Raw genomic sequence first — 71,048 nt, 5'->3', positions numbered from 1 at the left:
CCTGTTTCCACCTCCGCCTTATGGCCCCCGGGAACAGCTGCAGCCGAGCCTGCAGGGATCCGCTCTGGGAAGGGGGGGGGGAGTGCATGTGTGCATGAGGTGGGGGAGGGAAGTGCCGTTGGAAATGGGCATCCCGGGTGCCGGTTGTCCTGGAACTGGCCCTGCACCTCGGGCTGCACGTGAGCAGACGCTGAATCTGCCTTTGCTAGCTGTTCAACCTGTGTGTGCGTTTCCCAGGTACGCCTTCCACAGCTCCTCCTGGCTGGTGGCAGGCAAGGCGGACCCCGCCACACCAGGGAGGGTGCACTTTCACCCAGATTCACCCGCCAGGGGCGCCCAGTGGATGCGACAGATCGTGTCCTTTGACAAACTGAAGCTCACCAACAACCTGCTGGACGACAACGGGCATGTAAGTGGTGAAACAGAGTCGTGCGCCTACCAGTCTGCGGGGGAGAGTTTGATGTGGGTTAGCCAGGCGCTGTTAGTAGCGTGAGAATGGGGGACCTGGGACTTTCACCTTTGGCCCCAGGAGGGCGCACTTACTAGGTATAATGTGTCAAACTTGTGCATTTTTATGCAAAATAGGAAGGGTTCTCAGTGAATCGGGAGTCTCCCCTAATCCCGTCTATTTTATATCATGGAGAATAATTATTGGTGCTTTACCTAGTTCAAGCCCCTTGAGTTGCTCAGGCTGGTAGTGGTGGTGAGAGTGGGGAAGAGTTTCACGGCTGGTGTAGGTGAGAAACAGCTCTCACACCTGTCATCAGCAGAGATACTGGGGAATCCTTAAACTGTACTAAGAAAACCTGCAGGTAAGCAGTGGGTGGAAGAGAAGACGGGGGAAATAGGAGTATGGAAGAGATGGGGAAGGTTTGTGTGCATAATGTTTTCGCATTGTTCTGAGCAGATCATCCTGAACTCGATGCATCGGTACCAACCCCGGTTCCATGTGGTCTTTGTGGACCCTCGCAAGGACAGTGAGAGGTATGCCGAGCAGAACTTCAAAACCTTCGTCTTCCAGGAGACCCAGTTTACAGCTGTCACTGCCTACCAGAACCACCGGGTAAGGGGGGAGGCAGTTTCACGTGCAGACGTCATGATCCTGTCCCCACTGATAGAAGAACCTCTGTGTGTGTTTTCTTTAGCCATGATGATCCTTCTGATTGTTATTGCACTTGACCTGGAGGCTTCTATCCTTTCAAAGCTCACACTCTCTTTCCCGGCCCGGCTTCCTTCTCGTGATCTCACTGGGAGTGCCAGCATGAAAGATGATGATACCTAAAAGTGGACGTCTTCTGCTCCTTGTTAACTTTTGTGACAAAGAGTAACTCCCGTTAGTTCCTTTGTATGCTACCCCAAATTAATAGAAGCTGCTTAATTTCCTTGTGCTGCACCCTGGGCAAACAGGGAATAACAGCCAAACGGGCTGTGCGCTCTGCATTAGCAATTTAAAGATGGACTCACCTGTAGTGGGGGAAGGGTTTGCGTTTCTTACTCTCCCCTCTGGCTCCTGCTTTTACAAGAAGGCGCACATTGACGTCTATGGAGGCGAATGACTTGGGTTAGGAGGCTGACGAGCTTCCCTATCGGTGTCGGCCTCATATTAGGGCAAGTTAGAGGCACTGATATTTTAATTCAGTGGGGTTGTAGTCTGCACTTCTCTTATCCTGTGTAAGAGGTGCTGAAATACTGTCCCTGCCTGCACTAGGCCCACGTGTCGGGGAGGAAAGGGATCTGCGCTGTGCTGCAGTATTTTAATCGTAGACGAGCACGTCAAATGCAGCTCAAACTGCAATAGAATTACAAGCTGTGGTAAGAGTGGGGGATAAAGATGAATTTATTCTCAGTTAAAGGATTCAGGCACAGATCACGGGATTTTCTCCAGGCTGGCTCTTCCGGTGCTTTTAGCTGGGGGAATCAGCCTTTTGGTTGAGATCCAAGGGTATGGCCTGAGTCATGAGCTGTGTGAGTTCAGTCTCTTCGTGATTTTGGACTGGGATTATATAATATGACGAGGGGGGGGGGGGGGGGGGGGGGAGGAGGCTAACGCCCTGTCACTCAGCTCACTGGGAACATGAAACGAGACCCTGACCAAACTGGGGAGACTTAAACCGCCTTCCAGACCTGCAGGGGTTAAGTGCTCTGCCGGTCCTGCCTGGGGAGGGGACCGCCAGGGGTTGAAAAGCTCCAGCTTTCCTCAAGACTCACTCTCCTCTTCTCATTTCAGATCACGCAGCTGAAAATCGCCAGTAACCCATTTGCCAAGGGTTTCCGGGATTGTGACCCTGAGGACTGGTAAGCATGCAGGGACCAGGAGTCCTTTACGATGCTGGTTTTAGTTTTCATTTATTTATTTATTTCGAATTTTTCTATACCGACATTCTTGAACAAAGATATCAAATCATATCGGTTTACAATTGAACATAACTGTCGCGGCTATGTCTTTTAAAAGGACCCTGCTTAGTCATAAACCTAGAATTAGCCGCCACAGAACTGCACATGTCCGGGGCACACAGTGCCCACTTTAACATCTGCCTATGGCCACAACCCTGAAAAACCAGCATTCGAGGCCAACTTCTGTCATCGGTTTCCTCCTGTTCCTTTGGGTTTCCAGTTCGATCTGAACCAGTCTCTATTAGGTCTGCAACAGGATGTGCTGTTATTTTAAAATAGAGAAAATATCATAATTTGTGTCATTTTGTGTCCAAAACGACAAAAAAAAAACAAAAAACCCAAGATGTCATGTTTCTGTTTTAGCATGCACTAAAATGACAGAAATGAAACAAATTTAATAAATAGAAAATGAACTGAAATATAAAATACAACATTTTTTTTTTCAGTCTACACCCCTCATCTATAACACCAGGAGCATTCACTGGCAACCTGCCAGGACTCTTCCATTTTAACCCACCTTCCATGTCACCGGGCATCGAGGCGACAGTCACGTGCACCGTACGTCCTTGCCACCAGGTGGCACTGGTGCACGATAGCTCTCCCTTTTCTCTCAGGGCTGTGCACGCCGCCTTTCCTGCAGGACGAGGATCTGGGACTCTTGCATGGCAGAGAGAGAGAGCAGTACTGCCACTCAGCCACAGGGCCAGCCCTGGCTAGTCATGGTTTATTTATTTATTTTCTGTGCATACAAAAATATGTTGCTAAGCAGATTCTGTATAAAACACACACAATGAAAACACAAAATCCCACTATAAGCACGGAAACAGGACTCAAAATAACACGTACAATCAGTCAGCCATTAGCCAAAGGCCTCAAGAAACAGAGTTGGCTTCAGCTTCTTGCGGAATTGAACATAAATCAGTGGCCATTCATAAATCAGCAGGAAGGGCTTTCCAAATAACCAGCCCTACAATGGAAAAAGGGCCCTTGAGCGAGGGGCTTGTAAATGGGCAACCCTAATTGAGTGGAGACATGACCAGGATAAATAAGGTGAAAGCAAGTCCATCAGACAACTTGGCATCCTGCCTAAAATGTTAAAAATCAAGCACAATATTTTAAATTGGATTCTATATTTACTTGGCAACCAGTGTAATATTTTTAACATAGGGGTTGCGTGCCCACGTGTTGGAGGGCCTAGCACTAAGTGGGCTATTGCATTTTGCAGCAATTATAATGCACCCAATTGGCAGCTGGGCAAACCGACATATGTGGAGAATTACAGTAATCTAGTGTTAATACAAAAGCCTGAAGCGCTGAAAAAAAATCTTCCTGAGAAATAATAATTTCAAGCAACGTAACGCTCTGAGCTAATAAAAACCCGATTTTAACGCAGCCCTCATTTGTGGCACTACATTTGCTTGTGCGTCAGTCTGAGCCCCCCCATAGCTCTGATACGGACTGAGAATTCTGGATATCCAAAGCAGCGAGTCAGCCCTCGACGGTCAGCTGGAGGGGGCCGCTGACTTTCCCAGGATGGGTTTAAAAATAACATTATCCTGTAGCCAAGAACTGGTTTTATTTAAAGCCGCAGAGCTCTTTGCGACAGTCATGCACTGGAAAACAGAATCGTATGTCATCAGCATATACTCTTAGATATAAGCCCAGCATTGCCATCCTAAGACATAACAGCTGGAGGTAGATATTGAATAAAGCAGGGGATGATACTGATCCCTGAGGGACTCCTCTGTCATAAGGCCCTCCCCGGTCTGACTCTCTACCACCAGCTCTCACCTGTACCTTACGGGCTGACAGGAAAGCGTGAAACTCCCAATACCCAACCTAGTCCAACGATCAGTTAGGATGGAATGAGAGCCCATATCGAAAGTAGACGACAAATCTAATAATATCACTGCCCCTCCTGCATCCATTTTGGGCAAGAATACATCATTCAAAACCCCCCAATAATGTTCCTGTCCTGTGCCCTGTTCTAAAGCCACACTGATGGCTACTAAGAATCTTATTTTCACCTAAAAATACATCTATCTGTACCAGTATTAGCGTTTCCCAAACCTTCCCCAAAGAAGAGAAATTAGATCGCCTATGGTCTGTAACTTGTAAAATTATCAGTTGGTAACTTCCTCCTCTTCAAAGCAGGATAGAAGTAACTTCCCCTAACAAATTTAGTCATTACCTCAACAAACACATTTGTCTGAAGACGTCGCCATTAACATATCTTCCTAACTTATCCCAAATAACCCGCATACTCACTTGTGCTGAGCCAGTCTGCTGACCCCCATTATGACCAGCACCAACTAACTGGGTCACTTTATTCTCACAAACAGTGAGAAAGTCTTCACTGTCAAAGCAGCCTAACGCTTTGCTAACCTTGGGGGAAATATAAAAACCTATCCGCTAGTGAAAATAACGCTAGTGATTGAATTTTCCTTTAGAATAAACACCCCACGTACAGATATGAAAGCAGATCTGTGTATAGTTCTTGCTTGAAAAAACATCTCCTTTAATTTTAGTCTAAATATGGTCTTCATCGGGTGTGTAATGCACCACCAAATATTTCAGCAGCTAATAGGTGCCGATCTGATATTCAGATCGTGGCATAGATGGTCCAGTGTTGCTGTAGAGTCCGTTCTGTCTTCTGTGCGTAGCCCTGAAAGTCATCCAGCACCCATGAGGGGCCGCTGTAACCATTTCTTGTATTCATTCCATGTGATAGTTCTCCGCATGCACCCTACTATTACTACTACTACTATTACTACTACCTCTTAACTTTTCTATGGCGCTACAAGACATACGCAGCGCTGTACAAACATATAGAAAGACAGCCCCTGCACAATAGAGCTTACAAACTAATAAGACAAACATACAGGACAAGAGACTTGGTATTTCATAAAGCAAGACCATGCGCCTTACAGGACAGGTAAGAGGAGGAGCAAGAGTGTCTAAGGCTGAACCGAGAATAGTGCAAGAAGCAACTGCTTCATCAACAGATTCAGACAAAGTTATGGAGGAAAAGAGAGATGAAACAGCAGTGGGAACGATGCAAGGGTCAACGGCTGGGAGATTCCTAAAGGTGGACAAGTCTGTGGGGGAGGGTGGTTTAATGTGAACGTTATCAGGTGATGGTCTAAGCCTGGAAGAACTGAGGTGGCAAAGCCTGGGAAGGACAGCAGTTGGAAGCAAAGCCTAGGTCAAGGCAGTGGCCATGCTGATGAGTAGAGGTGGTAGAGCAGAGTCGGAGATCAAATGAAGAGGTTAAAGAAAGGAGTTTTGAGGCATAAGAGTTAGAGGGGTCATCAGCATGGAGGTTAACGTCACCAAGGGGAAGATGGGTCAATGAAGAAGGAAATTCAGGAATCACAGTCCGTGAGAAAGGAGGAGGGAGATTTATCAGAGGGTCAATAGATGACAGCTCCCCGGAGAGGCAGTGGAGGGAATGGGCTTCAAAGGACTCAGAGACAGCAGAAGTAAAAGATTAAACAAGGGTTGCATTGCCTCTCTTTCTTTGCTGACTTCTGGTAAGACAGAGCACACAGCTGTACTCCCACAATTCAGCTTGCTTCCTGATTTACCAAAGACGTTACTTCAGAGGAGCTCTGAAGGACAATCTGAAGAGGGGAGGAGCTCTGGCTCTCTGGGGTGTCCTTCTGATTGCTCGGCTGGTTAGAATCCTGCACTAAAGATGTTCACTTTTCTTGGTCTCTCCCAGGCCTGGCACCCATCGGCCGTTGCTTGGGTCCCTCATGCGCAGTTGTGCTGCCGGAGTGGTCACATCACAGGTCAAACCGACCGAGCAGGAGAAAGGTAAAACGCTGAGCGTCTACATCTTCTCACTGTGTAATAAATACTTTGGTGGTCTGTGGGGTGGTGAAGTTGTTATAAAGGGGAGGGACCTTCCTCTCTAGCTCAGCCACAGAGCTCCTGCTTTGGAGTCTGGGAACTGCAAGCTCATAACCTCAGGGTTATGTCTTTCTGGCAATCTGAATTACAACAGTTGAAGAGTAATTGACAAGGGAGAAGGTGTGAACTGGCTGGTTAAAAAATCAAGTATACAAACTCAGATTCCTTCTGCTTCTGACCCTCTGTGTGACACTGGGCAAGTCACTTCCTCTCCCTGCACCTCGATTTACCTAACTGTAATTAGGAAGCAATAATTTATATTTCCCTGTACGTACCCGGATCAGTCCAGACAGTGGGTTGAGCCTCCTGTCCAGCAGAGGGAGACAGAGAAAAACTGAAAAGGTATCCTATATCAGGACAGTGCTCACCCTTCAGTATTTCTCTGTCTCCCAGCAGAGGCAGGCAGTTGAACCTGCGGTTCCCTAGCTTTCTCTGTTTTCCTAGCTGTGCGCATATTCCTAAAATATTACATAATAGTGGGACCCTGCTGGTGGTATAAAAGGAAAATACTAAACACATTTTTTTATTATTTAAAATGTTTGTTGCATGCTCGTTTAAAAAAAAAACATTCTAAGTGAGTTACAAATAACATAAACAGTGCAAAATCAATTCTGACATAATCATTTAAAATCAATAATCCCCAATCCTAATATACACATACCCACATTCAAACAATAAACAAGAATAAATCTCAATAAATAAAAAGAAAAAAAGAGCCATGAACATCCAGGTCTTGCAAAAGACGGAATTCTGTAGGCAACTGGTTGCAGATAGGACCACCCCAGAAAAGGCTCTGTGACTCTGATGGACCCAGCACTAGGCTGGTCAGCAGGATGGCATGACCCGAGTTCACGCGGGGCACGGGTGATACCTTTTAGTTTACCTGAGTAAAAAGTTGCTTCCAAGCTTTTGGCTTAAAAAGACAAAATGAATTCCTTTTACCTCTGGTTTCACGTTTGCCCACCTCTCAGGCTTGTGCAAGTGTTTCAGGCCCTCCCTCATCCCGAGTCTTCATTTTTAAGCTCCAGCGTACGGAATATTAGGGGAAAGAGTGCAACAAATGGCGGCCATTTTCTTTTCATTCTGAATGGAACAATCCGAAAATGACTGCCTATGAAAATATCCAAAAAAATGGGGGTATTTTTATATTTTTGTCATTTAAAAAAAAAAAAAAAAAAAGCCACCTGCTCTCCTGGAAATCCCCTTCCACACAGCGAAACGTGAACCCGGGGCTTGGGCCTGCCTGCGCCTCCCCGGGCCATAAACCTAATCAGGCCCAGGAGGGGCCTACTTGTGCCTCTCCCCCCCTCCCCCCCTGTTTAAATAGGTGCACCATAATGGTGCTGCCTGCACCAGAGGAAGCCGCCAAAGTTCTGTCTCTCTGGCGCTGTTCTCCAGGGACCAGAACCTGGGTGGGAACTGGTGGGCATCGCTCCTGCCCCCTTATTACTCAGGACCTTATTACTGTGCCTGTACCGGCACAGTATGGCCGAAGAGTTTGGGCTCTCCCTGCCAGGCAAAAGATGTTCATGAGTTCAGCGAGCTTGCAACCCACCCCCAGCCACCATGGGCTCTACAAAAAAGGAAGGAGCCCTAGCTTATCCTTCCCTCTCTTTATTTGATTTATATTCCTACTTCAAAGCAGATTTCATGCAGGTACTGTGGGTATTTCCCTGCCCCAGAGGGCTTACACTCTGTTTCTACCTGAAGCAATGCAGGCTGAAGTGACTTGCCCAAGGTCGCAGGGGGATTTGAACCCTGGCTTGCCTGCTGCTCTAACTACTAGGCTACCCCTCCTCTCTGTTGTTCCCCCATTTCTTCTGCTATATTCTCTCTAGTCACTCTTCTTCTGCTTCCATCTCCACTCTCCTCCACTCTTCTCCCTTTCCCCCCCCCCTTCTATTGTCTCCCTCCCATCTATCTCCTGCCTTAGCCTCCCTTTTCTACTTTCCCTCTCTTCTGTCCTCCTTCCTCTTTCCTTCTGTCTAGTGCGTCCCCTTCCTGCCTCCTCTTCTCTCCCTCTGCTGCTCCCTTCTTCTTCCAGTTTACTGGTCTCCTCTCTCCCTATCCATCTTGTTCCCTTTCCATCTCTCTCCTGCTCTCCTTTCCTTTCTTTGTGCTTCTGCTACCTCCCCTACTCCCACCAGCTTAGATGCTGTATACTCTCCCTCTCCAAAAGCTCAAATCCCAGTCTTCCCTCCCTTTCTGTCTCTCATCTCCCAATACTAAATATTCTCTGTCTTCTTACCCTTATAGTATCAGCTCCTCTTTCCCCCTCCCACAATCCTGGGTTCTCTCTCTCACTATGCCCCCCCCCCCTCCCATAACCTGGGTCCTCCATCTCCCTACTTCCCCCAGCCAGCAGGAGGAGAGCAGTACTTCATACTCATGTCAGCTTCCTATGCTGTGCAGATCCAGTTGTGCAGTATGAAGCATGCGCTACCAGTAGATCCCATAAGATCTGCAGGTTGCCGCATGGATCATTTCAAGAAACTGGACTCTCACAGCTAAAGAAGCTGACGCAGGTAAGAAGCACCGTTGGCAGGGATCAAGGGTGGAGAGGACACAAGATTGGATGGGGAGGGGAGAGAACAGGAGGGGGGGGGATGGAGGAGGGTAATGGCGAGAGGATGAACTCCTAGGATCAGATGAGGAGGAAGAGGCCCAAATTGTCTGAACAGGCTCTCTCCTGGCCTGCACAGAAGCCTGTTCATTAGGCCTCTGCAGTGCAATAGCCATGTGGCCTCTCCAGCCCTGGGACCGGGTGCAGTTGTACCATTCATACCAGTTTAACGACAGCCCTGTTTTAAATGAAAGCAGGATAAAATGTGTGTCAGTGCTCTGAGCATCCTGTCCTAGAGAGAAAATGTTCTATAGCCCTGAACCATTAGACATGAAAGATTTCATATTTCTGTGCTCCCTCTTCTCCTGTTATCCTTAGACTTGGTCCAATGCAGACGCTTCAGTCGCAATTTATTGCCCTCAGTGCATGGCGACATATCACGACTGCACCACCTCCCACCTGGCCCTGGTGCCCTGACTTCCTGCAGTATTGGTGATCTGTCTGCTGCACGCCACAGCACCACTCATTCTGCCCCGAATGCAGAGAGCCTGCCGACCACGCCTGACATGCTGGGCTCTCCTTACAAGCACCTGTCTTACCACAGCATCTATCTGGGAGGGAAGGGTCGTGTGACGCCGTACTCTCCACTGCCGTCTGTGCGGGCACCAGGATTTCACACAGTCAACATCTACGCAGCTGGCTCCTCGGCAGTGCTCAGTTATGCCCAACAGTAGTACCTACTGTCCTAGTGGATTCCGGATTTCTACCCAGGCACTGATGGTCAGTTCATGCGGAGTTCAAGACCAGTACACAAGAAGTGATTCCACAATCTACAGGCCCCACTGCTCTCCCCACAGGCCAGAAAAGCCATCTGTTCCTACCCATGTTCCCCCCTCTACATCCAAATGCTGTAAATAGGTTCTGATTATATTGATGGTAAGTTGTGAATGCACTGACAAACACTTGCTGGCAAACAGAACCTAAATAATCAGATGTTTAGTAAACGCCACTCTCTAGAGCGGATAGTCACAAACCAGTCTGGTTTCCAGGACTTCCACAATAAATATGCATGAGGCATAATTTGTAAACAATGGCAGCAAGGCATGCAAATATATCATATGCATTTTCATATTGCATCCCTTGAGGACCAGATTTGGAGACCCCCCTACTCTAGAAAAAGGTTGCAAACATGCCTTGCATTCAAAGCAGCTTTTGTTTAAGTGAGACCCCACCAGTGACCCTGCTTCATCATTCCTGCCCTGCACAACCATCTTGTAGTGCCCTGGTGTGAACAATATAATATCTCAGCAGTGAGTGTCATGATCAAGCTACGTGTACCATGTGCTATTAAAGGCAGAGGTTTTGATTGGTTCCAGCATGCGTGAACTGAGTCTCATACACTAAGGATTAGGAGTCTGCAGATTTCTTTGATTAGTGCACTCAAAATATTTTATTACTTCTACATTTAAATCGAGGACTTTGTGCCACATGGTTCAGACGTTTTTCTTAAGTAGCCTTCTGCATTGTCTTGGGTTGCATTTCCAGCTCAGCTGCCTGGTCCTACCTGTGATTGGAGGAGCTAAGTATTGCACTACAGCAGTGGTTCTCAACCTTTTTTCTGTCGGGACACACCTGACAGATGGTTCTCACATGCGTGACACACTGACCCATGATCGTCACGGGGCTAGATGTAAAAGGAGAGTTTGCATCCACGGGAACCCCCCTGACCCACAATAATGGATGTAAAGCAGAATTATGACATTCCCCATACAACTCACCCTACAAAAAAGATATTCTGGTTCTGGTGTCATCTCAGTAACAGCAACTCAAACTCGTTCTACTTCCAGGCTCAATAGCCCTACTTATGAAAAGACAGCAGTTTACCATCAATGCATGTCCTCTTGAGAAAACACAACAAATAAGACTGATAAAACTCTTACATGCTAGTAAAATATCTCATCTCGGTAACAGACACAGAACCGACCTAACATACTCCCAGGATCTGTAGTAATACACATAAACTAATCCGCATACAGTTAAACCTGTATTATGGAATACACTCAAACAGGAGCAACCCTATCTATGAAAAGGCAACACTATAAATATTAAATCAGGCCCTAAAAACCAAAACACCTCTTATTAGGAAAACAGAACTAGCAAGCAGCTATAGATCCCCACACAGAAATAATTGTAAAACTATACTAATAAGCAGAATAAATGTTTCTAAACGGCTATGAACAGAATAACATCCAACAATTAAAAACTCATAAAAACTATTAAAAATTCTCCAAACACCAATAAAATATTTCAAAAAAAGCAGACACATCACATAATATAAAATAATTAAAATGGCAGTCAATCAAGAAAAATAAACTTAAAAAGCCACCTTTACTTACCCCCTCCAGCAGCTCTCCTACTCCTCTTCCATGCAGGCCGTAGCACACACCAGAGGCAGCAGCAGAAGCTAAACTCTATACTCATGGTCCTCTTCCTTAATGCCCATGTCTCTCACACACACACCATACCAGTCATGCCCCCATGACCAGTTTCTGTCTCTCACACACCAATCATCTCCCAGTCTTTGAAACACACACCAGTCACCTTACTGAACAGTTTCTCTCATGCCATACACACACACAGGCTTCCCACTCCCGTGTTCTTCTTACATATATGGGCTTCTCACTCTCATAATCACTTTCTCTGTCTCACACACACTCACCAGTCTCTCACTCCCATGCTTGTTCTCTCCACATGCACAGGCTTCTCATTCCCATAATCACTTTCTTTCTCTCACACACACACACACACCAGTCACCTGATCTCTCTCATGCATACACACACACAGGCTTCCCACTCCCATGTTCTTTCAGATATACAGGCTTCTCACTCCCATGCTGTGTCTCACACACACTCCCATGCTCACTCTTCACATGCACAGGTTTCTCATTCCCATAATCACTTTCTTTCTCTCACACACACACCAGTCACCTGATCTCTCTCATGCATACACACACAGGCTTCCCACTTCCATGTTCTGTCTTACATATACAGGCTTCTCCCTCACATGCTGTCTCATACACACCCAGGTTCTCACTCCCATGCTCACTCTCGTCACATGCACAGGCTTCTCATTCCCATAATCACTTTCTCTCTGTTACACACACATACATACACACACACACACACACCAGTCTCTCATTTCCATGCTCGCTCTTCACTGCACAGGCTTCTCATTCCCTGAATCACATTCTTTCTCTCATATTCACACACACCAGTCTCTTTCTCTCATACACACCGTCACCTTACAAACCAGTCTCTCGCTCTCATGCATGCACACACACACAGGCTTCCCACTCCCATGCTCTCTCTCACATAATCAGGCTTCTCACTCCCATGCTTTCTTTCACACACATCCAACCCCCCCCCCCCCCCCCCACAACAGCAGGCTTCTTATGCCCATGCTTTCTCACATACCCAGATTTCTCACTTCAATGCTTTTTCTCTCTCTCTCTCACACACACACACATCGGTCACCTCCCTGACTGTCTCACACTCTCACATACACATCAGTCATCTCCTTGAGCAGTCACTTTCATTGTCTCTCACATACACACATACATCAGCTCTCTGACCAGTTTCTCTCACTCACACACATGCTCTCGATCACACGCAGGCTGGCTGCTTCTTTCTCTCACTCACTTCCTCTTCCCCGCCCCTCCCCAAGCACAAATGGTAGCTGCAGCAGCCTCCTCCTCCAGGCCCCGCAAGCCAAGAAAGTAGAATCCCATCGGCTGCGGGAGGCTCCTGCTGCTCTCTCCTTTCCCGATTACCAGCTGCTTCAATTGCTCGGGGGCCGCTGCTGCAGCCGCCGCAGCTACTTTATCATGCGGCACTGCTCTTTCTCCTTCCCGCGCACCGCGTATCACTTCCTGTTCCGGGTCATGGGGGAGGGGGGGGGGGGGGCAGGCGCGGGAAGAAGAAAAGGCCAGCCACAAGTGCCACAGCTTTTTTTTAGCACTGCTGCCGTTCCCACTGGGCTTGAACGTGTTGATAGCCCAGCGGCAACGGCAGCAGGGAAGAAAGAGCAGCGGGAGAGACCGGGAGCACGCGACACAGCAGCCGGTGCTTGGCGACACACTAGTGTGTCGCGACACACCGGTTGAGAACCGCTGTTATGGAATACACTCAAACAGGAGCAACCCTATCTATGAAAAGGCAACACTACAAATATTAAATCAGGCCCTAAAAACCAATACACCTCTTATTAGGAAAACAGAACTAGCAAGCAGCTATAGATCCCCATACATAAATAATTGTAAAACTATACTAATAAGCAGAATAAATGTTTCACAACAACTATGAACAGAATAACATCCAACAATTAAAAACTCATAAAAACTATTAAAAATTCTCCAAACACCAATAAAATATTTTAAAAAAAGCAGACACATCACATAATATTAAATAATTAAAATGGCAGTCAATCAAAAAAAATAAACTTAAAAAGCCACCTTTACTTACCCCCTCCAGCAGCTCTCCTACTCCTCTTCCATGCAGGCTGTAGCACACACCAGAAGCAGCAGTAGTGGCTAAGCTCTATACTCATGGTCCTCTTTCTTAGGGCCCATGTCTCTCACACACACACCATACCAGTCATGCCCCCATGACCAGTTTCTGTCTCACACACACCAATCATCTACCAAACAGTCTTTGACAAACACACCAGTCACCTTCCTGAACAGTTTCTCTCATGCCATACACACACACACAGGCTTCCCACTCCCGTGTTCCACTTACATATATGGGCTTCTCACTCTCATAATCACTTTCTCACACACACTCACCAGTCTCTCACTCCCATGCTTGTTCTCTCCACATGCACAGGCTTCTCATTCCCATAATCACTTTCTTTCTCTCACACCCATACACAAACACACACACACCAGTCACCTGATATCTCTCATGCATACACACAGGCTTCCCACTCCCATGTTCACTTTCAGATATACAGGCTTCTCACTCCCATGCTGTGTCTCACACACTCCAGGTTTCTCACTCCCATGCTCACTCTTCATATGCACAGGCTTCTCATTCCCATAATACTTTTTCTCTTTCTCTCACACACACACACACACATACACTCACACCAGTCACCTGATCTCTCTCATGCATACACACACAGGCTTCCCACTCCCATGTTCTCTTTCAGATATACAGGCTTCTCACTCCCATGCTGTATCTCACACACTCCCAGCTTTCTCACTCCCATGCTCACTCTTCATATGCACAGGCTTCTCATTACCATAATCACTTTCTTTCTCTCTCTCACATACACACAAACACACACCAGTCACCTGATCTCTCTCATGCATATACACACACACAGGCTTCCCACTCTCATGTTCTCTTTCAGATATACAGGCTTCTCACTCCCATGCTGTGTCTCACATACACCCAGGTTTCTCACTCCCATGCTCTCTCTTCACATGCACAGGCTTCTCATTCCCATAATCACTTTCCTTCTCTCTCTCACACACACACACACACACCAGTCACCTGATCTCTCTTATGGTTACACACACACACAGGCTTCCCACTTCCATGTTCTGTCTTACATATACAGGCTTCTCCTTCCCATGCTGTGTCTCACACACCCAGGTTCTCACTCCCATGCTCACTCTCTTCACATGCACAGGCTTCTCATTCCCATAATCACTTTCTCTCTGTTACACACACACACACACCAGCCTCTCTCTCATTTCCATGCTCGCTCTCCACGTACACAGGCTTCTCATTCCCTGAATCACATTCTCTCTCTCACATTCACATACACACCAGTCACATAGTCACCTTACCAACCAGTCTCTCTCTCATACATGCACACCCACACACAGGCTTCCCACTCCCATGCTCTCTCTTCACATGCACAGGCTTCTCATTTCCATAATCACTTTCCTTCTCTCTCACACACACACACCAGTCACCTGATCTCTCTTATGGATACACACACACACAGGCTTCCCACTTCCATGTTCTGTCTTACATATACAGGCTTCTCCCTCCCATGCTGTGTCTCACACACCCAGGTTCTCACTCCCATGCTCACTCTCTTCACATGCACAGGCTTCTCATTCCCATAATCACTTTCTCTCTGTTACACACACACACACACACACACCAGCCTCTCTCTCATTTCCATGCTCGCTCTCCACGTACACAGGCTTCTCATTCCCATAATCACTTTCTCTGTTACACACACACACACACACACCCAGTCTCTCTCTCATTTCCATGCTTGCTCTCCACGTACACAGGCTTCTCATTCCCTGAATCACATTCTCTCTCTCACATTCACATACACACCAGTCACACAGTCACCTTACCAAGCAGTCTCTCTCTCATACATGCACACCCACACACAGGCTTCCCACTCCCATGCTCTCTCTCACATAATCAGGCTTCTCGCTCCCATGCTTTCTTTCACCCCCACAACACCAGGCTTCTTACTCCCATGCTTTCTCACATACCCAGATTTCTCACACACACACGTCAGTCACATCCCTGACTGTCTCACATACACATCAGTCATCTCCCTGAGCAGTCACTTTCACTGTCTCTCACATACACACATACATCAGCTCTCTGACCAGTTTCTCTCACTCACACACAGGCTGGCTGCTTCTTTCTCTCACTCACTTCCTCTCACTCCCCCCCCCCCCCCCCCCCAGCACAAATGGGAGCTGCACCAGCCTCCTCCTCCTCCAGCCCCCGCAGGCCAAGAAGGAAGACTCCCATCGGCCGCGGGAGGCGCAAGCTGCTTTCTCCTTTCCCTATTATCGGCCGCTTCGATTGCTCGGGGGCCGAGGCTGCAGCCGCCCTCGCTGCTACTTTAGCACGCGGCAGGGGCCGGCTCTTTCTCCTTCCCGCGCACCACTTCCTGTTCCGGGTCACGGGAGGGGGGGGGGGCGGGTACCACTGCTTTTTCTAGCGCCCCACGTTCGTTCCCGCTGGGCTCGAACGTGCTGACAGCCCGGCGGCAGCGGCAGCGCCCGGGAGCGCGCGCCGCTCTGCAGCAGGATCTGGGCAGTTCTCAGCTGCTGCACCAGGTGACAAAACAGCTCGGCCGTCTCTGAAGCTCGACCCCCCTCTTTGCGAGGGGACATTACACTGTAATTCTGTAAAACGTGAAGCAGCCCCCGGCCGTAGATGGAAGTAACTCATAGAAACGTTTTGGGGTCCGTACTCCTCCTGCTCCGGTTCCTGTCCACACGGGAGCGCTGGCTCAGGTATAGGCACAAGGTAAGCAGAGCCTTTCCGCTGCTGGGCCCCTGCTTCCCTTTCCCCAGACAAATGAATATCCCTGGAGCATGCAACAATTTTTCCCTCCTAGTATACTGCTCAGATTTGTGCCTCGCGGACTTCCACATATACTTTACCCTCATTTAATCGCCGTGAGCTACCAATGGTGGTAAATACACAATAAATAAAAAATTAATTAGTTAATTTAAAAACATTTATATTCTGCACAATGCAGTAATAGCTGAAGGTGGAACACACACAAAACACAAGCAGCAATAAATCACATAGATCACATGACAACACATTAAACAGTAATAAAAACAGCCACAAGAAACAGGAAAAAAAAAAAAAAAAGGTTTGTGATACAGCGACAGCTTAATAACTTATTAAACAAAGGAAAAAACCACAATGACCTCAAACATCATGACTGTGCAATCTGTTCCTAGGAAGAGAGAGAGATGTCAGGAGAATAAGTGAGTTTTTAACTTTTGCCTAAAGTGGGAGACATTTGCTTTCTCTTTTACCAAGAGCAGCAGGGAATAGCATAGCCTCGGTGCTATCAGTGAAAGCACCCACTTTCTTCCAGGTTGCAGTAGTAAGCTTTGGATAAAATGACGACAACCTGGCCCTTCTCGCAGAGTTGCCGCAGGAGATCCAGGGCTGTGCTGGGCAGAAGGAGAGGACGACGGTGGTGCGCTGGCCACATCCTCTGCAACTCTGGGACTGACTGCTGCTGCTTGGAGCCTCACTGGACTCTGTGCTGCTGCGGGATTCAAAGGAGCAGTTAGCACAGATGCCAGAGGAGAAATGGGATGTGGCCTGAGGCATCGCTGGTCCGCTGCTTATCAGCATGGGAGAGGGGAAACGGGGGGGTTGTGTGGGGAAGAGAAAGAAAGAAGTGGTGCTGGAGAAGAGAAAAGGAGGGGGTGCGGTGTTACAGGTTCACTGAGGGGGGGTTTGGTAAGCTATAAGGCCAGTATCCCCAGGCACCTCCCTGCTGAGATCTACAGCAAAACACAAAACTCCACACTCGCACCTCAAGTCAGTACAACTGTAGATTCCTGAAATAGATTTATTATGTGTTCAATTACACTTCAGAAAGCAGTGCAGAAGAGATAATACACAAATACAGCAAAGGCAATGGTTATAATAATAATGCAGTACAATACTTTCCTTTACTGTTGTTAAAAGGGCCTAGGAAAGCAGCACAGTTCTGTCATTTCTAGAAGTTAGAGAGCATCTCTCTCTCTCTCTCTCTCTCTAGCTTCCATTGTACCATTTTCGTCTGCACATCTGAAAGCATGTTTTGGGAGATGCATGCAATCTCCCACAACATATCCCAGTCAGAATGTGAGAAACAGCTTACTTTTCTTGTGTCTTTAACTCCCTCAATCCAGAGCATGTACACTTGTTGTTTACCTCTACTCTTCCCACACTGGTTTTGTAGTCACATGATGTAGGATCAGTGGGAGACCACTGAAGCCTGCTTTCTGAATTCATCCTTACTCAAACTTCTTATGTTCTTATGTTGTCAGATTTAGGATAATTCTATAATGGGGGGGGGGGGGGAAGCAGGGTGGGTTAGGGGAACAGAGGGGAGTGGTGGGGGAAGAGAAAGAGAGGCTGGGTCAGAGGAAGAGAAGGGGAAAGGGAGGATGTGTGGGCGCAGAGAAAGAGAGTGGTGGGGTGGCAAGGGGGTAAAGGGAGGAATGGGGAGGGGGCACACCTTGACTGGCTTGGTCCTCTCAACCAAAAGATGTTCCATTGCCCTTGATAAAATTATTTTACTTGATATATCACAATTCCATTAGTACCATCAAAATGCTTCACATTAATTAAAGGGTTAGAGGTGGCTAATTGCCAGCTTCCTATATCCCCTAGCTTCTCTGCCAGAATTATACCTTACCCTTAAATCCTTGGACTTTCTACCATCCCTTCAAGCTCTGCAGACTTTTAATTGCTGTGATGCCCATTACTTGGCCTTGGGGATGATGGGGCGGTTTTTTCGGGCCTCGGATTCCAGGTAAACTTTGAGCTTGGGGCGGGAGCTGATCCTCTCCACGTAGGCTGACAGGAGAGGGAAGGCCTTCAAGCAGTCTGGAGCCAGGTGCAGGTGATTCTGGAGGACGTGCAGGAGGCTGAAGTCTGCATATGAAATCTGTTTTGGGGAAGGAACGCAAAAGGTCATAAGTGGTAGCACTTCTGCTTCACCAGAAGAGGGAGATGCTCACGCGGCAGCAGGGCTGCCTGCCGGATTAAGGACAGTGAGATCGGTCACTTGCATGTCCATCTGCCACTTGGATTAGAAAGGTAGTCCTTATGTTACATCACTTGCTACTTAAGATCACAAAAGGATCACTGAAAGCTGCCAGGATGCTTCTGTTTCATTCCATCCCTACCTGTCACTCTCTCACCCTCCACCAATCCAGCCTTGCCAGTTGTGCTGTCTCTCTCTCTTTCCACCAGTCCATCCCCACCAGTTGCGCTCTCTATGTCCACCAGTCCATCCCTTCCAGTCTGTCTGTCTCTCTCCCTCCACCACTCTCTCTCCCTCACCAGTCTCTCTCTCTCTCTCTCCATTAATCCATCTCTGCTAGTATCTCTCTCTCTTTCCCACCCTGCCAATCACTCTCTCTGTCCTCCTCCAGCAGTCCATTCCCCCCAGTTGTTCCAGATCCAGCTCTGTAGGTACCTGTAGTCACTACATAAATTACTGAATATGAGTACATTCTTCCACATTTACTGCTGGGCTTTGCAAATGTATTCCATTTATTTCAGTAAACATTATTTATTATAAATGTCTGGTGTGCATATAATTAACCCAGGTTAGAGACAGAGCAATCTCTCTTGCAGGGTCAAAAAATTTGAATGCCATGTCCTTGAAACTCGTACTTCAAAACGACCTCAGGCAATTTAAGAAGGATTTAAAAACATGGCTATACACAAAGGCTTTTACCACCGTGAAAGGAGATTATTAGAGTAGCTATTTTATTGTTTGTTTTAATTAAGGTTTTAGTGTTTATTGTCATTTTATATTATTAATGATGTTTTATGTTAGAGATTTTATAGAATTTTATTTGGTTTTATTTCTGAGCAATTATTTGATGTATTTTAGTAATTGATTATTAATTTGTAATATGTTATTATGCGACAGTGTTTAAAATGTAAACCGTTGTGATGGTCCTAATTAATGACGGTATATAAAAGCTGTTAAATAAAATAATGATTTATTTATTATTGCATTAATAACTTTTCTTTATATGGCACATAACTGCAGGTAAAAATGAAAGAAAAGCAAAAACTTTGGAATTTGAAAAGGGGTCCACGCTCCCAAAAAGGTTGGGTACCCCTGATTTAGAGGAACTAAAGCAAGGGTGAACCAGGAAGATGTAATTAAATTTGAAGGGTTGGGGCAGGTTTCGGGGGCAGCCAAAATAAAATTGGCCCAAACCGCAGGAAAACAAAATTTCCCACGGCGGGCTGATAACGAAGGCTGAACCGAAAGGTTCGGCCGAGTCACATCTCTAGAAACTATTCCGAAGAACAAACTTACTGGCCATCTGGAAAACCATAGATTAACGGGGCAGAGCCAATGTGGATTTAGCAAAGGGAAGTCTTGTCTTACAAATCTGTTTAATGTTTTGGAAGGGCTTAATAAGCGTGTGGATAAGGAAGAGTCTGCTGATGCAGTTTATCTGGATTTTCAAAGGCTACATATTTGGCGGTCATTCGTGAGAGCCTCATCGGGGAATTAAAAAGTAATGGGATAGTATCCTACTGTGGGTGCCGATGCAATAAGGTACACTCGGCAGAGCGCACGCTTTCACCCACAGTTGTGTGCACATTTTTTGTACACAAACTTATTCCTGATGCAGCAAGAAAATTTGTGTACAGAAAATGTACATGCAAAACTGTGCATCCTGCTCAGCGCCCTCGCATGGCCATCCTCTGCAAATGAAAGCATTAGCTGTTACCCCTCAATGCGGAGAGGCGAGCTGGCTTGTGTTTTCTTAGTGCTGGAAATTCCACTCCTGGTCTGAGGTGGAGTAAAATTTCCAACACTGGTGTCAGTCAATGAGCAGAAGCAAGAGTTCCAGCGCCAGTGCTTGCAATCAGGATTTATGTACAGAAAGCATGCTTTATGCCCATACAAAGCAGGTTTTCCGTACATAAATGACTTATGCGCACAAAAAATATTTTCATTGATGAAAGCATTTTTGTGCGCATAAATCACAGCTGAGAGGCTTCCCAGGGTTTAAAATGTATGTTCAGCTTCTGCACATTTTCCAGTCAGTGCAGTTTTGTTTTTTTTAACTCTGAGACATTAACTTACTGCATCAGGAATTTTAATTTCAGCACAGTTTTACCCCACACAGTGTTGCATCGGCCCCCCCCCCCCCCCTGGATTATTAACTGGTTAAAACAGTGTTTCCCAACCGGTATACCATGGCCCACTGGTGGGCCTTCAGACTTGATCAGCTGTGCCATAAACAAGTCACCCCTGCCTGATGATCAGATCCAGGACAAACCCCTAGGCTCTTTTAGCAACCCGCAGCAACAAGAGACACCAGTGCTGGCTCTTAAATGTGTTGGCGCTCCTTTCTGAGACCCCGTGGAATCATGATAGAGCAATTAATGGGTAATCAGGCAGGGCATGGATAGCTGGGCCCTGCACACAGCATCTCCTCATCTTCCCTGTCCTGAGCCTCCTCCGAGTCCTTCAGCTTCTGTCCTATCCCCTGGCTTAGTGAGATAAGGAGGGGGGTATACATTGGATATGACTTGCGGTGAGTGTGGAAGAAGCTCTAGCAGGCACATGTGGCAGCCGAGGTACCTGAACCAGCCACCCACACCACACGGGCTTCTCCTGCACTTGTATATTTAGGGAGCTGGTCTATCGTGATAGGTTCATGTACGTCTCTGCCCCCCTCTCTCCCTTTGCTTCGGAAGAGAGGCTGGTGGGGCTTCCGGTGCTTTCTTTGCTCTCCGTGTCCACCCTACCTCCTCTGCGGAAGTTGGTGTGCCACACGTTTTTGTTGATATAGGCCGTGCTTTGGGTTTGGAAAGGTTGGGGGATCCCCTGCTATAGATGATCTCCAGCAGTCCCCTGTTCCAAGCTTCCCCCAGATGTGTGGGGTAGGCAGAGGACGGACTCCCTGCTCTGAGCCTGCCAGGGCTGGATGAATGCGTCGGTGAGAAAGGCTCTCTACCTTGTTCCCAACGACGAACCCGCAGCCCTTGGGATTCTGAGAGAGAAGTCTCTCGAACGGGCCCAGGTGACCGGGGAGCTCATTGATGTATTTCTGTTGGTCGGATTCCTGTGGAGAAAGAAAGGCTTAAAATAGGTTACAGTGGCCCATGTTATCTTTTCTGGCACCACAACAGAAATGACCACGAATCTTCCCACTTCCCTAAGTGAGCCACAGCCCCAAATCTGCCCCTCTCCTCTGTGGTGCCACCAACTGTTATGCACAATCTCCCTCACTCTTCAGATGGCCTCTTTCGTCCATGCCCCCCATTCCTCTGCTGCTGTGTCTATCCTTCAGTTCTACTCTGGGGACTGTGTGCTCTTTAAGGTAAGCATTTTCTCCACTTCTTTTCTATCTCATGTGACCTGATCTCCTTTGTCCTTTCAGCCACAGGCATGTTACACTCCCACAGGTGCTCACACATGCATACACAGGTGCTCTAGAAACCTCGGTCCAAGGTTGACATAATTATAGATCCCAAAATCAAAAACAGTCCCAATCGCACAATAACCTGAGGCAACAATACGAAACCCATTAACCACACCACAATGTTCCTCAGTATAATTTTAGTGTCATTGAATCAGCTGTATGTGTAGGACCTTCACCAATCCAAGGTCCAAATCCTCAATTTCTCTGTGTGCTCGCTGTTTACTATTATCCTTCCTCAGGTCCAGTCCCTGTGAGCTACTTCTGAGAATTCTAAAGGCTGGCACCAGCTCCTCTATTTTTCAGGCTTCCATAGCTCCAGGCTGTATATGCTTCATAATGCAGGTGGCCGTAACCTTTCCGGTTACCCCCTTATGTACTGGAAAGAGAGTTTGTCCTTTCCAGTACATAAGTTAAAGGCACACTGAGCATGCGTGTGCCTAGTTAAAGTTCTAGAAACCTTGACATAAATTTTCCGCATCAGGGCACCATCTGATGTTAGTCCTCGCACATGGGTGACATCATCCCGTTGTCCTCGGAGAACACCTGTTACAGGTAAGCAACTCTGCTTAATCCCCATTCCTTCTAAAGGAGTTTCCTCAATGCCCAGCCTTCTCCCTCAAAACTGTGGGACCTCATGCTTTACTTACATAGTGCTGGACGACAAGACCCGCATATTTCTTGCGCAGGTCCTCCACACCGTCATTCACCATATCAATTAGTGCAGCTTCTTTATCATCATTGCCGTAGAGGCCTGTGGTGGAGAAATTTAATGTAAGAAACAAAACGTACCATCTGGTCATGTATCTGCCCCTCAGAATACCGTCAGCGGAGAAACCTCCAGGTGAAACAGCCTCATGCCACCATCACTGACTGCAGAGCAACAAGTCAGCAAAAAAAAAACAAAACCAAATTACAGTGCACACAGCCATGATCACAGCCAATGCTTTCCCAAGGGCAGGCATGGCCTTAGAGAGTTAACAGTGTGGTGCCCGCTCTTAGTCCTATGTGTGCCATTTTGGATTAATAAACGTGGAATGGAACATTATGATCCATGCTCGTGTGCAGGTGGAGAAGGTGCTAGCAGGGCATGGAAGGAGATGCATGGGGCATCCTCTCCGGGCGACAGCTTGCTGCCTTCTCCCGAACCTCTCTCAGACACGCCCCCTCCTCTGACCTGAGGTCCCCGCACTGCTAGACTTGGCTTGAGCTCCACACCCCGCCGTGGCCTGTCCCGCACACGAGCCACTGTGGCTTGTTCTGCTTCGTAGCATTGGGTTATGCTATGAAGATGTCAAGATGCTTTCTATGGTCAAGAAAGAAAAAGAAGACGCTGACAGAATCACCGACTCTATCTGCAATGAAAAGGGTAGTATTAGGGACCGGTTCTGTCAGCAATCTAATCTTCCTCTAAGCTTATCTGTTTCCCTGTTTCATATGTTGTCGTTTGTAAGCTGTGATACTAATTTAACTGGAATTTAATGTTAATCTGAATTCCGCTTTGAGTCAGACTTGGAAAAGGCAACATCAAACATTTATAAGTAAATAAATGTCCTAGGAAGGGTAATTTTCAAAGTCAATTCTGAAGGTAAAACAGAGCTTTAACAGTAGAAAACTGCCTGCCCGATACGCGTGCAGGGCGTCTGTGTTTTCCCCTGTGGTGTGAAGAGGCGTCTTGTGGGCAGGGTTTGTATTCACACTCAAAGTTTGCAATTTCCAAAGTCTGCACGGAATTTTTCTCGGAAAAAACTATCTGCCCACATTTATTTATTTAAAACTTTTTCTATACCATCATTACGTTATTTATCATGATAACGGTTTACGAAGAGGCACCTATAATAATACATAGTTAGTACTTTACAAAAATAAAGGTGCCAGTAGTGTCCGGAAACATAGAATTGTTTGAAGACTAATTGATTATTGATATATGTTGCCTGTTGAGACGTGTCTCATGGGTGAGGCTCACGTGATTTATGGTGCGCCTTTTAATTGCTTTACGATTATCAGTGAGATAAGAATAATTTCCAAGTAGGCACCTGGAGATTATGTGTTGGGTGCTTGCTGCCGGCTGCACCTTACTTATTTTCATCGTTCTCTTTGTAAAAGGCTTGTTTGAAAAGCCAGGTTTTCAGATTTATTTTAAACAGTTTGAAATTTCTCTGTAGTCTTAGTTCTAAAGGCAGAGTGTTCCATAAAATAGGACCTGCCAGTTATAGTGCTTGCTCCCTTACTTGGGTTAGTCTTGCCGTTTTTACTGATGGAATAGTTAAGAGAGCTTTGTTTGCTGATCTTAAATTTCTATGTGGTACATGTACTCGTAGTGCTGTGTTCAGCCATTCTGCTTATTCATCATGGATCAGTTTGTGTATGGTGCACAGTGCTTTGAATTGAACTCTTTGCTCTATTGGTAGCCAATGTAATTCCGCTAAAGTATCTGTAATGTGATCCCTTTTGGTTTTGCCTGTGAGAACTCTAGCTGCAGAGTTTTGCAATATTTGCAGTGGTCTTATCGAAGTATAAGGTAGTCCTAGCAGTAATCGGTACTCGCAAATATTAGTGATTGAAGTACTGTGCGAAAGTTTGATAATGTCAGCATTGGTTTTAGTTTCCTAAGTACCATTAGTCTGACATACCTTCTTTAACTTTTAGTGATATTTGCTGCTTTAGTTCTGTGTCTATTATCACTCCGAGGTTGCGCACTCTCTCAGCAAAATCGACTTTTTGATCGCTTTTGAGTATTATTGGTGTTTGAATTATGTTTATATTCTTTCTTTCTAGGTGAAGGAATTCAGTTTTCTCAATGTTTATTACTAATTCCATTTGGTTAAGTAATTGTTTGATTGTCAATATACATGATGGCTAATTTTAGTGTTTTTTCAATGGTGTCCTCAATGGGTATGATAAATTGAATGTCATCAGCGTAAATGTAGTGTATGATTCCAAGCCCTGCAAGAAGATGGCAAAGAGGGAGTAGATAAAGGTTGAAGAGTGTCGCTGATAGTGCAGATCCTTGAGGAACTCCTGTTTTTAGGGGTTTGTTGTTTTTTTTTAGACACTGTGTTATTAATTTGTACTTGGAAAAATCTGTTACTTAGATACGATCTAAACCATGTAATTGTTTTGTTATGTAGACCAATTTCTTCTAGCCTTTTGATTAGTATTTCATGATTCACTGTGTTGAATGCTGATTAAATGTGTGCTGGTAGGTTTGGTGGGATCATTTCTAAAGGGAAAGAACGCACAGAGCTTCCCTTTGAAAATTAGTGTCAAGTCTGTGGGTTAACAAGAACCTCTAACTTTACCCCCAGGCAGGCACTTACCCCTCATAGAGGGCAATTTTCAAAGCCATTTAATTGGGTAAATAGCGATTTATCCAGGTAATGGGGCTGTCAGAAATTTCCTTCCTTTGCCTGGCTGAAAGTACCCACGGGCTGCACCCCGTTGGCCTGGTTACAAAGAGATGTTCCCTGGGCGTTTGCTTAAGTCAGGAGAGCTAAGTAGTGCGTGTGCACTGGATTTTCAAAACTCTGCATGATATTTCCCACCCTAGACCCTTGCATAAAAAGCAGGTGGGAATTATACCAGCACTTTGAGCAGTTGCATGTCATGCCAACTGATTTTCAAAGTGCCTGGGGACTTTGCAGCTCTGCGGGCTATTTGAAAATTGCACCCTATGCGGGCAATATGAGGGCAGGTCATTTCTGCAGGCAGAATAAAGTGCTGACCTAGTCATGGGAATTGGCTCTGAAAATCACCCTCTTTATGTCCTGATGGTTTTGATGATTTGTTGAGTCAAGGTGGGAGCGTTCCCGCTTTCTCATCCAGCAGTTTCTCCTTTCACTTCAACAGAAGATTTCCATCTGCACTGCAGCTCCAAGGAAAACTCTGAAACTGAGGCCACTTTGGCGGAATTCTGCATAATTTGATATTCTTGTAGTGCAAGGAAGATTATTCTGTCTTTATCTTGAAAGTTCATAATCTTAGCAGTTATGGGGATAATTTTCAGCCTTCCCACATTGCTATTAGGTACTTTTTACCTAAGTAATTTTCACCCATTTTCAAAAGAAAAATATGTGCATGCTTTTACTTTGAAAATTGCCCCAAGGAAAAGTAGTCCCGTCCCCCCGTCTCCCCCCCAAGATTTGCCCTTGCTTTTCTCTGCAGATACTTTTCTGGCCAAAACCAGCTCCGTAGTTTTGAAAATCTAAAGCTATGCAATTCCCTTCTCTTAGGCCTTCCAGCAACTTCAATCAAACCTCTCCAAATGCTGCAAAATGCGGCGGCAAGAATCCTAACTAACTCACGTGGATCAGACTACATCATTCCGATCCTCAAAGACCTCCATCGGCTTCCGATCACATCTAGAATCCTTTATAAGAGCCTCACAATTATTCACAAAACCTTAAACAACCAAAACGTTACCTGGCTAAACAACTCTCTCCAATACCTCCCCTCCAATAGCCCCTCCAGAACTGCTTACAAGGGATCCTTAGCTACTCCCGCCCACAATCTCACCCAGCTCATATCTACCAAATAACGTGCACTATCCATAATGGGACCAACATTATGGAACTCGATGCCACCCGATCTCCGCCTGGAACACTGCACTGCCACCTTCAAAAAAAAAAAAAAAGCTTAAGACTTGGCTGTTTGAACAAGCCTACACTTGAATAAGCTCCCCCCACCATATCACTTTCCCCCTCTACCTCTACCTCCTCCTCCTCCTGAATTATACAAGCAATGATAATATAGTTATTGTTCTAGCTATTTAAAATCCTCTCTCCTAGGTCACCTGACCATTTTTCTACAACTCTTCCAAGTTCTTTTATACCCTTGTTACATGTAACTTTATACTTCCCTCTCAGTTTCAAAATATTTATTCCCCTGTTACCTGTAAACCGATGTGATATGCTTATGAAAGTCGGTATATAAAAGTTTTAAATAAATAAATGTGCCCCATGCTAACTTCATGGAGTGCCCCCTAGTCCTTCTATCATTCGAAAGTGTAAATAACCGAGTCACATCTACCCGTTCTAGACCTCTCATGATTTTAAACACCTCTATCATATCCCCCCTCAGTCGTCTCTTCTCCAAGCTGAAAAGTCCTAACCTCTTTAGTCTTTCCTCATAGGGGAGCTGTTCCATCCCCTTATCATTTTGGTCGCCCTTCTCTGAACCTTCTCCAGTGCAACTATATCTTTTTGAGATGCGGCAACCAGAACTGTACACAGTATTCAAGGTGCGGTCTCACCATGGAGCGATACAGAGGCATTATGACATTTTCCGTTTTATTAACCATTCCCTTCCTAATAATTCCTGTTCTTTTTCTGCCATTGTATCGCTGCATCTGTGATTTGAACATGTTTATTTTGCTTGTAGAGATTCTGACCCAATAAAGCATGGTCAGGGATCACTCATAAATATAAATGTTATCTGTTAGCTTTAAGTTGTAAAGTCTCGTGTTATACTTTACTTTAAATGTTGAACAGAAACTTCCAGAACTTCTGCAAACGTCACAGGCAGCAGCAGCCTTGGCGCTGTCACAGCGCAGAACCCCAGAGACTGCGGCGTGCAGACCCTCCCCAATGTCACACACCCTTCTCCTGAAACTCACCGTACTTCCGCCCCAGGTATCGCAGGATTGCATTCGACTGGTACAGAACAAAATCTCCATCCTGGAATTGTGGTAACTGACCAAATGCCTAATGATTAAATAATATCAGAAAGCAGAAGTCACAAACCAAGGAAATAAACTGGAAAACCCTCAGATGGTCGAGCCCCCAGGGGCCAGGATGCTGGTTGAGTCGACCAGAAAAGTACCTAAGGCCCTGTGGTCTGCCCTCACAGATTTCAGAACCCAGGACAGAAGCCAGGTGTAGATTGCACTGTTCTGAAACTGCTTTTATTACCTAAGTATAAAATAATTCTGCTAATTTCTGTACTTATATTAGGCATATGGCATGGTGGTGACTAAGAAGAAGATTCCTCACATAAGTATGAGCGACAGCAGTTTTATTAGTAGACTCTTAGTAAAAGTGAATCTCATGGGATTGAACTGCATAGGACTAAGCTTAGGGTGAAGCAATGCAACATTATGTCATTCCCCAAGATACGCAAGTTCACCATAGCATGCACTGCGTAAGTAATTCTGATCATAATTTCTAACAGTTTGCAATCTTTTTTTGTTAAAATTAAACTTCTGAAAAATCATTACTGCTATCCCATGTCCCATACTGAAACCTACACAAACGAATTACTGTTATTGCTCTGTATAACACTCCCTCTGTTATGTACCCGCTAGCGATTGTAGACAAAAAACTGTATCAAAAGCTAATTTGAGGATAATTTTCAAACTGATTTATTTATGTGAGTAAAAAAGCATTTTACCTGCATTCATCGGCTGTCTGAAAATTGCCATCCCTTAAGGCAGGTAAAAGTCTGCCCGTCGTTCCACACTGAGAGGACATATTCAAAAGTATGGGCCTGATTTTCAAATGCATTTACACACTTAAAACTGGGCTTACACATGTAAATGCCCTTTACCCCATGCACATGGGATTTTGAAAATTACTACAATATATGCCATTGAATTGTCCAAAGGTTTTACTTGTGTTGAGTGCACTTTGTGGGTAAATGGCTTTTTGAAAATTGCTATGATAGTATGTTAGATTTACATGCGTAATTCATTTGAAAATGTACCAGTATGTGCCCCCTACTACAGGCAAAAGCTTGCACATAGAGGATGAGCAATTTTCTAAAACCTCATTCTGTGGGTATAGTACTTTATGAAAATAGCTTTGCAATTTATCCTCCCTATTTATTAGCAGCGGTAATCTTTGCTCTGATTGGGCAAGTGTGTTCTGGGAGACTTGGTTCAGTGGGTGAGGACCCTTCATTTTCTGTCAGCAGCTTTCAGATAAGCTTGCAGTTCCTGATACATCAAACATAGAAACAATGGCAGAAAAGGACAAATGATCCATCCAGTCTGCCCAGCAACCTTATGTGGTAGTATCTGCTGCACCGAGTAGGTTACCCCCATGCTTATCTGTTTCCCAGACCATAAAAGTCAGGGGCCTCATTGCTTGCTGTTTGAATCCAGTTCCCCGTTACCCCTGTGCTTAGCAGTTTCCCACACTAGCCCTTGTTGATTGCTGTTGAATCCAGTTCCCCATTATCTCTTGACATTGAAGCAGAGAGCAATTTCCGAGTTGCATCAAAGTATTAGACTTATTGGTCAAGGGTAGTAACCGCCGCATCAGCAAGTGACCCCCATACTTGTTTCCCCAGACCATAAAAGGGGGGGCCCTCGTTGGTTGCTGAATGAATCCAATTCCCCTTTTCCCCCTGCCGTTGAAGCAGAGAGCCATGATGGAGTTGCATCAACAGCATGAAGGCTTATTGGATAAGGGTAATAACCGCCGCACCTTTAAGTTACTCCATGCACTCTTTTCTTCATTTCCATCCTTCAGCCTTTATGGATCCACAGTATTTATCCCATGTCCTTTTGAATTCTTTCACTGTTTTGGTTTTCACCACCTCCTCTGGAAGTGCATTCCAGGTATCCACCACCCTCTCCATGAAGAAATATTTTCTGACGTTGGCTCTGAGGCATCCTCAGAGTTTCATTTCGTGACTCCTAGTTCTACTGATTTCTTTCCAACAGAAAAGGTTTTCTGATACTGACCTCACACTATTTTGGTAGCCCTTCTCTGGACCATCTTTGTCCCTTTTGAGATACGGGCTCCAGAACTGAACACAGTACTCCAGGTGAGGCCTCACCAAGAGTATCAACACCTCCATTTTCTCACTGGTTATTCCTCTCTCTACACAGCCCAGCATTCTTCTGGCTTTACCTATCGTCTTGTCACATTGCTTCGCCATCTTCAGATCGCCAGAAACTATCACCCCAAGATCCCTCTCTTGGTCCGTGAACAATAGCCTTTCCCCCCCTCCCCCCGTCTCATACCAGTCTTTGGGATTACTGCATCACTCTACACTTCTTGGCATTGAATCCCAGCTGCCAAATCTTCAACTGCTCTTCAAGCTTTTATAAATCACTTTTCATTCTCTGCTGCAGATCTTTGTATCATCCGCAAATAGACAAACTTTACCTTCTATCCCTTCCACAATGTCACTGACAAAGATATTGAACAGAACCAGTCCCAATACTGATCGCTGTGGCACTCCACTTAACACAGCTTTCTCTTCAACTCTTTCCTTATATCTGTCTTTCACATTGACCTCTTTTCATTATTTATTTCTTTATTGCCCTTCTATCCATATTTCACTCCTCTTCTCCCCCTAGTCCATTAACGGCTTAGGGAATAGCCACTGCTATTAATTGCATCAGTAGCATGGGATCTCCTTAGTGTTTGGGTAATTGCCAGGTTCTTGTGGCCTGGTTTTGGCCTCTGTTGGAAACAGGATGCTGGGCTTGATGGACCCTTGGTCTGACCCAGCATGGCAATCTCTTATGTTGTTAAAAAAGCTAGCACCGTCCCTGCATGTACTCCTTATTACTTTGAATTATCCATATATCCACTTTTGTGTTCTTTTCACTTCAATTATGATAAATCTCACCTTAGCTAATAGCATTTCTGATTATTGTTTCCATTTTATTTTTTACTATGTTGGTACACAATTGTTTGTATTATAGCACTCATTCGTGTCATTTCCTTGGTTGAGTTTATTTTATTGTTTTCAGTATTATGTTGTCATATTGATGATTTACTCTGCTCACTGTTTGTTTATGAAATCATTGTATTGATTAAGAATCTTCGGTCATGCTAGTACCTGGCAGTTCCCTCACATACCTCGAGGGGTGTGTTAGGATTAGCCTAGAGATGGGGTAGACATGAGCATTAGCATGAGGCTTAGTCAGTTAGGTTAAGGATTGTCTGCCTATTCCCTGCTTTGAGCCAGTATGCAGAAAAGCGACCTGGATGACCTCATGAGCACAGTTAGACCTTCTCACAGCTTCAAGGACATTGGGTGTGGCTCATAGAGATTTAATAACTACCTACAAAAAGATACTTCCTCTAACATGCTAACAAGCTACATGACTAACTCAAGGACATTGTAGATGAAATTTAACTTGTCCACGTTAATATGTTAACGTGGACAAGTGTAAGGTGATGAATATAGGGAAAAATAGAAGCTAACATTATGTAACTACAGCAAGTGTTATCTTAGGAGTTACCACCCAGGAAACAGATCTAGGCATCATAGTGGATAACACATTGAAATCGTCAGTTCACTGTGCTGCGGCAGTCAAAAAAGCAAACAGAATGTTGGGAATTATTAGAAAGGGAATGGTGAATAAAACGGAAAATGTCATAATGCCTCTGTATCGCTCCATGGTGAGACCGCACCTTGAATACTGTGTACAATTCTGGTCGCAGCATCTCAAAAAAGATATAGTTGCGATGGAGAAGGTACAGAGAAGGGCAACCAAAATGATAAAGGGAATGGAACAGCTCCCCTATGAGGAAAGGCTGAAGAGGTTAGGACTTTTCAGCTTGGAGAAGAGATGGCTGAGGGGGGATATGATAGAGGTGTTTAAAATCATGAGAGGTCTAGAACGGGTAGATGTGAATCAATTATTTAGTCTTTCGGATAATAGAAGGACTAGGGGGCACTCCATGAAGTTAGCATGTAGCACATTTAAAACTAATCAGAGAAAGTTATTTTTTACTCAACGCACAATTAAACTCTGGAATTTGTTGCCAGAGGATGTGGTTAGTGCAGTTAGTATATCTGTGTTTACAAAAGGATTGGATAAGTTCTTGGAGGAGAAGTCCATTACCTGCTATTAATTAAGTTGACTTAGAAAATATCCACTGCTATTACTAGGAACGGTAACATGGAATAGACTTAGTTTTTGGGTACTTGCCAGGTTCTTGTGGCCTGGATTGGCCACTGTTGGAAACAGGATGCTGGGCTTGATGGACCCTTGGTCTGACCCTGTATGGCATGTTCTTATGTTCTTATTTAAAACAAACACACAAAACTTTCTTGTTACTCACCACTGCCTTTTTGAGGTCCACTTCTCCAGCCTTCCACTTCTGTTCTGAAACCACTTCTTCCTGCCACTCAGCACCCTGATCTGCAAGAAGCAGGCGAATGGCTTCTGCACGTCCTATGTGTGTAAAATTGAAGAAAAAAAGGATTTTTGCTGGAAGGGAGCAAAAAAAATTAGTGACCCTATTCTCTCCCTGCAGAAAATCTACACTATTCCTTTTTCCCTCTCTCTCTTTTTTTTTTTATTGAAAACATTTACAAAATTGCTATGAAAGTGGAGGTGCTATTTCTTGGTTGTTTCGATCTGCCTGATGTTGACTGGGACATCCCAGCTGCGGTGTCGTCCAGAAGCAGAGAGATCCTGGATTCTCTGCAGGGAGAACCATTCTGGCAACTGATTAGAAGAACCCACCCTGGAGGGCGCGATACAGGACCTGATGCCTACAAATGGACGAGTGTTCCTGATGTCATGGTGAGTGATCACCGGATGGTGGGGTTCAGTATTAGAGCACAGGAGATGAAAGTTCTTTCAAAGGCGATGGAACGTAACCAAAAAAACAAACAAACAGTGAGCAATTGGTTGAGTGATAGTTTTTTAGCAGTGAATGCTGGCAAGACAGAGATATTGCATGTGGGTATTAGTCAGGATGTGTTTCAAGTTGAGTTTGAAGGACAGTTAATTATTGCTGGCACTGATGTAAAATTCAGGAATGATATGAAAGGCGAATCGTGACAGACACATCAGTCTCGTGAATCACATAAATCCGAGGTGTATTAAGTCTATAAGGGGAGGCTATAACAGGCAACTAGCAAGTTGGAAATAATAGGATAAGCAAGCCGTAACAATTACAAAGATCATATAGATCACATAAAGATTACAAAATCACTAATTACAGGGGCTGAGGCTATTTACAGGATAGTGAAAGGTGAAAGGTTGAAACTGGAGCAAGAGTGTAGAGCAAATAGATCATATAAGGTCACACAGTCACTAATTACAGGGTGATGAATCTAATTAAAATTATGATCAGACAGAGGGAGAGAATGTGGGTTACGTGTTGTTTCTGTAGGCTTGTGTGAACAGCCATGTTTTGAGTTTTTGTTTGAATTTTTTGGGGCATAGTTCTTGTCATAGATCCGGGGGCATGGTATTCCATAACGTGGGTACCCAAAGGCAGGCGTTAATTTCTGCCGGCACTGGGAAAAAATGTACTGTACACCCTCCAGACTTAATATCATGGTGACATTGAGTCGGAGGTCCCAAAAGTAAAACAATAATAAAAAATAAATTAAAAATTAAAATTAAAAATCATCCCGCAGCTCGCGGGTTGAAAACGGGGTGCTCAATTTTGCCGGCGTCCGGTTTCCGAACCTGTGGCTGTCAGTGGGTTTGAGAACCGACGCCGGCAAAATTGAGCATCAGCTGTCAAGCCGCCGCTCCTGTCAAAAAAGAGGTGCTAGGGACGCACTAGTGTCCCTAGTGCCTCTTTTTACCGCGGGCCCTCATTTGCATGCAGGCCGATACTAAATCGTGGGCACAGGAGATTGGCCTGTGCGCGCGCCGGGAGAGAGGGCGCTCTCCCGCGACTTTTACTGTATCGGCCTGAAAGATAGCACATGCCAATCTCTAAAAACTCAAAATACATTTTTTTTTTACCTTTGTTGTCTGATCTTATTTTTCTAATCTGTTGGTCCTAGCCTCTTTTTCCCATGTTCCTCTTCTGTCTTTTCCTCTTTTTATTTTCTGTTTCTTCTCTCTACTCCTTCCCTTCCTCTCTCTGTCTCACATGCTGTTTCTCTCGCTCTCTCTCACATATAGAAACATAGAAATGACGGCAGAAGAAGACCAAACGGCCCATCCAGTCTGCCCAGCAAGCTTTTGCACTTTTATTTTTCTCTCACATACTTATCTGTTTCTCTTGGCTCTTAGTAACCTTTTTTTATTCTATTTCCCTTTCTGTTCACACACTTTCACATGCTTTCTTTCTCTCATATACACACTCATGTGCTCTCATGCACACACAAGCTCTCACTCTCACATGCTGGCTCTCATGCTATCTCACACATACAGACTCTCACTTTCACATGCTCTCGTGCACACACACACACACACACACACATTTATTTATTTATTTATTTAACCGCTTTTCTATACCAACATATATCATCATATTGGTTTACATCTCAACAGTAGGTGGAAAATATAATGAACAAGGGTGGGAGAGGGACAACAGTAGAAACTCGAGGGCAGGAGGCTCTAGGGGGAGTCTGAAAATTGAACTAGAGAGGTAACAATAACTCGAGAGATAACATTTACATGATGCAAATTACTTGGAGCGAGTCAAAGATAACAGAGAAGCAGGAGAGAGGGTGAGAGAGGTGCGTGGAGTTAGTCTGGAAATGCCTGGTGGAAGAGCCAATTCTTTAGCATTTTCCTGAATTTAGTAAGGCAGGGCTCCAGGCGGAGGTTTGTGGATAGGGCATTCCAGTGAGTTGGGCCAGCAATTGAGAGAGCACAGTCCCTTGTTGCTGTGAGTCGGGCCTCCTTGAGGGGCGGGACTTGTAGGGTGCCTTTGAGATTTGCTCTAGTGGGGCGGGTGGATTGTGTGGATCGGAGCGGTTCGCTGAGCCAAGAGGAATTATTTATGTGGATGGATTTGTGTAGGATAGTGAGAGTTTTGAATAGGATGCGTGATGGGATGGGGAGCCAGTGGAGGTCTTTGAGGATGGGGGTTATGTGGTCTGATTTGCGTGCGTTCATGATTATCCTTGCAGTGGCATTCTGTAGTATTTGGAGGGGTTTGATGGTGGAGTAGTCCCACTTTAGACTTTAATCCTGCTTGCTATCAAACCTGTGTCTGGAAAATTATTTATCTGTTCCCTCGGAGGCAGCAGAACGTCAGCCGCTGGCTTTTGTCAGCAGAGTTAGGACCACTGAGCGACATCAGGGTCACCGCATTAGGCCCCGTCCTGGGTCGTTTGCAGAGTTCACATTTATTGAGATATGGGAACACACACAAACTGATCTGCAAGTGTACAGCGAAGTATGCAGGAGATGCGGTGCTAGCAGAGAGACCGTCCCAGTGATAACGCAAGGAACGAATGCTCAGACCAGCAGAGGTACCGTTCACCTCACCGCCAGGAATAAAAGAAGAAATAGAACCCGGAAGAGAACAGGGTTTAAAGGGGAAAGAGAGCCCTGTTTAGGAGCAGGCAATATTATAGTTTGTGTATTCAATAAAAGCGGACCAGTGCGTGTAACTGGAGTGCCGTCAGTTTCTCTGTTCTGATTACGGCCCATGCCTTAGCCAGTCCTATGTCCAGCTTCCCAGCGCAGCCTGGCTCTTACTGTCCTGCAGGCTGTACTGGGAAGGGAGGTAGAAACCCGGGGGGTGTAATATGGCTGATGGAGAAGGACTGTACTGAGCAGCAGATAGAGACCAGCAAATCAAATAACCCCCGCTGCAGTTCACCTATGTCCTTGTATTGTTAAACTTGCTTATGCAGCAGCTCAGAGAGGGAGCATCTGGTAAGGGGTGGGCATTATTTCATCTGCTTGCAGTGGTTTTGCCATGTCACGTCCTGTTTTATATAAACTGTCCCAGATCCTTTGTACTACTTAACAATGGCATGAAGAATTGTCCTTGTGAGAGAGTATAGGAAACGCCCTCAATCTACCTTAAAGGACCGGGCTCAGAATATCCCACCCGGTCCTCTTTAAGACAGAGAGCCGCAGGGAATCCTGGCTCAAGGGAGGAGCCCTTCCCCAGAGGATAAGACCTCCAGGCCCAAGAAGGGTTAGATGGTCCCTGGGGAGCTGATGGAGTCCCGGCTCATGCAGAGATCAGATATGTATCGAGGTTGGTGAACGACCTTCCCTTGCTTAAAGATTGCAAGACTGGGCAACTCCTGAGTTTGTGCTGCCCTGCTGAACTGTTGTGTTTACTTTTCACTGTAAGTAAAGATCACTTTAAGCCGAGCCAGAGTTCCTGTTTGCTTTCCTCTGGCTGTAACCACGCCACTGACCACTCGAGTGCCACAGGTCTATTCTTCAATCTGGTCAGACTCAGAAAATGAAATTGGATTGAATTTCCTATCTGATGCACATGGGCAGACCTGGGATTGAGTGGAGGCAGGGTGCAGTTGGCTTGGTGCATCATCCCCATAATCCCTCCTCCTGCTCTCTCTCATCTTCCTTTCTGCTGTTTCTCCCTTCCCCTTCTCCCCCTTCAAGGTTCCTCTCCACCTACCCCTTCCCATTTGTCTATTGCCCCCTTCCCCAGACTATTCAACATCTCCCCCACCTCTTTCTCAGGTCCTCCCATCTCTCATCCTCTCCACTTGAGATCCTTCCAATCTCCTCCTCCACACCCCCACCCAACGGTTCCTTTTCACCTCCACCTCCTCTCCAGGGTCTTCCTCATTTCCCCTGCACTTGGATTCCCTTTCTCACTCCCCTCCTTTCTTTGAGGTTCTTCATCTCGCCCTTCCTCCTCATTCACTGCACTCCCATGTTCCTCCCCCTCCTCTCCTTCAGGTTCTTCTCAGTTCTTGGGCAAAGTACTGACAGTAGGCCCACATTACAGGGTCACGGTGGGCATCTGCTCCCTGTCCCCTCAGCTGTATTTCTGGGTGAAGGAGGATGGGGTAATGTGCCCCCAGGATGCTGGTCCACTGCCAGTGCTGCTGATCTGAGGGCTGGCAGAGGAGGCTCAGCCTTTTGGGCACAGTGCTAGTTAGTGTCTTGTTTGGCAGGGATCCAGTGGCCACCCTGGTTTTAACCTATATTATGGCCAATAAAAGAACATTGAGAGAAAGCCAGACCTGCTTCTGAGTCATACAGTAACATGGATCTAGACTGGCAACACTGAAAGCAAAGGATTATCATAAAATCAGAAACTGAAACTGGTGAACAGCAAGAGATGGGACTCGGTGACATCTTCAGCTCCTATTCAGATTCCTGTCAATGTCGCACCTTGCCTTGTAGAACGGCTTCCCAGTGCTTGTGCCCCCTGCATGGCTCTGTGTGCCATGACTGTGAGCTTCCCTTCTCCATGGGAGAGAGAGAGAGTTAGACTTACCTCGAAGTGGAAAATAGGTGATAACATAGCCAGGCACTGCAAAAAGAAAGAAGGTTAATATACAAATTGGCAAAGTGGAAATATGTGTGTGTCCTATTGTATCCTTTCTATCTCTAACATTACTGAGAGAAGGGTTATAGCTATTCAAGGGTACCCCAAGATTCTTGTATTGTGGGGGTTTGATGGGCTCTGAGATCAGAGACCGGGAAAGCGAGGCACAATTCCAGAAAGCAGAACTGCGCGGCTGGTGAATGTGGCAGTATCAGCGTTGGGCACCTGAGCCAAGATGGTGAGGCAGCCGGGGACACAGGGCTAGAGAGAGGAGGGGAGGCGCTCGCTGGATGACCAGAGCAGAGGAAGCGCTGAGACTGGGTGGAAGTGAAGAGGACAGCCATGGGCTCCCAGCAGATGGAGGGCAGCTCCCAAGGAAAGGGAACCAGAAGTAGCTCAGCTTGGAAACTTCAAGTGAAGCTCTCTCTCTCTCTCTCTCTCTCTCTCTAAATATATATATATATATATTTTTTTTTTATTTAGATTTTATTAAAATCTTGCTCCGGGTGAGCCAGTGATTGGCAGCTACTTCCTGTGAGAGCGAGAGCTCTTCTGTGTACCCTGCATTGCATCTTGCGTCTGAAAGAGAGGCTCCCATCCTTGTTACTATCCTGGGAAGATGCCACTCAGAATGTGTTGCGGACTCTAAGATTAGCTCCCACATTTGAGTTTTGCTACCCTACTTTTACTCTGTTTTTAACCACTTGGGCTGTAAATGGTGTTTGTCAATAAATTTATACCCTGTTGTTTGTTTAGGGATCCCAAGCACACCCCTGAAGGACTTTTAGCCCTTGGCAGGTCCCCATCCACTTGAACCTGGGCTCCATCTGAATGTCCCTTGTGTTGGTTACAGAGACGATGATTTTGTAACATTGACAAGTGCAGCTCTGACTGAAACATATATGTGCACAGGTGTGCACACAGCAGGGAACACATACGCTCGCACACACACACACACATACGTGTACTGCATTGATGTGCATACAACCTAGAGCAACACTGAAGCATGGGAGAGACAGAGCACCGACACTTACTGGTTATTGCTGGAGGTGGCTTTTCAGGGTAAAGCTGGATGTCTCGCGCTCTGGGGCCCTCCCACTCCCACATGAAACTTTATCTGTCTGCAGGTTCTGCCAAGTCAGCATCAACTCGGACTGGGAAAGGGTAGCAAAAAGCATGATGGGGGTGGGGAATGTTCTTTTTTGCCAGGAGAGAGAGAGAGAGAGAGGGTCAAAGTCTAAAGGTGGGAGAATGAGAGAGGAGAAAGGGAGAGGCCCACAATACCTGGAAGCTGATCCATGTGTATCTTGAAAACCCAACACCTGAGAAACAGCCAGGAACTTCCCACAGCTGTCAGGCACCGTCAAAGACTGCGCCCAAAACAAAGAGCACAAAACAAAGAGTGTATTAGTTGGAGAGACAGCAGAAATGGAGTGAAATGCTATCCCCTTGCCAGCAGAGCTGACTGCAGTTACAGCCCATACAGGGAACTGCCACAGAAGCAGAAGCGCAGGGCCTAAACTGCCACGGAAGCAGAAGCGCAGGGCCTAAACTGCCACGGAAGCAGAAGCGCAGGGCCTAAACTGCCACAGAAGCAGAAGCGCAGAGACTAAACTGCCACAGAAGCAGAAGCGCAGAGACTAAACTGCCCCAGAAGCAGAAGCGCAGGGCCTAAACTGCCCCAGAAGCAGAAGCGCAGGGCCTAAACTGCCACAGAAGCAGAAGCGCAGGGCCTAAACTGCCCCAGAAGCAGAAGCGCAGGGCCTAAACTGCCACAGAAGCAGAAGCGCAGGGCCTAAACTGCCACAGAAGCAGAAGCGCAGGGCCTAAACTGCCACAGAAGCAGAAGCGCAGGGCCTAAACTGCCCCAGAAGCAGAAGCGCAGAGACTAAACTGCCACAGAAGCAGAAGCACAGGGCCTAAACTGCCACAGAAGCAGAAGCGCAGGGCCTAAACTGCCACAGAAGCAGAAGCGCAGGGCCTAAACTGCCCCAGAAGCAGAAGCGCAGAGACTAAACTGCCACAGAAGCAGAAGCACAGGGCCTAAACTGCCACAGAAGCAGAAGCGCAGGGCCTAAACTGCCCCAGAAGCAGAAGCGCAGAGACTAAACTGCCACAGAAGCAGAAGCGCAGGGCCTAAACTGCCACAGAAGCAGAAGCGCAGGGCCTAAACTGCCACAGAAGCAGAAGCGCAGGGCCTAAACTGCCCCAGAAGCAGAAGCGCAGAGACTAAACTGCCACAGAAGCAGAAGCACAGGGCCTAAACTGCCACAGAAGCAGAAGCACAGGGCCTAAACTGCCACAGAAGCAGAAGCACAGGGCCTAAACTGCCACAGAAGCAGAAGCGCAGGGCCTAAACTGCCACAGAAGCAGAAGCACAGGGCCTAAACTGCCCCAGAAGCAGAAGCGCAGGGCCTAAACCTTGGCAGCTGGATGCCGGGATCCCGCTCTCAGCTGAACAAGATTAAATAAAGAGATTAAATAAAAAGCAAACTATTGAAAGAATGAATATAAATCTAACACCAGGTCTTAGTTCAAGTTATTTTGTGCACTACTAAGCGTGTTTGGAGGTCCCTTTTGCTCACACTTACCCTCTCAGCTGTAGGAAGGCTTTCACTTCCATGCACTCAGTGGCATTCACCACCTCAGTCACCTCCACAGGCTTCAATATGCATCACCTTCTTATGTAGGGAGACCCCCCAAAATATGGTGCAGTCTGTTGGAGTCGAGTAGCGGTACAAGAGGATCTGGGCAGGGGAGGCCCAGGGATGTTCATGGTTTCCTTGTTTGAAAGAAGAAATATTTTATAGCTCTGTTGATGTAATACTCTGTAAAGACCACTGGGTGGCGCTTTATAAGGTGGGTGGGCAGTGGCAGTCCACGTGGCGCCGGCTTCTCTCCGCTAGGTCCGGGGAAGGCTGGGGGCTCACCTGCCCTGCCATCGGTGTCTAAATGGACCAGAGTTCCTCACAGAGAACAACAATGGATTTCCAACTAAAAGAGATTCCTTTGAGCTTGTAAATCGTGGGTCGGATGCAGAGATCCATTCACAGGCAGCCACATTTGCCACTAACATCATTTCTGAAGGCAAATTAGGTTCAATCATTTTTTTATTAAGTGGTCAGCATTGAGACAAACCATGGCACAACTAATCCTTATTGTGTTCTCCTTTCGTCAGACCTTAGAACATCAAATACTTGTAACTTCTGGCACCTCTATATGAAATCTCACAGTTGCTGAACTCTTATACTCAGAGAATGTCATCCTACATTGTGTACAACAAGAGGCTTATGTTATAGAAGTCAAAACAGCAAAACAAGGAACAATGAAAACATTCATTAGACCTGTCACTAAGACTGTGCTTCTCATGAAAATATTTGAACATTATGGACCATTGCATGTTATTCACAGTTCCTTGATTTACATAATATTTCATAATAGTGATATCTAAAATACCAGGTGGGGGGTGTTCTGCCTCTGCAGTGTATGTATATGGTTTTTTGTTACCCTACCACCCTGTGTCATCTTGTGATGTTGCTTAGCTTAGTTTCTGCAGGGTGTAGAGCTCTCTGTCTGTGTTTTCTCTCTGTCTGTGTTCTCTTGCCTCATCCTATTGGTCCCTTGATCAAAAGCAGCCTGGGATGAACTCATTTCATGAGGGGTTTTTCAGTTTGAAAAAGGGTCTTGACAAACTAACAGCTCTCCTGTATCCTCCACAAGCTCCTAAGAAGCATTTCCTTTTCACCTCTCTGTCTATTTCCCATCCACTGCTAGTCCATGCTATTCATTACTGGCCACAAAGTTTCCTTCAGCTGGCAGTTATTTTAACTGATTACTGATTACTTCCAGAGACTCATAACAGCTGATCCAGGCTGCAGAGCTATTCTTACCATCCTGCAAGTCACAGTGAGTGTTCAACCTTTTCTTCATTCAAAAATTGTTTGGTATTCAAGAATGGAGATCTCTGATATTTGGACGTTAGGAAAAACTTAACTGGCTATTTAGCAAGTGAAACAAAGGCAGATGTTTTGTGAGAACCTTACAGAAGTCTTGTCTCTTTCTATTTTACACTTTCATATCTCTAAGCCTAAATGCTTTAAATTTCCTCTTGTGATACCTAAAAGGCATTAGGGAGAATGGGGCATTTATGTGTGGAACACTCTGTTTGGGTTTGAGCCTGACTTCGGAGGTTGGTTGTACGCAAAATACAAAAGCCATTTAGGGACTTGATGAACATTGCATGGGGGTATGTTTACCCCCATTTTCACAGGGACATTCCCAGGGCAGGATTAGGTTGGGGGAGGTAAAAATGTGTACTTTTGTGTAACCTTTAATGGGGGTTTTAATCCCAAGGGCACCCAAAGTTACTCATTCTCCAGGGCTGCTCCGGCTAGCATCCTCCCGTACGCGACTCTCTTTCTCCCGAGGGTGGATTCTTTGTGTGTGTGGGGGAAGCCCAGGCAGCAGCATGTGTATCTCTCTCTCTCTCTCTCTCTCTATATATATATATATCTGGTGTTAGTTACTGCACCCCAGCATGTGAGATGCTGCGACAAACCAGGCAGGACAAGGCACTGGGTGTTAAATGAAATGTTTACTGATTCTTTAACAATTAAAGTCCATTTTTCAATAAAGGTGAAGTTACAGCTGACTGATGAACAGAGGTGTTTTTGTCTCTTCTGGGTAGGTGTCCTTTATCTCTCAGGTTATCCAGGCAAAGCTTCCCATGGTGATCCTAAACTGCACAAAAGCCTTCCCATTGGGCCAAACAGGAATCCTATCGGAGGGGTCCCCTCAAACACAGAAAAGTCCTGCCTGAGTCCAGTTGGTGAGTAATTGTCCAGCCTGTCCTGGTCCCATGGGTTGGAAATGCGAGTGGGAACTCCAAGATCTTTCTCCTTCTTTCCTTGTGTTGTTACTGGTGACTTCTCTTGGAGGAAAAGTCTTTAGAACGTGGGAACCAGGCTATGCCAGCTCTGCAACCTTGTGGAGAGGGTGACTCAGAAAAACCTCTTCATAAAACAAAATCCAAATACTTGCTTTCTGAAAAATCTCTTGGTGGCTGCTGTTTTACTATCACTGGTACTTTGCCCCATCCAGGGTGTAGAGAGGCTTACGGGTCTTCAGGTCTCTGAGGTGAGAGCCCTTTGGCTCCAAAAGGAATCAAGCCAAACTCTATCTCACTGCAACTAAATACAGGACAAGCCTCTGGCAGGGTGTGCACAGAGAGGAACCTCTTAAAACAATCCACAGGTTGGTATTCAACCAGGGAATGGCTAGTTAAGCTAGCTGGATATAGCCAACTTAATGGGCTCAGGTAGGATAAGACCTGTAACCCACAGACACCCATTATTGAAAGTTGTGCAACCCACAACTCTATCCCACCACTCACACAGGCCATTAAGGAACTTTAAAAGTATTTCAGTGGGCTCTGGTAGAATAAGACCTGTGTTCCGTAGACACACACTGTATCAAGTGCAACAAGTACAAAATGCCTTCTCTGTATTAAATTCTGAAGAAGTCCTTGAGAAAAAGATTGAAATGTTATCGGAAAAGAGAGAAAAAACCCAATGCATACAGAAATTCCAAATCAGAAACCAAAGGAAAAAGCTCACAGTGATGGATGATTCTGTCATCAGAGGCATTAATATCTTCCCTTGCACAAATGCAAAGAGAAAAGTGGATAACAAACCTCAACTAAATAGGTCACAAAAGGAGTCCAGGAACAGCAGTAACCTGAGCAAAGAAAGCTGGAAAGCTATGAGCACAAATGCTCGTAGTTTGGGTAATAAAATCCCAGAGCTGCAAGCCCTAATGGTGGAGGCGGACTTGGACATTGTTGCTGTCACGGAAACATGGTTTACGGAATATCATGACTGGGATACGGCAATACCAGGCTATAACTTGTTAAGGAAGGACAGAGAGGATAGGAAAGGGGGAGGAGTGGCTCTATTTGTCAGAAACAATATCCAAGCATCTGAGCTGCAAGGAAGATGGGGCAAAGAAGCACTATGGGCAGACTTAAAAAAAGATGGGGCATCCATTTTTATTGGAGTGGTTTACAGGCCTCCAAACCAAAAGGAAGAGCTGGACAGAGATCTAATTGAAGACATCCACAGGATAGCAAAGAAAGGAGAAGTGGTGATCGTTGGAGACTTTAATATGCCAGATGTAGACTGGAGAATCCCATCTGCAGAATCTAAAAATAGTAGAGAAATAGTAGATGCCCTGCAAGTAGCTTTATTCAAACAAATGGTAATGGAACCCACGAGAGAAGGAGCTATACTCGACTTAGTGCTCACTAATGGAGATAATGTCTCAGACGTCCAGGTGGGTGCCCACCTCAGCACCAGTGATCATCAAACGGTATGGTTTAATATCACAAAAAGGACACGGAAAAGAAGCACAAAAACCCAAGTTTTGATGTTCAAAAACACAGACTTTGATGAAATGGGGAAGTACCTGGAGGAAGAACTAAAAGGCTGGGAAAACGAGAGAGATGTGGATCAACAGTGGACCAATCTAAAAGGAGCAATCACCAAGGCAACTAATCTATATGTTAGAAAAGTAAAGAAAAGCAAAAGAAAAATGAAACCTATCTGGTTCTCAAAGGAGGTGGCTGACAAAATAAAGGCTAAAAGAACAGCATTCAAGAAATATAAAAGATCCCAAAAGGAGGAACACAAAGAAGAATATCTGGTAGAACTGAGGGAGACGAAGAAATTAATCAAGATGGCAAAAAGTCAAGCGGAAGAGAGGATTGCCAAAGAGGTAAAGAGTGGTAACAAAACATTTTTCAGATATATCAGTGAAAAGAGAAAAGTTCAAAATGGTATAGTGAAATTGAAAGGTGGAAAGGATCAATGCGTGGAGAGAGACGAAGAAATGGCAGAAATATTAAATGAATACTTCAGTTCTGTGTTCACTAAAGAGGACCCTGGAGAAGGACCGACACTAGTTAACAAGAAACTGGAGGGGAATGGAGTAGATGTAACTCCATTTACAGTAGAAAATGTATGGGAAGAGCTGGTGAAACTGAAAGTGGACAAAGCCATGGGGCCTAATGAAGTTCATCCCAGAATACTGAGGGAGCTCAGAGATGTGCTGGCAGGTCCGCTGTGTGACCTATTCAATAGATCCCTAGAAACGGGAGTGGTGCCGAATGATTGGAGGAGAGCGGTGGTGGTCCCGCTTCACAAGAGTGGGAACAGAGAAGAGGTTGGTAACTACAGACCGGTTAGCCTCACTTCAGTGGTGGGAAAAGTAATGGAGTCACTGTTGAAAGAGAGAATAGTGAACTATCTACAGTCGGGAGAATTGCTGGACCAGAGGCAGCATGGATTCACCATTGGAAGATCCTGTCAGACAAATCTGATTGACTTTTTTGACTGGGTAACCAAGGAATTGGATCGAGGAAGAGCACTCGATGTCATCTACTTGGATTTCAGCAAAGCTTTTGACACTGTCCCGCACAGGAGACTGGTGAATAAAATGAGAAGCTTAGGAGTGAGTGCCGAGGTGGTGGCCTGGATTGCAAACTGGTTGACGGACAGAAGACAATGTGTGATGGTAAATGGAACTCTCTCTGAAGAGAGAGCAGTTTTAAGCGGTGTACCGCAGGGATCGGTGTTGGGACCGGTCCTTTTCAATATCTTTGTGAGCGACATTGCGGAAGGGATAGAAGGTAAGGTATGTCTTTTTGCGGATGACACTAAGATCTGCAACAGAGTGGACACGCCGGAAGGAGTGGAGAGAATGAGACTGGATTTAAGGAAGATGGAAGAGTGGTCGAAGACATGGCAGCTGACATTCAATGCCAAGAAGTGCAAAGTCATGCATATGGGGAGTGGAAATCCGAATGAACTGTATTCGATGGGGGGAGAAAGGCTGATGTGCACGGAGCAGGAGAGAGACCTTGGGGTGATGGTGTCTAATGATCTGAAGTCGGCGAAACAATGTGACAAGGCGATAGCTAAAGCCAGAAGAATGCTGGGCTGCATAGAGAGAGGAATATCGAGTAAGAAAAGGGAAGTGATTATCCCCTTGTACAGGTCCTTGGTGAGACCTCACCTGGAGTATTGTGTTCAGTTCTGGAGACCGTATCTCCGAAGAGACAGAGACAAGATGGAGGCGGTCCAGAGAAGGGTGACCAAAAAGGTGGAAGGTCTTCATCAAATGACTTATGAGGAGAGATTGAAGAATCTAAATATGTACACCCTGGAGGAAAGGAGGAGCAGAGGTGATATGATACAGACTTTCAGATACTTGAAAGGTTTTAATGATCCAATGACAACGACAAACCTTTTCCATAGGAAAAAAATCAGCAGAACCAGGGGTCACGATTTGAAGCTCCAGGGAGGAAGATTCAGAACCAATGTCAGGAAGTATTTCTTCACGGAGAGGGTGGTGGATGCCTGGAATGCCCTTCCGAAGGAAGTGGTGAAGACCAGAACTGTGAAGGACTTCAAAGGGGCGTGGGATAAACACTGTGGATCCATAAAATCAAGAGGCCATCAATAAAGAGTGGGTGGCTCGCCAGAATGATGGCTACTGCCTGGAGATAATACCCTTATTCAATAAACATACACATGGTTACTGTGACTCCAACATCACTCTAAGCTACAACAGCAAGAGGAAATGTGGAAAAAAGGATTTGCACTCACAAAGACGGGAGTAGCTGGCTTGTTACGGCGGTTACTACCCCAAACCAAATAAGCCTGATACTTCACTTTCAATGCATATCCAGCATAGCTCTCTGCTTCAACGGTAGGGGAGAAGAAAAACTGATACTTCACGCATAGCTCTCTGCTTCAACGGCAGGGGAGAAGAAAAACTGATACTTCACGCATATCCAGCATAGCTCTCTGCTTCAACGGCAGGGGAGAAGAAAAACTGATACTTCACGCATATCCAGCATAGCTCTCTGCTTCAACGGCAGGGGAGAAGAAAAAAGGATTCGCACTCACAAAGCGGGGAGTAGCTGGCTTGTTACGGCGGTTACTACCCCAAACCAAATAAGCCTGATACTTCACTTTCAATGCATATCCTGCTTCAACCGCAGGGGAGAAGAAAAACTGATACTTCACGCATATCCAGCATAGCTCTCTGCTTCAACGGCAGGGGAGAAGAAAAACTGATACTACACGCATATCCAGCATAGCTCCCTGCTTCAACGGCAGGGGAGAAGAAAAACAACCAATAAGGGCTGAATAACACAGTCTGGGTAAAACAAATAAACATGGGTGTAGCTTGCTTATTGCGGCGGTTACTACCCCTACTACCCCTAACTAATCAAGCTTGATATTTCACTTGGTTGCAGCTCCATCACTGCTCTCTACATTCATGGTGGGGGTGGAAGAGAAATAGAACCAAAGAGCTAAGAGAAACAGATAAGTATGAGAAAAAAATGTGAAGCTTGCTGGGCAGACTGGATGGGCCGTTTGGTCTTCTTCTGCCGTCATTTCTATGTTTCTATGTTTCTATAATGGGGATATTCAGTGGCACAGCTGTGCGCCGTTTAATATCTCTGGCTATCTTAAAGTTAGCTGGTTATGTCAAATTGGCTAACTTTAGGGAAGCCCTATGGCCTGCCCCAAAATGCTGCCCGCCGGCCCCTAGAATGCTTCTGAATGTAGGCACATATGGCGCTGAATATTCCCGGGTAGCCATTTAGATGGATAACCTTTCAGTTATCCGTCTAAATGGCTTTTGAATATTGACCTCCTAGTTCCTGATGAAGCAAGGATGCCTCGCCCGTGAGTGGAAAAGCTACATCCTCACTGCTCTGAATCCAAACCAAAATGACTCCAAGGAACACTAAAATGGCTGAACTAAATAGGAGCAGGCAACCAATCCAGACCTTGCAAGTTGGGAGGGGCAGAAAGGGATGGAAGGCTCAGAGTTCTAAGCAGGGACTTAGTGACATCTAGTGGCCAACCTGTAGGGGTGCTGCGTTTGTATTTTCAAAATTAAACACATTTTCTTTCTTTTTATTCGAAGAAGTACCAACCAATAAGCAGGTGACGATCTCTGCGGGTACTTTGTCCTTGGGTATTTTCTCAAAAGGAAATTATCCTTCTCCTTTCCCTTTTAGAACTGGTGCAAATTGCATGGAAAAGACCTGCACACTTTGCTTCTCTCCGTGCAGTTTTTAACATCCCCTCAATAAAGCACCCAAGGCCTTAGTTCTGGGATTTCAGATTTCACGGTATCACACAGGGTTGCCCCCTTTTTCTTTTTTTTTTTTGGTCTTTATGATAGAGAATTAGTGGCTATGATCTGGGGAAGTACAGTGATGCTGGGCATCCAGGAGGCTAACTGGGAGCTAACTGGATTGCTTTATACGCTGATGACATTTTTACATTTCATTTCACAGTCAAGTGGTCTGTTGTACATCTCAAAGAAATTCTTATTAACGGTGATGGTTTTTCAGGGTATAAAATTAAATATATTAACTCCGAAGTTAAGCCTACTAGAACACTGGTGCAGGAAGGTGAAATCTTGAAGAGGATTTGTGACTGTAGATGGCTTAGTATAGCATCAAGTATTTGGGAGTTAATCTGTTACTGGGTATTGAGTCACATTATCATTTGAACTTTTCACCTCCCTTGACTTATTTTCTGCAAGGAAGCCAATAAATGGTGAAATCTGTACAAGAGCTGAATAGACTGAATGCTGTTAAAATCTGTTTTTTATTCACCTTTATTGAATGCTTCCTATGATGGGGCTCAGTTTTTGGGTTTTTATATTGAATTTTTTTTCTATTATTATTAATTGGGTGTGATTTAGATAAAGTCAAGAATTAAGATGTAGACTCTTCAGACTTCATTCGACAGAGGCAGGTTGTCCTTCCCTGATTTTAGGGCATGCAGTACTATAACGCTATTCAGCTTTGTAGTATTTTGCATGTAGTGGAGGCTCCGACTTGGTCATTGGGTACAAGGGTTGAGGTTGCTCTGTGTGACTTCCAGACTTGGCACCCCCTCCCACGGCACCACTGTTGACGATGCCTCTGTTGATGGTGCCCGGCATTCGCACTCCCCTACAGCTGATGCCTCCTGATGGGCATCCACTGATGCTGGCTTGCCTGCTCCTCTCCTTGGTACCTCCACCACTGTTATTAACACATCTGATCAGCTTATCAAATGTACACTGAGCGAATGCTAGGTGCCTGAATGCAGGGACTATGAGCAACCACGTTTCCACCTTTTCCTCTTACTTCGGAAGTAGGAGGTGGTACCATAGCGTTGTGAATATGCCGCTACCCACAGCCTGATCCATGGCTGACCAGCATGGCATGGAGATGCTAGGGACAGAAATAGGGGCAGAAATAAGGAGTTGGGGGAGTGCTGGTGAGCGGCAGACGGAGGGTGTGGTAACAAAGGACAATTCTGACAGCACTTGAAGCTTGCCACTTGGGTTGTGCCAGCCTGGTGTCCCCGGGTAAGCGTCTGTGCGTCTCTGCACATGTACGTGGATAGTGACACTCACCTAGCGCTGGGGGACAGGCTGCTGTCACACGAAGTGTTGGGCAATGAGGAAAGGGGAGGTAGGATCGGCGGAATGATTGTGGGGCAGGGAACAGAAAGATGGATGGGTTTCTCATGCCCCACTAGTGGAAGAGAGAAAAGGCAAGGAGAGCAGCAAGGTTGCTGTGGCTTTTCAGGCCCTACCGGGGGGTTAAAGGGGCACTTAGAGAAGATAAGGCCATCGCGGAAAGATTAAATGATTTCTTTGCTTCGGTGTTTACTAAAGAGTATGTTGGGGAGATACCCGTTCCAGAGAAGGTTTTCATGGATAATGATTCAGATGGACTGAACCAAATCATGGTGAACCTAGAAGATGTGATAGACCTTATTGACAAACTGAAGAGTAGTAAATCACCTGGACCGGATGGTATACACCCCAGAGTTCTGAAGGAACTAAAAAATGAAATATCAGACCTATTAGTAAAAATTTGTAACCTATCATTAAAATCATCCATTGTACCTGAAGACTGGAGGGTGGCTAATGTAACCCCAATATTTAAAAAGGGCTCCAGGGGCAATCCAGGAAACTACAGACTGGTTAGCCTGACTTCAGTGCCAGGAAAAATAGTGGAAAGTGTTCTAAACATCAGAATCACAGAACATATAGAAAGACATGGTTTAATGGAACAAAGTCAGCATGGTTTTACCCAGGGCAAGTCTTGCCTCACAAATCTGCTTCACTTTTTTGAAGGAGTTAATAAACATGTGGATAAAGGTGAACCGGTAGATGTAGTGTACTTGGATTTTCAGAAGGTGTTTGACAAAGTTCCTCATGAGAGGCTTCTAGGAAAAGTAAAAAGTCATGGGATAGGTGGTGATGTCCTTTCTTGGATTACAAACTGGCTAAAAGACAGGAAACAGAGAGTAGGATTAAATGGACAATTTTCTCAGTGGAAGGGAGTGGACAGTGGAGTGCCTCAGGGATCTGTATTGGGACCCTTACTGTTCAATATATTTATAAATGATCTGGAAAGAAATACGACAAGTGAGGTAATCAAATTTGCAGATGATACAAAATTGTTCAGAGTAGTTAAATCACAAGCAGATTGTGATAAATTGCAGGAAGACCTTGTGAGACTGGAAAATTGGGCATCAAAATGGCAGATGAAATTTAATGTGGATAAGTGCAAGGTGATGCATATAGGGAAAAATAACCCATGCTATAGTTACACAATGTTGGGTTCCATATTAGGTGCTACCACCCAAGAAAGAGATCTAGGCGTCATAGTGGATAACAAATTGAAATTGTTGGTTCAGTGTGCTGCGGCAGCCAAAAAAGCAAACAGAATGCTGGGAATTATTAGAAAGGGAATGGTGAATAAAACGGAAAATGTCATAATGCCTCTGTATCGCTCCATGGTGAGACCCCCACCTTGAATACTGTGTACAATTCTGGTCGCCGCATCTCAAAAAAGATGTAATTGCGATGGAGAAGCTACAGAGAAGGGCGACCAGAATGATAAAGAGGATGGAACAGTTCCCCTATGAGGAAAGGCTGAAGAGGTTAGGACTTTTCAGCTTGGAGAAGAGACGACTGAGGGGGGGATATGATAGAGGTGTTTAAAATCATGAGAGGTCTAGAACGGGTAGATGTGAATCGGTTATTTAGCATGGGGCACATTTAAAACTAATCGGAGAAAGTTCTTTTTCACTCAACGCACAATTAAACTCTGGAATTTGTTGCCAGAGGATGTGGTTAGTGCAGTTAGTATAGCTGTGTTTAAAAAAGGATTGGATAAGTTCTTGGAGGAGAAGTCCATTAACTACTATTAATCAAGTTTACTTAGGGAACAGCCACTGCTATTACTAGCATCAGTAACATGGGATAGACTTAGTTTTTGGGTACTTGCCAGGTTCTTATGGCCTGGATTGGCCACTGTTGGAAACAGGATGCTGGGCTTGATGGACCCTTGGTCTGACCCAGTATGGCAAGTTCTTATGAAAGGAACTATAAAAGTGGGGTATTTAGTTGCCTCATTGGTCCCAACAGAACAAGGGTTAAATATGGTTTAGCAAAGTTTTATTTTAAAATGCAAAATCTCCCCCCCACCCCCAGCATTACATGAAAAAACAAAAGAAACAACCTGGAAACAGTGCCTCTGGAATGTTTTCAACAATTTCTATGGAATATCAAGAGATGACTTGTTCAGTACAAAACGTCCCCACCTTGTGCAGTAACTTGGATTTTCCCAATAGCGAATGTCAGGCTTATGTTATACATTCTGTCTAAAAGGGCCTCGAGGAAGGAAGCAGCATTAAAAAACTTCTCATGTGAGGGCTGCGTGGAGGGCGGATGTGAAAGCCTTTTCCGTATTTCTCTAGCCCCTTCTGGAGGACCGGCTCAGTTCAGAAGGAATGTGCAGCTGGTGACTGCCAGGCTCCTTTCCTCAGACGATTTCCCTCGCACACGGACTCCCAGCTTCATGACGGTATATTCCTCAGACCTGTGACTCACATAGTTCCAGATATCTTTCCTTTAAAGCTGCAATGATCCTTTGACAAAATGTCCGAGTCACGCGATAGTTAAGAGACTTGGCAGTGGCTAATTGCCAGCTCTCTGTCTTCCCTCCCAAACAGAGATAGATTTGTGCTTCTGCTGTTGCCCCTGCTGCCCCACTGACCTCTGACTCCCTTCCATATGAAGGATCTCCAATTTCCCACCCTGTGAACCTTTGATTCCCTTGCCAATCCTCCCTGCAGGCCTTGAATTCGATTCCCACCCCAGCCTGTATCCAGTCATGCGTTCCCTCCTGCTGCCTCTGTCATTTATCAGAAATCAGTGATGAGGGGGACTCAGTTCAGGCTGAGCTCACAGACCCTGCCTCCTCTAGGCTTCTGTGAGGGGGGTGGGGCCTATGAGCGCGTGGCTTGGCCTGATTTAGTCCCCTTGCTCACTGATTTCTAATAATGGTGGGAGGAGCCCTGAGATCTGTGGAGGAGAGCGGCATGAAGGAATCAAATTGGGTTGGGGGATGGCAAGATTAGAGGTCCGCAGGGCAGAAGGGTACAGGAACATCGCTGCCCCCCCAAATTGTGCTACCCTGGACACAGGCCGAGCCTGCCTACCAGGAAATCCAGGCGTGCTCCCAGAATGACCCAACTACCACCAAATTCCCCAGCCCTTCTACCCCTCCCATCATGCTTTGCAAACGCTCCTCAGTTGCCACGGCGATTTTTTATTTCCTCTTGGGGATGATGGGGCGGCTCTTGCAGGCTTCTGATTCCAGGTAGGCCTTGAGCTTGGGGCGGGAGGTCATCGTTTCCTTGTAAGCTGACAGGAGAGGGAAGGCCTTCAAGCAGTCTGGAGCCAGGAACAGGTGACTCTGGAGGACGGTCAGGAGGTTGAAGTCTGCGTACGAAACCTGTGCCGGGAGAAGCAACAACGCGACGTTATCAGATGGAGGGGGAAAGAAATCCTTCAGTCTGGTGAAGCAACTGGGATTGGTAGAAGACAGACACTTCCATCGCATTACACTAACAATAGGGTTGTAACTCCAATGAAAACAAGAGAGTAAAACCAGTCATTGCATGTTTACCTGTTTAGAAGACTTCCCCATTAATGCTACCTGAGCACAAAAAGCAATCTTATTCGGAGGAAAAAATGCAGTAGAAGAGGTCGCGGGACAAGTTTCCAGGGAAGTAGACTCAGGAGCAACATCAGAAAATATTTATTTACAGTAATGGAATTCAAAAAGCTTGGCATAAGCGCAGAGGGTCCATAGTGGCAAAGTGGTGGCGGGAGAGCCAGAGATTGTCTGAGGTCTATGTGATCCTGCGCCCGGGCTAGAATCGGGTAGGGATGAGCAGAGGTAAAAACGTCAGTTTGGTTTGTTTATTCATTTCGTAGATAGCAATCACTTAATGGCTTGTCTCAAATTAAATTTTTTTAAATGTATTTGCTTTATTCGTTCATTTGTTTCTCATTGAAGTCAATGGGGAAAGCATTGCAGCCTATTTTGCGCTCCCAAATTTGGGTTTTCTAATCATTTCTAAAGAAATTTGTGGGTAGACATCATCAGAAGGGTGAAGGCACTCCAATGCGTCAAAATATATCAACATGGCATCATGGGTGGCATTGGGGCAGGGACATGAGTTTTCCAAGGCACCAGGAGCAGCCAAAATGACCAGAGCACATCAAGGCTCCAGAAGTGAGGCAATAGGCACAGACAACTGAGGCATGAACCCCCTCCCAGGCTGCATGAGAGGGGCCAGTGGCACCAGTGTGGCATGAACAGCTCAAGGCACCAAAAGAGGTAGAAAAAGCCCCAAGGCTAATGATAGTGGATCAAAGCAACAGAAAGACTGGCATTAAGGCCCCAAAGCATCATGAGTGGTACAAAGCAGTCGCCCATAATGGCAAAAACACCCCAAGGCTCCAAATGAGAGAGAAAGGGGATCAATCAAATTGGTACAAAACTCTAGGCCTGGAGAAGCCAGGGGAAATCCCTACAAGAGGCCTGATGTCATTTCTGTATGGTTCATTAGGGAAAGGAGTTGTCTGTTCAGGCTTGGTATTCCCCTTTGCTGTGCATATTCTCGGCCTTGTCAGTATCATCTGCCTCCTCACTAGAGGCACCAAATTCTCTTCAGTCACTATCTGTTTAATATCCTGTCGGTATCCCCTTTGAGATTCATTTCTGAAGACTGTATCTCAAAGGAGATAGAGACAGGATGGAAAAGTGTGGGGTCTGTTTTGGAAGACCTGAGAGGAGAGGCTGAAGGATTTAAATATGTACACCCTGGAAGAGAGGAGGAGCAGGGGCGATATGACACAGACCGTCAGATACCTGAAAAGTATTAATGATGCATAAACATCAAAACTTTTCCATTGGACAAAACACCTCAGTATAATCAAGAAATAAGTAGGATGGAAAAACTAGGCTGTGATTCAAATGGCAAACATGGAAGCAACAAAATCCCCCAAAGTGTAACACTAGGGGCATGGCAGCTAGGTAGAGTAGTAGTAAAACCCCCAAGGTGTAGAGTCTGAGGCATATCAGCTAGAAAGTGTGTCAACAAGATCCTAAGGTATAGCATCAGGTGCATAACAGCTAGGTAGAGTAGTAGTAAAACCCCCAAGGTGTAGAGTCTGAGGCATATCAGCTAGAAAGTGTGTCAACAAGACTCCAAGGTATAGCATCAGGTGCATAACAGCTAGGCAGAGCAGCAGCAAACCCCCAAGGTGTAGAGTCTGAGGCATATCAGCTAGAAAGTGTGTCAACAAGACTCCAAGGTATAGCATCAGGTGCATAACAGCTAGGTAGAGTAGTAGTAAAACCCCCAAGGTGTAGAGTCTGAGGCATATCAGCTAGAAAGTGTGTCAACAAGACTCCAAGGTATAGCATCAGGTGCATAACAGCTAGGCAGAGCAGCAGCAAACCCCCAAGGTGTAGAGTCTGAGGCATATCAGCTAGAAAGTGTGTCAACAAGACTCCAAGGTATAGCATCAGGTGCATAACAGCTAGGCAGAGCAGCAGCAAACCCCCAAGGTGTAGAGTCTGAGGCATATCAGCTAGAAAGTGTGTCAACAAGACTCCAAGGTATAGCATCAGGTGCATAACAGCTAGGCAGAGCAGCAGCAAACCCCCAAGGTGTAGAGTCTGAGGCATATCAGCTAGAAAGTGTGTCAACAAGACCCCAAGGTATAGCATCAGGTGCATAACAGCTAGGCAGAGCAGCAGCAAACCCCCAAGGTGTAGAGTTAAGGGCACGGCATCTAAGGGGCGTTCAGTCATCTTGCTACTGACATGGACATTCTGGAAAACCAGGTAAAGGCAGAATGATTTCCAAAAGGACCAAATTTTCCATAATCTCTGGTGTTAGCCTTGAATGATGAGGGCTCACGATATCCCCTACCATTTAGAAGACACATTCACGGGGCGCACTGATTGGTGGATAGTAAAGATAATACTGAGCAGGATATTTTACCTTCTCGCAAGCAGCTAGCCAATTGGGTGGGTTTTCATTTTAAGCCATCTTTAGCCTTGAAAGCCTAATGCTTTTCCCATTCTGAAAATGGTGATGCCTAACGATTTTCTTGCCAATTAACTGTTGCTAAATCAGAACACTAAATCATGACTTGAAAAAAACGGTTTTCCCTCCTTCCCTTTGCCTCTTCTGCACCACGTTGCGATGGAAAGGTTCAGCTGCTGAAAGACCAGCAGCACCCGCTGCCTGCTCCTGTGAAACATTTACATATTTTGCTTTGGGATTTTGTTGGGGCATGTTCACCTCTGCTCATCTGTAGCTCATCATTGCACGGCACCCTTCGTGCAAAAAAAAAAAAAAAAAATTTAAATCCATTGCAGTTGTATTGTGTGCTTAACTGTTATTTAGAGAGCTTTCAGATATGATCAACCTTTCTCTTTTCTGGGATTTTTACATGTTCTTATTGTGCTTTCTCAATAGTTTCTTATCTGGGTAACTGGCAGGGATGCCTCCCCCTACCTTCTTGAGTTAAAATGTGCATTCGGCCTGTGCCAAACGCACCTTTTACACAGAACATGCCTTCTTAAAACTCCCAGTGCATTAGCATATCATTAGCTTACTGCATCAGGAGTTAAAAAAAAAAATCTAGGCATTAAAATTGTGCGCAGTTTAACACCCAGATTACTGCATCAGAGAGAGAGATTCAGGGATATAGTCATAAGATGAGAACTAATTTGCAGACTTTACCTGGCTGCTCAAGCGGTTTCAGGTGGCTGGAAGTTTTTTCATAGTCATTATCTGAAGAAAATTACCTATCCCGCACCACTGAGACAGATAGCTAGTTGTTATTTTGTAGTGAGGGAAAGGAAAGTGATTTGCAAATATTCCCTGCCTTTGTTTTATTTCAAGCTAGATGAACAGTATTAAGAATAGTTGCTTAAACACTATTAGTATTAGGCTAACTAGGTTTCAGAGAGTCCTCAAAAGATTTGCTATTAGTTTATTCAGAATAGGCAGGGAATATTATGCTTTTTGTGAGATTTTAGACCTCTCTGTGAAGCAAATTGATCCTGGGTCTACATGGAGCACTGGAAACAAGTATTCCTAAGCATCAGCAGCTGCTTCATCAACCATCTGCATGCAGAGAAGTCCTAAAGTATTCTATAATCACGGGAGATTAAACTGAGAACTTGTGCTAATATTCTGGCCAGAATTTAGATAGGAATTTTGACATTTTTATTGACCTGAACTGAGATATAGAGTGGGCTTAGAGATTTTCTGATAGAACTTGTTTTCTGTTATAACTTACAAAAGATAATTTTCTTGATTTTCCAATGCTAATACAATTTTCCTTTTACTATAATGCCATGTGCTCCTGTTTTCCATACAGTATGTGAATTTAAATGTTATGAAAATGTGCATGCACTGATTTTTCTATATTATTTGCAATGGTAATATTGTGTTTATTTTATGATCCAGGCTCTCCTCTTCGTCTGTGGGAGAACCTTTAGTTGTGTGGCTGGAAGGTGGAGTTATTTATGCACCCCTCCCATAGCTGGGTGGGGTTTACATACAGACCTCTAACTCAGACATCCATAAGGCTGCAATGTAGAGGAGGTGACGCTGCTGGGTACAATAGTCTTAGGGTGAGAAACAAGATGGCCCCAGCCTTGCTGCTTCAGATGAAAAATAAGAAGTAGGCCTGGGACACCATGATCTTGCAGGCAATGTGTAGCAAGTGCTGGCAGGATTCGTGGGGAAGTCGCATGTGGCAGCCTCCCTTGAAAAGCAGCTTGCACTCTGCTCCTACCCTGACTGGAGCGAGAAGGATAATCCTACCTTGTTTCCAGTGATGAATCCACCGCCCTTGGAATTCTTGGAAAGAAGTTTCTCAAACGGCTGCAGCTGGTTGGGCAGGTCGTTCATATATTTCTCTTTGCCGGTTTCCTATGTGTGGGGAGTAAGTTGGAATGGGTTACAGGGGATCACGATGCCTTTGCTTGGACCACAGCAGAATGGACTGTAAATATTTCCTTTTCACTACCTGTTCCGAGGCCCCAAATGATCTCTCCCCCTTCTGAAACCCCATCCACTGCTACTCACATTGCACACTGGCACTCACATGGCCTCTCCCACCCGCTCTCCACATCCTCTGCTTCTTGTCTGTCCTTCAATTCTACTCTGGGTCTGGATGCTCGCTCCCCTCCTTTTTACTCTGTGTTTTGATCCTCCTGTATCCCTCCCAGTAATACACATGCAAACACTAGAAGAGGAGTAGGCAAGTCCAGTCCTCAAGTGTCACAAGCTACCCACACTGAATATTCATGAGATTCATTTGCATGCATCACCTGTATTCCATGCAAATACATCTCATGCTTATTTATGTTTAAATATTTTTATTGAATTTAAAAATACAGATACAGAACAAGAAAGGAACGTCACATGGATATTCTGAAAACCAGTCCAGTTAGTGGCACTTGAGGACTGGACTTGCCTACTCCTGTGACTAGAAGGTCCCTCAACCTATTCTTCCTTAAATCATTCTGTCCCTTCCTTCCACTGTAACTTACCGACATTGAGGTCGATATTGAGAAGCATTTATCATTTGGGCAGTTATTCCGCTGAATTCTAGCCGAATAACTTATTACCTGGCTAAAACTTGACTTGATAGTTAGCAACGTTCCAGGGACTGAATATATATGTAAGGGCTACTCCGATCCCTTACGAGTAAGTTTTTCCTTATTTTATACCAGTATTAGGGACTTGCAGTTTTTAGACCATCCCTAAAAGTTTCCTTCTCCTAAGGCTGGGATTGGTCAGCTTGGCCCTATATATTGTAGCTGAGAAGGTGCAGGAAGGAGAGGGTGTTGGGGCTGAGCAGGTGAAAGGAGTGTGGTTGGCTGTGGTCCCTTGCAGGAAGGAGAGGGTGTTGGGGCTGAGCAGGTGTTAGGAGTGTTGTTGGCTGTGGTCCCTTGCAGGAAGGAGAGGGTGTTGGGGCTCAGCAGGTGTTAGGAGTGTGGTTGGCTGTGGTCCCTTGCAGGAAGGAGAGGGTGTTGGAGCTGAGCAGGTGTAAGGAGTGTGGTTGGCTGTGGTCCCTTGCAGGAAGGAGAGGGTGTTGGAGCTGAGCAGGTGTAAGGAGTGTGGTTGGCTGTGGTCCCTTGCAGGAAGGAGAGGGTGTTGGGGCTGAGCAGGTGTAAGGAGTTGTGGTTGGCTGTGGTCCCTTGCAGGAAGGAGAGGGTGTTGGGGCTGAGCAGGTGTAAGGAGTTGTGGTTGGCTGTGGTCCCTTGCAGGAAGGAGAGGGTGTTGGGGCTGAGCAGGTGTAAGGAGTTGTGGTTGGCTGTGGTCCCTTGCAGGAAGGAGAGAGTGTTGGGGCTGAGCAGGTGTAAGGAGTTGTGGTTGGCTGTGGTCCCTTGCAGGAAGGAGAGGGTGTTGGGGCTGAGCAGGTGTTAGGAGTGTGGTTGGCTGTGGTTCCTTGCAGGAAGGAGAGGGTGTTGGGGCTGAGCAGGTGTAAGGAGTTGTGGTTGGCTGTGGTCCCTTGCAGGAAGGAGAGGGTGTTGGGGCTGAGCAGGTGTAAGGAGTGTGGTTGGCTGTGGTCCCTTGCAGGAAGGAGAGGGTGTTGGAGCTGAACAAGTGTTAGGAGTGTGGTTGGCTGTGGTCCCTTGCAGGAAGGAGAGGGTGTTGGAGCTGAACAAGTGTTAGGAGTGTTGTTGGCTGTGGTCCCTTGCTAGGCCCTCCCTGGCCTGGAGAAGAAAAGGGAAAAGAGCTTTAGTGGAGATTCATTTTTTGGAAGAGAGATTTTTCTTGATGCCGCTGTTGGATTGTATCCCCAGTTTCAGGAAGGAGCTCCCCTGCCTGAGGGAAAGATAATCTGGGTGCATTGCTGGCCCTATATCCAGTTGATGTGGGTTGGCTTCTGCCCCAGCCTGGAGAAGAGAAGTTTTTGAGAGAAGCAGTTTGTTGCAGTTTTGGACTTCGCCGTCCGAAGTCCGAGGAGTTTTGATTACCAGTAGAGAGGCTGAGGCCAGGCCTTTTTCCCTGAAGCCCACTTTCAGTCACCCAGGAGTGTGAAGGTTTAAGTTTGACCCTAGCCCATAGGCATTTCTGGCCCAGAGATTAACGAAGTGAGAACAGGAACTGTGAACGTTTGTATTTTTGTGAAGATTCCTGCACTTTATCTTTTGACTGGACTGAGCAGTTACTTTTGTTACAGTAAATGTTATTTGCACAGCACCTGGAGTGCCCTGCCTGGTCTTTATCCTGAAGGACGGTAGCAGCCCTGTGAGCCAACGGGACAGTGAGTACTAACTGGGAGAGTAAAGAGACTGATAGCAGGTCCCTCTGTTTCCCTGCACACCTCCGGCCCAGGAGGTTAAGCCTTCTCCCATCAAGAGAATCCACGCCCCGGGGGTGCTAGAGAAACTGGGACTCATCCCCGGGACTGAGTGTGTCCCCTGCACCAGTTTGGTCCTGACACCAATGTAGGGGGTTACGTATAGGCTAAGGTAGCCAGATACGTTTATACAGCTGTAACTAGTCCTACCTCGCAGCAGCTGAGTATGGCCCTCATTGTGCGCACTACAGGACAGCGCTCCATGCTGCATAGCATTGTAATGGCCTGAATGGGAGACAAGCCTCCATGAAGCAACACCTCAGCAGCATGAAGGACACGTTTGTAAGGGAGAGGAAATGGCACCCAAGGGTGTGGGCATCAATCCAGGGGGCCACATCCCCCGTTTTACTGCCCCTCCTCACCTCCAGCAATACTGTCTTAATGGTTTCCATTTGTTTATTTAATTTGATTTATATTCTGCCTTTCAGCACTTCAAAGCAAATCACATTCATGTACTGCAGGTACTTCCATATACCCAGGGGGCTTACAATCTAAGAAAGTAATTTTCAAAAAGGTTTATGCACTTAAAATTGTGTTACGTGTGTGCAAAATTACTTTGTGTTTAAGTGGGTTTTTGAAAATTGCTATGATAAATGGGCTTTGAAAATTTCTACCTTCTATGCACACAACTCCACTGAAAATTATCTCCTACAATGGAGGGTAAGGACTTTCCCAAGGTCACAAGGAGTGGCAGTGGGATCTGGAACCCTGGCTTCTCAGGTTTGCTGCCCACTGCTCTAACCGGTAGGCTATTCCTCCATAGTCTCCAGCTGTACCATGCTTAATACTGCAGGTGGCCACCACCTTTCCTGTTAACCCCTGGTGTGCTGGAAGGGGAATCTGACCCAAGTGGAAAATGATTCACCATATCCACAATGGGACGCACTGTACCCCGCACCTTTCCTTACCTCCCACCTCTCTCCCTCAGAATTGTAGTGCCTCTCGCGCTACTTACAAATTCAGACATGACAAAACGTGAATATTTCAGGCGCAGGTCTTCCACGCCATCATTCACCATGTCAATCACTGCACCTTCTTTTTCGTTATTCCCGTAGAGGCCTGTGTTGTAGAAAAGAACACAAGAACTTGGTATTATCCAGTATAAAGGAGTCTTCTCATGCATCTGTCCCGCAGATATCATTGTGGAAGATACCTTTAGGTAAAACATCTTTCTTGTTGCCACCATCATGGGCTGCAGAGAAACCAGTTAGCAAAACCAGTTTATTGAGCATGCAAATGTGTTCACAGCCAACACCTCCCCAAGAGAAGGGATGGTTTTAAGGAGTGGTGAGTGTGGTCCCTATGGACCTGTAGGAGATATCAGACGTTTTTACCACTGTATGCAACAAGATATGAATTCTGATCACAATATGGACATAGACCTATATTCCAGCTAAGGGATATGGAAGTGATGAACTTTGACCTAGAGAAGCAATTCATGGCTGAGCTATTTGTTCTGCTAGCAAGCTGTGTACCGAGGACCTCCTGCAAGGTCTGACTGTCTCTTTCCATAAACAAGACGAGAAACTTTTGACCAAAAATTACTGAATCCATTCAGAGCAGAAAAAAAAGCCTATCCAAGGATAGTTGATCAGACAGGAACAATGATCCTCCCTGTGGGAGAGAGGAGTCGGCAATCTGAAATGGAAAAAAAAAAATCGCTGACATGGAAAAGCAGCACTGGTCAACAGGTGACAGGACCCCATGCCTGATCACCATGAAGCAGGAGCAGTGACCCCCCCCCCCCCCCACTTGATGGGAGAGGGGGGGAAATACTCTGACATGAAGAAATGACCCCTTTTTGTGCTCTGATTGACTATGCATGAACTGTTGCATATTCATGTCCTGTCTATTAAAAGATGCAGCGGAGAGAGACTCATTAACACCTGAAGATGCTGCCTGCCCTTCCCTAGGGCCAGCAGACCCGCTTCAGCCTGCCCAAGGTCTCCCCATATGAAGAGAAGGTCCTGCCTGCTGCATCATGGCCAGGGCAATAGAGACTTCAATGTGTGCTGCCGTCCTCCATAAGCCACAACTTCTCCCACAGATCTGCAACCTGGACTGATGGTAATCTTCTACAGTCATGGGGGCTAGTTAATTATGTTTATTTATTAACATATGTGAAGCAGGTTGAAGTCTCTGCTATGTTTATGCTGCAGAGGTTTACTTGGTATAAGCCTGTGTTAAGGGCTATAGAGGCAGGTGTTGTCTCTCTTATTCTAAGGGGGAGATCGGAGATGTCTGAAGATAAAGCAGTTTGATTCTAAGACAAACAGAGGTCCTTTCCTGGGCTTTTTGCATCACATATAAGGTCAGAGGGTGTAGGTTTCTGTAGCACGGCCAGTACCCCCCAGAGAGGGAAGGGGAGGGGGAGCAGACAGCCTCCCCCAGGCTACGTATATAGTCTTACATCGCCTTCAGACCCGCACTCAAATGGCCCCCACTTTTGTCTCTTCAGATGAATAAATACTGGGACAGGAGGCCTATGGTCCCCTCACCTGTGCAGAAGGTACTAGCAGGGACTGTGGGGACTCAGCCCATATTTGAGATTTTTCTTGGCCCTTTATTTTGATTTTATTGGTCTGGGGCATTTTTCATTTGTATTTTGATTCCTGTCCTTTTCCTTTCAGCTCTTTGATCTAAGATTAGTGCCTGCTCTTTTTCTGCCTTCGTATCCCTGCGTCTGTGATTTGAACAAGTTTATTTTACTTGGAGAAATTCTCACGCAGTAAACCATGGTGAGGGATAACCCGTAAATAATAAACTTTACGAGTTAGATTAAGTTGTAAAGTCTCGTGTTGTGCTTTACTTTAAATGTTGAACAGAAACTTCCAGAACTTCTGCAAACGTCACAGGCAGCAGCAGCAGCCATGGCGCTGTCACAGCGCAGAACCCCAGAGACTGCAGTGTGCAGACCCTCCCCAGTGTCACACACACCCCCCTTCTCCTGAAACTCACCGTACTTCCGCCCCAGGTATCGCAGGATTGCATTCGACTGGAACAGAACAAAATCTCCATCCTGGAATTGTGGTAACTGACCAAATACCTAATGATTAAATAATACCATAAAGCAGAAGTCACAAACCAAGGAAATAAACCGGAAAATCCTCAGATGGTCGAGCCCCCAGGACCATATTCAAGGGTTGGGATTTGTCCTCACAAGTTTGAGATCCTGTCTGATGTATAGTTATGAATGTTTTTTGTGTAAGCCACACTGGACAACAGGTTTGGACATTAGCGAATATAAGAATGTACAATAAAATAAAAATTACCCAAGGGCCTGACCCCCCTGGACCAGCGCTGGTGAACTCCAGTCCCTGAATGCCACAGACAGGCCAGGTTTTCAGGATAACCACAATGAATATGCATGAGAGAGATTTGGATACAATGGAGGCAGTGCATGCAGATCTTTCTCATGCATATTCATTGCAGATATCCTGAAAACCCGACCAGTTTGTGGCACTCGAGGACTGGAGTTCTCTATCCCTGCCCTGGACAGTACCCAGCAGTCGTTTCCTCATTCTTGCTACTCACCGCTGTCTTTTTGAGCTCCACCTCTCCAGCCATCCACTTCGGGATTGACACCACATCTTCCTTCCACTCAGCGCCCTGGTCTGCCAGAAGCAGCCGAATGGCTTCTGCACGTCCTGTGGGTTTTGAAACAAGCGAGAGAGGATTATTGCTGGAGGGAACAGACGAAAGCAGCGAGCTCGTCCTCTCCCCGCCCAAAATCTGGACAATTATGGAGCACTCCCTGCGCTACCCTCCCTGGCAGTCTCTGGAAGCTTTGGCCCAGTGGCTCCGGGACGTTCACCGGCCCGAGGGTGGGGAGGGTGCCGCCTCCATGGCACCCCCTCAATGGCTGGCAGGGGCCGTCAAAACAGCAGCAGCCGCCATCCTCCCATTCCTCCTCTGCCTTCCATGAAGGTGGAGGGACACCTGGGCCTGGCTCTCCTTGCAGCCCGTCAGCAGTTTGGTGCTCAACGCCAGGCCTAAGCCAGCCTGCATACACGGGCGGCAGCTACTGCGGGAGAAGGCCCTGGCTCAGTCCTGTCCTGTGTTGCTGGTCACTGTTAGGGAGGCTGAGGCCGGTGGTCACTTTATCAAACTATTCCTATTTCTAGTTTAAACGTCCCTGTTGACTGCTGCCCCCCCCTTGTACTGAACACCAGCCCAACGCCAGCGGGTTGCTAACGTTACTCTCAGCTGCCAGGAGGCAGCCCGCCCATGCAATCGGTCATTGAGAGCAAGGGCAGAGCTTCCAGCCGGAGCAGGGGAGCTTCAGACGCTAATCAAAGAATAACTTAACTTTCAGGCAGCTCAGTTTCTGTAACTGGCTGCTCTTGTGTCCTGAAATCTGCGCCGTTCCCTCCTCGCCCTATCACTTTGGACTTCAGTCCTGCTTACTCAGCGCACACACACACGGGGAGAGGCCTAGTGACACCCACCCTACTGCCACCCTCTAATGATAAGCCCCTGACCCTGAGCCCTCCCCCACTCCTTGTCGATTGCCTGCCTGCAATGATTTCTCTTCCCGAAAGCCTGCTTTTCAGATCTTGCCCCGAGGCTGAGAAGTGATCTCATATCTGGACCTGGGATTGTTTCTCAGGGTAGGGTTTGAGCCACGAGCTGAGGACGGGTCCCTTCTTGACCTTTTGGCTGAAATTAAGAACCTGTAGAATATGGAGGGGTGGGGGGTGGATTTTAATGCCCCACCAGTCACCCCTTTTGGGAACATTTATTTATTTTATATTTTTTGCTTTGATTTTATAACGACCATTGCTAAAGCAGAAGGATTAAACCTCCTGCAAAAAAAAAAAAAATTATATATATATATATATTCTGAGTCCAAGTTTATCAAACCCATGTTTGGAAAATGTTGTGCTGAGTCAGAAGAAGGAAAAGTCCTGCAAAGCTTCAGTCGCTGTGCCCGGAAATGTGAGCTGGCAGCTCCCGCTGGGCCCATTCTACACCTCTCCCAGGTCAGAGTAGTAGGATTACATCCCCATTCATGCAATGAAGCCAATCAGAACCAGTTCAGCATCTTTTAACTGACCCAGGCGAGCTCGCAACCCTAAACCCTACTGAACAGGATTAGTGCTACTGTTACCACCCTGAGATGCTGATCCAGTCCTGGGTTTCTTGCACACTGCATATTTATTGACGTAGGAACATTTAAACAGATCTTTGGCCCCAGACAGGTGTACAGCTAAATCCCTTAAATGTGCCGCAGCAGGGCCCCTGAGAAGATACGGTGCAATCACAGAGAGCGTTCCAGTGGTAGCACAAGGAATGAGGTCCCTCTTTCACCTTACAGGCTGGGAAAGGAACCAGGAACAGAGGAAGAAACACAACCCAGAGCAGAAAACGAGAGAGAGAGGAAAGAGACGCCGGCTTAGGATCAGCGGTGTATGGTAGTCAGCATGTCCAGGTTCGGTAAAGCTTCTTGTGGGAGTCGCTGTGCCAGTTTCTCCATTCCTGTTATGGCTCACACTTTAGCCATTCCTAGGTTTTTGTCTCCTCTCCCAAGGCAGCCCGGTGAGAGCCGAGCAGTGTCAGGAAAGTAAAGGCCGATGCATGCACATTACATTTCCACCTCTCTGCTATGGTTTCCAACAGCTCAGATGGGCTGTCAGTTTCTCCCTGCGTTAGGGCCAATAAAGCAACATTCAGAGAATGGCACAGCAACATGGATCGAGGCTACAGTAGGAGTTACTGACTGAAGGCTAAGGGTTATCATAAAATCAAGAAAGAAAATGAACATGGTGAGGCCAGCCTGGGGCTCGGCGAAAAGCTTGGTTTGATTCCCAAATCCTGGACCAGGCTTCTGCTCCCCGAGGGCTGTGAAGGCCGCAGAGCCAGCCTTCGCAGCCCCCCTGTGAGGATGGACTTCCAGTCCTTGTGCAACAGTGACACGTAGTGGCCGGATGTAGGGGTCCATGATGGTAGCACTGGGAAGGGAAGCCCTGGTGTAAGGCCCTGGTCAAGATCAGTTGCTGCAATGACTGAGCTAAATGAGTTGGGGAAAAGCATATAAATAAAAGGAAAACAATTCCAGCTATTTGCAAATGATAGCCTACGGTGCCATAGCACTCTGGAGGCTGGTTCCGAATGAGCTAGAGGCCCGTACAAGCAGGAAAGAACTGTTGGACCAAAAAAAATAAAATGAAGCTCGTGGAGCTCAATGACCTGATACCTTCAGCTCCTACTCCGATTCCTGTCAATGTCCCACCTTGCCTTGTAGAACGGCTTCCCCAGTGCCTGTGCCCCCTGCATGGCTCTGTGTGCCCCCTGCATGCAGTGTGCCTGGGATCTAAGCCTTCTCCCTCTAAACTTCCTGAAGAAAGTAACGAGACTTACCTTGGACAGGGAAATAGATGATAACGTAGCCAGGCACTATCAAAAGAAAGAAACGTTTAAATTACACATTGGGAGAAAGCGAGAGAGATGCATTTTTCTTTGTTAAGAGCCAGCGCTTGTTTAAAATGTCTCTGCCTATTGTCTCAGTCCGATGTTAAGACAATGCAGGAAGAGCACCTGAGGGACCGCACTGCAGAGGCAGCTGCAGGGTTTCCAGCAAAGAACGTGTTGGGTGCTCACCTGGCAGGTAGAGTGCATGTCGGAGCAGGCTGCAGCTAAAACACACACACACACACTCACACACACGGGAACAGCAGCTTAATTTGCAAGGTCTGAAAAGCAGATTTATTTTCAGCATTCAAGGACTGGGGTTTTAGCATCACTGGCCCTAGGGCAGTGCTGAAAGGAAGGCACATCTACAATATATTTGCAGAGGTTAATGCAGCTCCGACAGGAGCAGGCAACCTACAGCAGCACTGAAAGGGGCACAGGCACACACCTGCACGCACACTGCCCAGGGAGAGCACAGAGCGCCGGCACTTACTGTTATCGCTGGAGGTGACTTCGGAGTGAAGCTGGGTGTCTCACGGTCACTCCCTCTGGTGCTGGTCTGGCCCTCCTACTCTGACATGAGGCTTTATCTACCTGCGTTTTCTGCCTAGTCACCATGAACGCAGACTGTCTAAAGGGTAATGACAATAGGCCCGGCCCATGGGAGGGGAGGATTCTTTCTCGACAGGTATTGTGCGGCTGGATGCCAGAGGGCTTGGATTCGAGAGTGGGAAGGAGGGACAAAGACAAGGGCAGGGAGAGAGAAAAAAAAAAAAGTGAGAGAGTAACATTTCCGCCTCCTCGTTTTCTTTCTCTCTGACTTTACTCTTAGGGCTCTGACATGCAAGAAATGGATTAGGTTAGTCTACTTAGGTTACCTACTCTGAAAAAACCTGACCTGGACCCCTCTGAACCGGCTAGCTATCGACCAGTATCGAACCTCCCGTTATTATCTAAAATCCTAGAAAAAGTCATAAACAAACAACTAACTGACTATCTAGACGAAAATCAACTACTATTCCCTTCACAATACGGATTCAGGAAGAATCATAGCACCGAAACCCTGCTTGTGTCCCTTTCAGATTCCATTCTAAAATCCCTTGACACAGGTCACTCGTACCTTCTAGCCCTCCTAGATATCTCTTCGGCATTTGATACTGTCAACCACATCACCCTTCTCGCTCTCCTATCTCAAATCGGCATCACTGGCACTGCTTTATCTTGGATACAATCTTTCCTGGAAGATAGGACATATAGTGTCAAGATGGGACACCAAACTTCAAAACCTAGAAACCTATCACAAGGTGTTCCACAGGGGTCCTCCCTCTCTTCAACACTGTTTAACGTGTATCTATCTCCACTCTGTAAACTGCTGATGAAACTGGATCTCCGTCATTTCATATACGCCGACGATGTACAGATAATCATTCCTATCAACGATTCACTCGCTAAGGCCATGAAGACCTGGGAATCAGCTCATGATGAAATAAAAAATCTACTCATGGATAACTGTCTTGCAATCAACACCAACAAGACAGAACTCCTCATCATTACTCCACATAAGAACACCACATCTAACTCTTCACCATCTTCTACATCAACCACTGACATTTTTAAGCTGAAGCATGTCCGCAGCCTTGGGGTCATGATTGATAATCATTTCTCCCTGAAGAATTTCATCTTGAGCACGATTAAGAGTGGCTTCTTCAAGTTACACACACTAAAAAGGATTAAACCACTGTTACATTCTCAGGACTTCCGAACTGTGTTACAAGCCACAATACTACCAAAAATTGACTACTGTAACGCACTACTTCTGGGTCTCCCGAAGAACACAATCCAACCCTTACAGATGTTGCAGAATGCTGCCGCTCGGTTACTTACGAACACTCGACGACATGAACACATTACACCAGCACTCATGTTCCTACATTGGCTCCCTGTTTCCTACAGGATTACATTTAAAGTTCTCTCGCTCATCCACAAATCCATTCACAACCAAGAGATGCAATGGTTTTCTGATCAGTTTATTTTCCACACTTCCAACAGACCAATCAGAACTATTCTCCAAGCGAAACTATCTACTCATCCTCTAAAACACATTAAACATGTATCCACCAGAGACCGCTCATTCTCAATAGCTGGTATCAAAATCTGGAATAATATGCCATTGGACCTGCGTCTTGAATCCTGCCACAAAACTTTCAAACAAAACCTCAAGACATGGTTGTTTGAACAAGCCTTCTATCAATGATTTATCTCTACCCTTAAACCCAGCAATCCCATATTTTCTCTTTCCCTCTATCCCTACCTGATCCCTCTCACCTCTCCTCCTGTCTCTCAAACCGATTTATGGAATCTAATATGACTTAAGACTGTACATTTGTCAGTTCATTGATACTGTGTAAAGCCAAAAGTTTAATACATTATGGTTATTATAGCCAATGAAGTTAGCAGATTTACCTTGAATGCCTTTATTTTATTATTTGTATAGACTGTTGCTGTTTAATGGAAAGCCTGTTTCTGATTATTGTTCTCCTATGTAAACTGTTATATGTAAAGCCTGTTGCTAAGTTATTGTTCCCTGTAAACCGAGGTGATGTATAGCTATACGTACCTCGGTATAAAAGATTCTATAAATAAATAAATAAATAGTCCAATAAGAAGGCATCAGCCTATATGTTTTGTTTTTTTTTTGTTAACTTTGTTTTTCTGTTCACTCTTAAGGGATACTGAAAAGTGAAAAAGATACTGAAATTTTGACAGATGTGAGTGGTGGGATGAGTGAGATAAGTGAGAGGGGGGTGTGTGTGTCTCTGTGCAAGTGTTGGGATGAATGAGAAGGAAAATTGGTTCTTACCTGCTAATTTTCGTTCCTGTAGTACCACGGGTCAGTCCAGACTCCTGTGTTTATGCATCCCTGCCAGCAGGTGGAGACAGAGAGAGTTTCACGGACACTGCTTCATAACCCCTGGTGCCACCTGCAGTTCCTCAGTGTTCACCTGTACCCAAGCATAAAACACTTGCAAAACTTGTAAGAACATCCAAAAAAGAACAATCCAACAATTTAACAAGTCTTGCACGGCTGAAAAAGTAGGAACTCGACAGTGATTTCTACCATCTCTGGACCTTTTCAACTCTTAACTTCGCTTCCTCCTGACACCACCTGCTCCTGCACAGCCTGTTTCCTGTATCCAGCCACTTGCCCGCCCCACCCTGTTTGCCTTGGCCAATCGACATTGTGATTTCTGCCCGTGCATCAAACGAGGAGTAAGAAACAGGCAGCGTCCACTTCCGCAGCGCAGGAGGAGAAGGAAGAGGCGGCTGCTGCTCCAGGAGCCCAAGTCAGTCTGCTGTTGCTGGTGTGTTTGGAAAGGGGGGGAGAGAGAGAGAATGAATGAGTGTGTCTGTGAGAGTGAGTGAGTGTGTATTTGTGTAGGAAGAAGAGATCTGAGAGTGCATGTAGGTGAGTAGGAGAGAGCTGAGTGCAAGTGAGCATGGGTGTGAAAGCGAGTGGGCATGTGTGTACGGAAGAGGGAGAGACGTGAGTGTGTGTGTGTGTGTGTTGGTGAGAGAATGGCAGAAGTAAAGGTGTAAATGGACACATGAGAGTGTGCGAGAATGAGCAGTGAAAGTAAGTGTGAACATGTAAGAGGGTTTATGAGAGCAAATTTGTGAGCATCCGGTCTCACTGTACAGTTGCCCCCCTGCCCCCCCCCCCCCCCCCCCCCCGCTAATCCATAGTAATCTCAGGGTGACTGGAAGTCAAAGGTTCCCAGATATGAATATTGGGAATGCTGAAGCACCCACACAGCTGGCACCTCTGGTGTATGTAAATATATTTGGCTACCGGAAAAAGAACGTGCAATCGCCATGTTAAATGTCGGAAGAAGACACAAATATCGCTGTGCATTGAGCCCTTGAGAAAGAACACTGTTCGAAACATGGTCCCATGTCGGGCATTGTTGGCACCATAAGGCTTCAAGGTTCATTTGAAACAAACAGCGTTAATCTCTGAAGCTAAGCTGGAACTTAAATTTCACGAATTGTTTATTATTAACGATATAGCAGCATTGTAAAAAAACGACTAAAAATATCTTCACTACTATTGACCAATGATTATATATAAGGCTGAGTAAAACAGTTATCTTACCCATGATGAAGGTCAATCTAAGCGTCCAATAATTATATGCTTATATTAGGAGGCATTTGTGGTATTTACATTAATATATTTGAGTTTTTACCAGATCAGTTTCATATATAGTAACATAGTAATGACGGAAGAAAAAGACCAAAATGCTCCATCTAGTCTGCCCAGCAAGCTTCCCAAGGTAGTAACTGCCGCTCCGTGCAGGTTACCCCCATGTTTCTCTTAAGGATAGTAACTGCCGCTCCGTGCAGGTTACCCCCATGTTTCTCTTAAGGGTGGTAACTGCCGCTCCCTGCAGGTTATCCCCATGTTTCTCTTAAGGGTAGTAACTGCCGCTCCGTGCAGGTTACCCCCATGTTTCTCTTAAGGGTGGTAACCGCCGCTCCCTGCAGGTTATCCCCATGTTTCTCTTAAGGGTGGTAACCGCCGCTCCCTGCAGGTTATCCCCATGTTTCTCTTAAGGGTAGTAACTGCCGCTCCGTGCAGGTTACCCCCATGTTTCTCTTAAGGGTAGTAACTGCCGCTCCCTGCAGGTTACCCCCATGTTTCTCTTAAGGGCAGTAACTGCCGCTCTGTGCAGGTTACCCCCATGTTACTCTTAAGGGTGGTAACTGCCGCTCAGTGCAGGTTACCCCCTTGTTTCTCTTAAGGGCAGTAACTGCTGCTCTGTGCAGGTTACCCCCATGTTACTCTTAAGGGTGGTAACTGCCGCTCAGTGCAGGTTACCCCCACGTTTCTCTTAAATTTAGCTTTTTTATTTATTCCCATCCTCTAGCCTTTTAGGGAACTACAGTGTTTATCCCATGCCCCTTTGACATCCTTCACAGTTTTAATCTTCACCACTTCCTCCGGAAGGGCATTCCAGGCATCCACCACCCTTCAGTGAAGACATATTTCCTTTCATATGTATTTCATATGGAGAATGTGCTTTAAAAGTTTGGACTTTCCTGTGTGTGGAATTCTGGGTTGTGTCCGTTTATAAAGACAGCCTAATCCTGAAGTAACCGAGTCCTCCCTGAGCGTTCAGGAGGTCCTGTTTTGCTACTAAATATTTATATACGGTAGCACCACAAGGTGTATGCAGCTCTGTACAGATACACGTGAGACAGTCCTTGCTTTGAGGAGTTTACAATCTAGTGAAGGCAGACAGACACACCGGACAAATAAGTGTCTGGGAGGGCAAGGATAACATTTAACGTCTGAAAGGTGGTAGAGTTTAATTGAAGATAGGGTCTACTTTACCTAATCGGGTAGATCTGCGAGAAGTTGAATCTGTGCCCCCAGAACATTCTTTATGAGAAAAGCAGGAAAAGGGGTGGGCATATGAGGTGTAGGATGGTAGAGATTAAGTAGTACAGATTAGTTCTTCAGAGGCTGCCTCCAGTACTGTAGCAAACGGCTGCATATCAGAAGGCCCCTGAAAGAGAATTTTGACCAAAATCACAGCAGCCACATTTCAAAGACAAATATTTTTCTTTCTTATCTGAAAAGCAGATAACTAGTTTCCAAGTTGAAGCTCCGGTTCACCACACAGGCCTATGCTAACAAACCAGTAATTTTGTGCGAGCATGAAAAGTCACGCCAGAACCTGTCACTGAGCGTTCAGGTCTTGATCCTGAACATGAGCCTATGGGAGAGAGAGAGAG

At 45.9% G+C, this 71,048-nt stretch overlaps 3 protein-coding genes across 6 annotated transcripts in view; 1 reads left to right on the top strand and 2 right to left on the bottom strand.

The window, feature by feature from the left end:
* The window catches only part of TBX10 (T-box transcription factor 10), a 16,758-nt gene extending 7,152 nt beyond the window's left edge, over positions 1–9,606 (top strand). Inside the window, exons 4-8 of the mRNA XM_029575619.1 lie at positions 238–409; positions 908–1,063; positions 2,228–2,295; positions 6,119–6,213; positions 9,251–9,606. Coding sequence (XP_029431479.1) covers positions 238–409; positions 908–1,063; positions 2,228–2,295; positions 6,119–6,213; positions 9,251–9,606 — 847 coding nt within the window. The remainder of the gene's footprint in view (positions 1–237; positions 410–907; positions 1,064–2,227; positions 2,296–6,118; positions 6,214–9,250) is intronic.
* A 7,627-nt stretch (positions 9,607–17,233) lies between these two features.
* On the bottom strand, positions 17,234–38,365 carry LOC115074667 (glutathione S-transferase P 1-like). 4 transcript variants are annotated; one of them, XM_029574326.1, is made up of 8 exons: positions 38,280–38,365; positions 38,030–38,149; positions 36,945–36,980; positions 31,872–32,020; positions 27,461–27,548; positions 22,497–22,600; positions 21,382–21,489; positions 17,234–18,329 (listed from the first exon to the last, which is right to left on the bottom strand). In XM_029574326.1, the coding sequence occupies exons 2-8, from the start codon at positions 38,100–38,102 to the stop codon at positions 18,144–18,146; spliced, it is 744 nt and encodes a 247-aa protein (XP_029430186.1). In that variant the 5' UTR covers positions 38,103–38,149; positions 38,280–38,365; the 3' UTR covers positions 17,234–18,143. The 4 variants fall into 4 exon arrangements, with proteins under 4 accessions (XP_029430186.1, XP_029430188.1, XP_029430190.1 ...); XM_029574328.1 differs by having other exon boundaries at positions 31,872–31,984; positions 38,280–38,359; XM_029574330.1 differs by lacking the exon at positions 38,030–38,149 and having other exon boundaries at positions 31,872–31,984; positions 38,280–38,351.
* A 12,161-nt stretch (positions 38,366–50,526) lies between these two features.
* LOC115074668 (glutathione S-transferase P 1-like) lies at positions 50,527–65,858 on the bottom strand. The gene is made up of 7 exons (XM_029574331.1): positions 65,746–65,858; positions 65,202–65,237; positions 62,376–62,488; positions 61,800–61,887; positions 59,797–59,900; positions 56,291–56,398; positions 50,527–51,885 (listed from the first exon to the last, which is right to left on the bottom strand). Coding segments are annotated over exons 1-7 (636 nt in total). The 5' UTR covers positions 65,747–65,858; the 3' UTR covers positions 50,527–51,699.
* Positions 65,859–71,048: the final 5,190 nt, after the last annotated feature.

This window comes from Rhinatrema bivittatum, chromosome 13 (assembly GCF_901001135.1).
Source record: "Rhinatrema bivittatum chromosome 13, aRhiBiv1.1, whole genome shotgun sequence".
Classification (NCBI taxonomy): domain Eukaryota; kingdom Metazoa; phylum Chordata; class Amphibia; order Gymnophiona; family Rhinatrematidae; genus Rhinatrema; species Rhinatrema bivittatum.
This window is presented reverse-complemented; position numbering and strand designations above follow the sequence as displayed.

What these genes read in the sequence shown, in the direction of transcription:
- LOC115074667 (XM_029574326.1), bottom strand. Translation starts at nt 38,102, where the DNA reads ATGTGGGAGTGGGAGGGCCCCAGAGCGCGAGACATCCAGCTTTACCCT. An exon ending in CACCTATTTTCCACTTCGAG is followed by an intron (nt 32,021 to 36,944) that starts GTAAGTCTAACT and finishes GCTCCCTTCCAG; the next exon opens with CAAAAATCCTTTTTTTCTTC. An exon ending in ATACCTGGGGCGGAAGTACG is followed by an intron (nt 22,601 to 27,460) that starts GTGAGTTTCAGG and finishes TCTCCACCACAG; the next exon opens with GCCTCTACGGCAATGATGAT.
- LOC115074668 (XM_029574331.1), bottom strand. An exon ending in CATCTATTTCCCTGTCCAAG is followed by an intron (nt 62,489 to 65,201) that starts GTAAGTCTCGTT and finishes CAAAACCCACAG; the next exon opens with GACGTGCAGAAGCCATTCGG. An exon ending in GTTTTGTCATGTCTGAATTT is followed by an intron (nt 56,399 to 59,796) that starts GTAAGTAGCGCG and finishes CCCCACACATAG; the next exon opens with GAAACCGGCAAAGAGAAATA.